The 70745-nt window shown below is 45.2% G+C and overlaps 4 protein-coding genes across 8 annotated transcripts; 3 read left to right on the top strand and 1 right to left on the bottom strand.

The window, feature by feature from the left end:
- Positions 1-6568: 6568 nt before the first annotated feature.
- Positions 6569-21412, bottom strand: LOC119525768 (collagen alpha-1(I) chain-like). The gene is made up of 4 exons (XM_037824560.1): positions 21128-21412; positions 20733-21045; positions 11386-11491; positions 6569-7346 (listed from the first exon to the last, which is right to left on the bottom strand). Exons 1-4 carry the CDS (start codon positions 21410-21412, stop codon positions 7232-7234), a joined length of 819 nt encoding a protein of 272 aa, XP_037680488.1. The 3' UTR covers positions 6569-7231.
- A 20746-nt stretch (positions 21413-42158) lies between these two features.
- On the top strand, positions 42159-48812 carry LOC119525783. Its single transcript, XM_037824564.1, has 2 exons — positions 42159-42200; positions 47467-48812. Exon 2 carries the CDS (start codon positions 47592-47594, stop codon positions 48762-48764), a length of 1173 nt encoding a protein of 390 aa, XP_037680492.1. The 5' UTR covers positions 42159-42200; positions 47467-47591; the 3' UTR covers positions 48765-48812.
- On the top strand, positions 43368-44685 carry LOC119525784. 5 transcript variants are annotated; one of them, XM_037824567.1, is made up of 2 exons: positions 43368-44278; positions 44419-44685. In XM_037824567.1, the coding sequence occupies exons 1-2, from the start codon at positions 43661-43663 to the stop codon at positions 44668-44670; spliced, it is 870 nt and encodes a 289-aa protein (XP_037680495.1). In that variant the 5' UTR covers positions 43368-43660; the 3' UTR covers positions 44671-44685. The 5 variants fall into 5 exon arrangements, with proteins under 5 accessions (XP_037680495.1, XP_037680494.1, XP_037680493.1 ...); XM_037824566.1 differs by having other exon boundaries at positions 44386-44685; XM_037824565.1 differs by having other exon boundaries at positions 44383-44685.
- A 289-nt stretch (positions 48813-49101) lies between the features above and the next one.
- On the top strand, positions 49102-64644 carry LOC119525767 (translation initiation factor IF-2-like). Its single transcript, XM_037824558.1, has 5 exons — positions 49102-49300; positions 49401-49781; positions 59019-59124; positions 61959-62137; positions 63867-64644. The coding sequence occupies exons 1-4, from the start codon at positions 49102-49104 to the stop codon at positions 62134-62136; spliced, it is 864 nt and encodes a 287-aa protein (XP_037680486.1). The 3' UTR covers position 62137; positions 63867-64644.
- The last annotated feature ends 6101 nt before the right edge of the window (positions 64645-70745 follow it).

The raw sequence follows: 70745 nt of genomic DNA, 5'->3' as shown, positions 1-70745 counted from the left end.
CTTCTTCTCTGGTAGCAAAACAGCTGTAGCAAACCACCAAAGATGTCCATGCCCTAATGCCTGTAACCTGTGAATATTTAGATTACATAATTAAAGGGAATTAAGGTTTCAGATGGAATTAAGGCTGATAACCAGTTGACTTTAAAATCAGCAGATTATCCAGGCAGGCCCAGGGTAATCACAATGATCCTTAAAGTGGAAGAGGGACACAGAAGAGGACAGTCAGAGGGAAATATTACTACGTAAGAAAGAAACAGAGAGATGCAGTATTGCTGTCATAGAAGGAGGAAGGGGAGCACAAAACAAGGAATGTGGACAGCTTGTGTAAGGTGAAAAGGCAAGGAAAAAGTATCTCCTCTAGAGCACCCAAAAAGGAATGCAGCCCTATGCACACCTTGATTGTAGCACAGTGAGAGGACCTGTGTCAGTCTTCTAACCTTAGAAATGGTATGATAATAACCTTATTTTGTTTTAAGTCACTAAATTTCTGATAATTTTTATATGCACAATAGAATACTAATACACCTTCACAAGCCCAAATAAAGATTATAGATTCCATGAATATAAGGACCCTATTATGAAGTTCTGTCAGTTCCATGAATGCTGGGACTATGATTTAGATATAGGAGGGATATAGTGATTGTTTCTTGGGTTGATGAATGGGTAGATATCTCCTTATGGGAAAGTGGCAATTTAATTGCTATACCAGGCTGCAGGACCATGAAGACTGGAATATATATAGAGGCTCTTCTATGCTCAGTAAGAAACATAACTAAATGTATTTGTAAGGAATGATACTGAGATATATCTGCAATCCAGCAAAGACAGATGAGATCAACTACAGTGATAAAAAAATCAAATATTAGACAAGAGCACCAAAATAGGATGTGTCAGGGCAGAGGAAGTACATGAGGAACAAAGAGCAGGGCACGGAGATGGAGTTTTTTCCCTGAGATTGATAGGTTCCTGGCTACAGGGATTTTTATAAAGAATAAACTTGCCTAAGTTGGGATAGAGGATGACTGATTTGCACCTGAGGAGTGATGCTGAATGATCTCCATTTGCTGTTATTACATTTTTACTGTTGTTTCAACTGGCAAAATTCTTAATGTGTCAGTGCATCAACTTTGGAATGCGGCATGCTGAATTTTATTTTTGAGTCTTCTATATGCTATTGGCACTCATTCTCTCATTAGTAAAATCAGAGTGATAATCATACCTGTCTCATAAATTGAGAATGGCATAACACATGTAATGTGTTTGACATCCAGTAAGTGTATCAATAAATGGAAGCTTTCATTATTATAATATTAATTATGTAATAGTTATATTTGGGGAAGAAAGAGTCTGATTTTGGGCACACTAATACCACCATTAATTGAAGCTAAAAGGCAATGTATTTTCTGAGAGGTCCTTAAATTGGCAAATATTGCATTCTACTCCAGGGCAGCCTTTTTGTTTTTTTTTTACTAGTTTTAAATGCAATTTTATTGAGGTCTATTCACAAACTATATAATCCATACAAAGGATACAATCACTGGCTCACAGTATCATCATACAGTTGTACATTCATCACCACAATTACAAAACACTATCATTACTCCAAAATAAGGAAAAAAGTAAAAAAGAATACCCCAAATATCCTGTACCTCTTATTGCCCCCTATTATTTATATATTTCTGTCTTTATTTTATAACTCATCTACCCATACACTGAATAAAGGGTGTGCCAATCATAAGGCTTTCACAATCACAGGGTCGCATGATAAAAGATATATAGTTATACAATAATCATCAAGACTCAGTCTACTGGATTACTGTTCATCAGATTCAGGTATTTCCTTCTAGCTATTCTAGTACACCAGAAACTAAAAAGGAACTTCTATTGAATGCACAAGAATAACCTCCAGAATGACCTCTCAACTCTATTTGAAACCTTTTAGCCACTGAAAGTTTATTTCATTTCATCTCTTTCACAGCTTTTCATCCAGGAGGCATTTTCAATCCCACAAAGCAAGGGTCAGGCTCATCCCTGGGAGTCATGACCAGTGAATAGGGAAGGATAGTGAGTTTATTTGCAGAGTCAGATGAGAGTGAGAGGCCACATCTGAGCAACAAAAGAGGTTCTCTGTGGGGGATGCTTAGGCATAAATATGAGTAGGCTTATCTTTTATTATATAGGAATAAATTTCATAAGGGCAATCCCCAAGATCAATGTCTTGACTTATTAAATTGAAAGAGCCTAATGTATGTGAAAATACCAGGAATTCCCCAAGTGGGGAAGTTTAATATTTCCACATTTTTCTCTGGTTTCTCAGGGGGGATTTTGCAAATAGATTTTTTTTTTCTTCCCCAAATACTCTGGGATATATCAGGGTATACATTAAGCTGTACAGAATAACATTCCATTCCCTATTCTAGGTTCCACATTATTATGTTGTTTAAATAAACTGACCATACAGGTTAAATTAGATAGTGTGCCACAAAGAGTATAATTTCTTTTACCAAATAAACATCTCTTAAGTAACAGTTAAAAGTTAAGAAATGATGTGAATGTGGTAGAAGTTTACAATCTAGGAATCTTTACAATAAGCCTTATTGAACATACTGTACTCCAGCATGTTGATTGTCCACTTTCTGCCCACATTCTATCCCCTGATAACCTATGCTCTTGAATACAATTATCAGCATTTGCTCATTATATCTCATTTATGTTAGTGAGGTCTTACAATATTCATCCTTTTATTTCCAGCTTATTCCACTCAGCATAATGTCCTCTAGTTTCATTAACCTAGTAGTGTGCTTCAAAACTTTATTTCTTCTTACAGTTGCTCAATATTCCATTGCATGTAGACATCACAGTTTGCCCTTCCATTGACCCACTGATGAACGCTTAGGTGACTTCCATCCATTGCAAATCAAGTCACACTTAAATGACTTCCACCACTGCCACAAACACCTGCCATAAAAATATGTGCAATGTGTATTCATGTCCCTGCTTTCAGCTCTTCCAAGTATATACCAAATATCAGGGTTGAAGGATCATATGACAACCCTATACATAGCTTCCTGTGGAACCACCACTCTACCCTCCTGAGGGTCCGCACCTCTCTACTTCCTTACCAATAGTGAATAGGTATATCTCTCTCTTCACATCCTCTCCAGGGGTTGTATCTTTCTGTTTATTTTTAAACAGTTTTATTCACACACCCTGCAATCCATCCTAAGTGAACAAATAGTTCCCAGTATAATCACATAGTTATGCTTTCACCGTCACAAACTATATGAGGACATTTCAATTTCTTCCACAAAGAAGAGAAAAAAAAAAGAATAAAGAAACCTAAAAGAATTTTTGAAAAGGAGAAACAACAACCACCATCCCCTACCCCTCCCTTATATCTGCCTCTATTGACCCTTAGGTTTGGTACATCACCTTTGTTATAAGTAATGGAAGAATGTCACAATATTGCTGTTAACTATAGACCTTAGTATGAATTGATCATATTTTTCCCATATGCCTTCCCATTTTCAACACCTTGCAATATTGACATTCATTTGTTCTCCATGACATAAAATTTTTCTTATATGTTTACATATAATTGCCATAATTCTCCACTCTATGTCTTACTAAGTTACACAGTTTCAGGTTTTATCCTGTATCAAATATGCCCCAACCTTCCCTTTTCAACCATACTCACTCAGCTTTGTTCATTATACTTACAATGTTTTGCTACCATCCTATAGTATGGTGCTATCCAATTCTGAATCTTTCCAGTCAATTCCATTGAACATTCTGTACTTCTTCAGCATTCAAAGGTCAATCTCTACCATCTCTCTACCTCCTGATAACCCATGCTCTTAACTTAAACTTTCAGGGTTTTCTCATTATACTTAGTTCTTATTAATGAGAACATACTGTATTTGTCCTTTTGTTTCTGGCTAATTTTGCTCAGCATAGTGTCCTCAAGGTTCATCCACTTCTTTGCATGTGTCATGACTTTATTCTCTTTTACAGCTGTAAGATATTCTATTGTATGTATATACCACAGTTTGTTTCTCCACTTGTCTGTTAATGGGTATTTAGGCTCTTTCCATCTCTTGACAATCATGAATAATGCCACTGTAAACATTAGTTTACAAATGTCCATGTCCTAGCTCTCATTTCCTCTGGCTGTAAAGCAAGTAATGGGATAGCTGGATCATATGGCAATGCTATACTTAGTTGCCTGAGAAACTGGCAAACTCACTTCCAGAGCAGTTGCACCATTCTACATTCCCTCAAATAGTGAATAAGTGTACCTCTTTCTCCACATCCACCTCAATTTCTGTGTTTCTGTGTTTTTTGTTTTTTTGTGTGGTTTTTTTTCTTTTTTTTTTTTTTGGTAAATCTGTCCTGTTTTCTTAAGATTTTATAAAGCCAAAAAAATATCATTCTTCTAAAAGTCCAATATGGTATGGATAAAATATCACCATTTTCTCTTAGTTAAGCATTTTCTTGCCAAACTGCAATTGCAGTTTATTCCTGTATGACCTTCATCATTTCTGCCATATTTGTATATCAACACCTTGTTAATTACTTAATATTCTTCCTTAAATCAAGTTGCTGTTCATTAAATAAATATATTTTTAGAAAGAAATTTATGTCAAGTGTAGTACTGGAAAGTGTTATGGTGCCCGCGAGTTAAGGTACAAGACAGCCAAACGGAATTTAAAAGAGCCTTTATTAGTCGGCTAGCTGGCGGCTGCTGCCTGTCACTCCGCGCAGGGAGTTCAGTGAGCAGCAGCCGCCTGGAGAGTGCTTGAGACTTATATAGGCAGAAATCACATCCTGAAAATGCAAGCAAGCTACTTTGACAAAAGCAGAGTCGACGGCTAATTAATGGGTGCTTAAGGTCTTTAGCAACCTTGAGAAATTTTCTCAAGGCTGGTGCAATGGTTAATTATTGGAATGGTTACGCTTGGCTAATGCATACATCCGCAAGTCTCACTCCCTAAAATGGCACAGTTTCACTCCCTTCCTCTCAGGGCTTTAATGTTTACTTTGCAGTCATTACCGGTTGAGGGGGAAGGGGACTCTCTTGCTACAGATTAAGGGGTGGGAGCCCACTTCATTCCCCACTGGTTTTTAGGGAGAATCAAATCATTGTTTCCCCCGAGGGTAAGAATTGATATTGGTATTGGGACTGCAAAACCATAAGCTTCACGCTTTGAATACGTCGTTGGACAAATTTAACTAAACTGTTTATGACACAGGGGCCTATGATTAAGGCTAACATGATAAGAGCCAGGGGTCTGGCAACTGCTGATATTAAGGTAGTTAACCATGGAGATTGAGAAAATATACTTTCAAACCAATTTGCCTCCTTTTTCCTTTGCTCTTCTCTATCCTGCATTCTCTTTTGGAGTTGGCTTAAACTTTCTTTAATTACACCTGAGTGGTTAGTATAAAAACAGCATGCTTCCCCCAAGGCTAAACAAAGCCCTCCCTGCTTTAAGAATACAAGGTCGAGTCCCCTCCGATTCTGAAGCACTACTTTTGCCAATGAGCTTAAGGACTCCTCAAATTTAGTAACGCTTTCTTCTAAGGTTTTTAGATCCTGGTCGATCTGAGTACTGAGGCTTTTAAAATTTTGGTCTCCTGTGACAAGTGCTGTGGTTCCTACTGCGGTTGCCCCCGCTACCCCAAGTCCCAGGAGCACTGGCACTAGTATTGGTCCCCCTCGCTTGACTCGTTTGAGGTTATTTAGCCCGAAGTGCTCCCTACCTCCCTCACCAGAGTAGTAATATACTTGGGGAGGGACATGGGTGAGAATGCATAGTCCTGGAGCCTTAGGTTGCATCAGGGCGGCGGGGGGTGGGGGTATAAACACGGCGTTAACCCCGTTGTACAGGCAAACCATGTTCCTTTGGGCGCTACTAAGTAGTATCCGGTATGACCTGCCGGGCTGTTGCTAAAAATGGTTACAGAGGTGCAAGAATTAACGTAAGGAGAAGTAGACAGAGGGAATTGAGGGGACTGGAAGCATGGTCCTTGTCCTTGAAAGTCACCTAAAGTAAGCTTAGGGGTAGTGCCCCAGGGACAATAGTGTGAATTTTGGTGAATATTTGATAGGGAGACATTTTGAATGTCATTGTTAGTTACTCCTATACTCCGGTTAGCTCCCTGGCCTGTATAATAGGGTGCTTTGGGGTTTAGACATAGCCAGCAATCTTCAGTTAAGTTGGGGGAAGTTTGGTTTAAGAATTTAAACATGAGTTTAAGTGTATTGAATAGAGACTCTTGTCGGGAGTTTGGAGGTGGAGGGAGGGGAGTTGCTTTTGGAGATAAGGGGTGGCTTTTTATGGTGGAGTAAGGACGGGTAAGTGGGAAAGGAGTAGTTGTTACAGGTATTTTGATGTCGATGGGGTCCAGGAGCCCTATTGGATTTAAGGGCTTAGGACTTTTCCTTTTTTGAATAGTGAATAACACTCCGGGGTCATATCCTGATACATATAGGCGCAATCCCCACGTTTTTCCCCCCAACCACTGGGAATCTTCCCAATGCTGCTGTGGTTCAACAGTAACAGGGTTACAGTTCCCAATTACACAATTTTTAATAGGAGCTTCTGGCCTTATCTCCCTGGTGACCTTTAATAAATGATCTACATTTTTCCATGGGGCTATGGTTTCACAGCCCCAACTATAACAGAAATAATCATCCTCTCCCCCACACTTTGAGGCACTTTTTGCAGACAGATATAATGTTGACTACGCCATAGCCCTCGTTCCAGTTCTAATTTACCACAACTGAAGCCCCAAAGCTCTACCCTTCCCCCTCTCAAATAGGTATTTACAGCTTCTGGTAGATTCCAGAGTCTCCCAAAGAGTTTACATAGGTCAAAAACAAATTTAGGGCTGCCAGGGGTGCTAATCTGGCTGACCACTGTTCCATCAATGGTGCAAGTTAACTGCCACGTATAATTAGTGGCTTGATGGGGGTTCTCGGCGGCTAGCATTGTTACTAGAGTCAGCATAATGGCGTACGTCGCTGCAGCCGAAGTTTTAGGGGATCTGATGTTTTTTTGTATGGACCATTCTGCGTTCTGGTCGGAGTCTGCCTTTTTAATTTGTGAGCGATGTATCCAAAATCTTTTACCTGCGACTTTCATGGCAGTCGGTGTACTTAGAATCACCTGTTAAGGCCCAGCCCAGCGTGCCTCAAGGGAGGAGGGATTCCTTTTTCTGATCCACACTAAATCACCAGGTTCAGCAGTAGGGGTTTCTTCTTCCGCGGTGTCAGGTTTCGCACGGTGGGCGCTGACGACGTGATGGATGTTTTTGGAGCTGTAGTGTAAAGCCTGTAAGGACTTGAGAAGTTCAGAGTTAGACAGGGAGGCAAGCTGCTCCTCCCCTAACTTGGGGAGGAGCGGGGGTGGCCTGCCGAACATGGCTTCGTATGGAGTAATACCTTTTACATAAGGAGTACACCTAGCTTTAAGTAAGGCAAACAGAAGAAGGCTCACCCAGTTTCCGCCAGTCTCTAATTTAAGTTTGGTGAGGGTTTCCTTAAGTGTCCGATTCATTCTTTCTACCTGTCCTGAGCTTTGCGGTCTGTAGATGCAGTGTAGCTTCCATTTGATTCCTAATGCTTTTACCAAGTTTTGGGTAACTTGGGCTATAAAAGCCGGACCATTCTCAGACCCCATTTCTACTGGTAGGCCAAACCAAGGGACAATTTCAGCCAATAATTTCTTAGCTACTACCTGAGCTGACTCTGACCTAGTTGGGTAGGTTTTAACTTATCCTGAGAAGGTGTCCACCAGCACAAGTAAGTACTTGTATTCCCCTGGTCTAGGAGGCAGTTTTGTGAAGTTTATTTTTTATTGCTTTTCTGGAAGTTGACCTCTTAGGCAGTGACTGGCGGCAGCAGGGGTACTTACATGGCTTGAGTTGACTTGAGCACAGACGTGACATTTTTTGCTTACTTCTTTTGCTAACTGAAAAAGCTTACGTATGTAAAAGTCAGTTTTAGCAGCTTAGCTAATTTTGTCCTTTTCAAGTGTGTACTTTGATGCGTTTGGAAAATTAAGTTTCTTCCCAGTGCTTCTGGTAGGAGGATTTTGGAGTAGCCGAATATTAGAGTTTGTATAAGTTGGGGTAGCTTTTAGTACCCGGGGCAGTAGGAGGGGCAAAGCTTGAAGAGGCCCCACTGGTTTTAGGGCTGCTTCTTTGGCCGTCTGGCTGGTGAAAGCATTTTTTTTTTTTGCCTCGGGCGTATTTTTTTCTGGAGGTTAGGAGACCACATTCCTGGTAGATGGTTTCATGCAAGTATGCGGTGGCAAATGCATACCGGCTGTCTGTGTAGACAGTTAGGCCAGCCTGCCGCAACCAGATTGAGGTGCTTTGAAACATAGGCTATGACGCGTTTCATGGCCCCAAGCACTGTGTTAACACTCCTTTTGCTGCCCTTTGTGCCTTGGCTACATGCAGCTGGAACGGCTTTTTGAGATTTGGGAGTGCTAAGGCTGGGGCTCGAGTGAGTGCCTGTTTTTAGAGTCTGAAAGGCTCCCTCCTCTTTACAGAATGCATATTGGTTTTGGCTTAGAGGGGGCCCTCTTTGTCCTTCTTTCTTACTGGACAGTCTATTACCTCCTCCCGACTTTTTTTCGAATTTTTGGTTCCTTTTTCGGTTTTTATTCCGCACCTGGTTTTCACTCATGGCAAGTAGGACCTTTGCCATTTTTTTTTTATTTAAATCTTCAGAACACTCTCTATTAGTGAAAACTTGTTGAGCAACCTTCACCAACTCGCTTAGTACCTTTCCCTCAAAGCCTTCTAACTTCTGTAATTTTTTCTTTATATTTGGGGCTGACTGGGCAACAAAAGCAATATTAATTGCTCGCCTGTTTTCTGGTGCCTCCAGATTTATAGGGGTGTATAATTGGTAAGCCTCCTGGAGGCACTCTAGAAAAGTGGCAGGGGACTTAGTGGCCCCCCTGAGTTACCTCAGTTACTTTGGACATATCTGTAGGCCTCCGCGCTGCTGCTCAGAGAGCCCCCATTAGAGTCTGGCGGTACCGTTCGAGAGTCTTCTTACCTTAATTCATGTTAGGGTCCCACCAGGGTCGGGTGAAAAGAAAAACGGTTTCGAGGTTGTCTGCTTCCGTGGTAGGTAGATCGTCTGGCCCCACGACTAGTTTCCATCCCTGGGCACGGATTCTCTTTCTCTTCTGACGTGAAAAGGGTTTGCAGAAGTTGATAGTTGTCCTATGTGGGCTGATGGGTAAAGAAAATGGACTCTAACAAAGAGATTATTTGTTGGGGGTTTTGACCCTCTTGTATTCCTAGCAACTAAAACAGTAGGTGCTTAATAAATATAAACTGAAGCAATCAATATAAAGTATGGTGTCTGGGCTTTTGCCCAGAATAAATACTAAAAGTTTCAGCTGGAGCAGGGTTGGATGGAGAGACCAGAAACTAAATTCTGGGTCCCTCCTTGAGGAGGGAGTTAGCAGCAGGGACCCCTGCGCAGCTCGGTGAGGTAGAGCAGCTGGGCCTCAGCATTAGGGGCCCGAACGAATAAAGGACTGAGTCTTTCCCCAAGGGGCATGGCGCCTCAGGCCTGGCTTCAGGTGGGCTGCGGCGCCGGGAGTTTGGAGGGGGGGCACATGTAAAATACAGTAAGAACACTGGGTCAGAGTCTCATTTAATGAACCTCTGTGATAATTTTTCACTGGAAGGAGAGAACTTTTTTTTTACACAAGGTCAAGGGATGAGGATTTTCTCCAAATATAATTTTGTTGGATTACTCATTTCAACATATTTGAATTTGAATGCAGCTTGCTAGGTTCACTATTAGCAACATTGTACAATTACTTTATGTTATTTAAGAACCATAGAAAGGAATGTTCTAGAAATCTCTTAACTTAAATTTTTAAACAAAACTGAATATTTGCTAAGGGCATGATCTTATTATTAATTTACAATTCAGCCATCAGCAAAAATTTAGTAAGTGGAGCAATTTCATGGATTTCTAAACATGACATAAAAACATGACTGCATACTTACTATCTATTGCACATTTCACTTTATTGATAGAGTTAAAAAATTTCAAGTTGGTGGATTTCATAAAGTAGATGGCAACTTAACATTTTACTGTACTCTACATTCACTTTGCTAAACAAAAGCCTTTAAACAGGCCACAAAACACTGCAATAACACATTTATTTCCTAATAAAATAAACCTTTTTAATAACATTGAAGTAAAATGGTTTTATCTTTGCATTAAATGACATACCATGAACTTCTGCAATATAAAACTACTTTAAAAATGAGTATTAAAAGCTATTTACAAACTCCGGAGTGGGAACAAGGGGTCCTCCTGAACTTAGGGTAGGGGGGAACTTGAACTATTCCCGGAAAGGGCCCCGCGCTAGGGGCAGAGGGTCCTATGGAATAAGGTGAGGGCCATGATAAGGGGGGACTATTTTGTGGGGGGTTGAGGACTGGTGGCCTTTTGGGTGGCCCTTTAGAATGAGTACATCTTGCTTTTTGGAGGTTTAGGTGTTGAACAATTTTAGTCCCAGGGAGCCGAGTGGCAGCCCGTGCCTCCCTGCCCTCAGGTGGCCTGCCTCGCCCCCTGCCCAGGGAAGTGGCCTCTGGCCCCTAGCAGGGTTCCCGTGAGGACATGCAGCACTCGTACCACCATGGTGCCTCAGACATAGACAGGTGGGCTCCAGCGGGACAGCTGTCACTTGGCAGGTCAGCTCCAGCACAGCTCAGTCACAGGGATGAGCGTGAGGCTTACCGTGCCCCATGGGGAGCCTCTGCCCCCACCCCCACCTCCTGGCTGAACGCAGAGAAGCCACTTGTCTTCACTAATCTCCCCCTGCCCCCTGACCTTGGCCTTTCCATGTGGCTGTTTTTGATGCCCAAATACGCTGTTCAGTGGGGCTTTGGCCCACACTCCCAAACAGGGGCAAATTTAGAGTCCCCTGGGAGGGGGGCAATTAGAATTTGGAAAGGTTGGCCATTTGAATTTGCAAAGGGCCCGGAGAGCTCCTGGGTTGACCGTAGCCCCCAACCCTGCAGCTCGGCGGCGGAAGTCCTGAACATTTTTCAAAAAACATTGCAACGGAGAGCAAGCGGAAGCAGATGGAGACTGACCCTATGGGACTGACAGTTGGCAAAACAGAAACAGAACGGAACAAAGACACCAACAACAAAACACAAAACAGAGACTAAGTCTGCGCTAAGAGACCAATTCCAAACCTGTACCAGAACCTAAAACCTGAGGCCACCAGCCACCGTCGTGGTCCGAGGCCGGGTCTCGGAGTTACGGCTGCGTCCAGCCCTCCCAAAGACCCTAAAGGGGTTCCCCACCAGACCAGATTAGAGATCTCTTACCGTTGTGGGCCCATGTCCAGATGGCTCCAGAGGCAGATTTTCGAATCTCGAGGCCCGACCACTCGGTTCTCCACCGGGGCTGAGGAACGTCTCTCAGCGCGCCCCCCTGGGGGAAGACCGGTAGTCAGACCTCGTCTCGACCGATAAGCCTCGGAGTACGCCGAGGAGAAAATTCTCGCTGGGGCCTCCAAATGTTATGGTGCCCGCGAGTTAAGGTACAAGACAGCCAAACGGAATTTAAAAGAGCCTTTATTAGTCGGCTAGCTGGCGGCTGCTGCCTGTCACTCCGCGCAGGGAGTTCAGTGAGCAGCAGCCGCCTGGAGAGTGCTTGAGACTTATATAGGCAGAAATCACATCCTGAAAATGCAAGCAAGCTACTTTGACAAAAGCAGAGTCGACGGCTAATTAATGGGTGCTTAAGGTCTTTAGCAACCTTGAGAAATTTTCTCAAGGCTGGTGCAATGGTTAATTATTGGAATGGTTACGCTTGGCTAATGCATACATCCGCAAGTCTCACTCCCTAAAATGGCACAGTTTCACTCCCTTCCTCTCAGGGCTTTAATGTTTACTTTGCAGTCATTACTGGTTGAGGGGGAAGGGGACTCTCTTGTTACAGATTAAGGGGAGGGAGCCCACTTCAGAAAGCCACTATTGTTTGCTCTAAATAGAAATATTTTTGTGTAAGTGTAATAAAGCCAAATTATTATTATTCAATTCTAGGTATAAATTTGGCTGTTTGGCAAAGATTCTGAGCTAGAATCCCTGACTCTCTTAGATAGTGAGATATGTAAAAGGAGGAAAGGCAGAGAATCAGAGCACAGAAGTTACAAGGTTCTGATTTCCAGATGCTGCAAGCTGTGTTGGCTTCAAAACCTTCATTCTGCTTTCTGACACAGTTAATTTACACATGCATAATTTTTATAGGATTATTATATCTCACTATTATTTTAATGCTCTATAGCACTTTAATCTAATTAAAACTGGCCCATTCATTTATTCATTGACTCATTACAAAATATTTATTTTCTATCATGTGCCAAATGCTTTTTTAATTATCAAAGCTTAGGTAGTGAAAAAGGAGACAAAAGAAATCCTTTCCTTCATGAAGATGTACATTAACAAATAAATATGAGCTATAAATAGGTAGGTAGCTAGGTATGATGATCAGAATTATACAGGAAAATAATGTAGGTAAAGTGGGGGATAGGGAATATTCAAAAAGATAATCAAAGGCCTGAGTGAGATGAGGGACATAGTTATGAAACTATCTTTGAGAAGACTGTCCCAGAGAAAAGAGCTAACACAAAAAGCATTAGGTATATTCAAGACACAACAAGTTTGTTGGCATTGCTAGAATAGAGTGAGTTAGGAGAAAAGGGAAGGAGATAAGGTCAAAGAAGTACCAAGGGACCAGATCACATATGATCTTGTAAGTCACTGGAAGGTTTTTGGCTTTGACTGTAAGTGAATTATGCACTCCATCCCTTGTGTGAGGGTTAAGAATGACATGTTTTGAGATACAACTTTAAATATTTTCAGTCTGCTGAATAAACAATGGACTACTTTATTTTAAGAAACTATAAGGTATCTGAAAATGAGAAAAGTCAGGTAGCCATTACAATTAATTAGGCAAGAGATAATATTGACTTGGACCAGGATGTTAGAAGAGGAGGTGGGGTTTCTAAATATATTTAGAAGGTAGAACCAATGGGATTTAGTGGTTGAAACTCAGGAAGGAATCCAAAGGGTTTGGCTTAGCAACTGGAAAGACAGCATTCCCATGAACTGAGATAGATATCATTGTGGGAAGATGAAACTTTGGTTAAGTTTGGGATGAAGAATTCCTTTTGGAATATGATTTTGAGATATATTTTAGACATTTAAGTTGAGATGCCAAGTAGGCAGTTGAACATATGAGAGTGAAGCATGGGAAGAGTTTGGACTGGGAAAAATTATTTGAGAGGCATTACCATGTAGATAACATTTGAAATCATGAGATTGTTTGAAATCACCAAAATAATATTTATAGGCATGGTATAAAAGAAATTTGAGAACTGATCCTTGTTTAGGAGTTGGTAATATAAGGTAAGATGAGCAAAGAACATAGAGGAGAAGCAAATAAGGTGGAAAAAAAACTAGGAGTATGTCATGTCCTGAAAACAAATTGAAAAAGTGATTTAATGAGGTTGGATGAAATGTGAAAGGTGAAGATAAAGAATGATGAGGTCTGAGACTTTAAATATTCTATTTGAAAATATGAAGGTCATAGGCCATTTTGACAATGGTACTTGTGTTGAAGAGGGTATCCATAGAGAACAGATAATAAAAATTATAGAATATTTGAAGAGAAAGTAGAGAAAAGAAGTAGATAAAACTCTCAGGAATTTTGATGTGAATGAAACTGAAATACTAGTGTCACTTAGGGACCAAATGAGAGGAAAGTGAGATCAAGAGAGAGTTTGTTTTATGTAATTAGAAATTATAATACATGTTTAAGCTTATGAAAACATCTAGAACAGAAGATAAAATCATGTGTCACTAAAATGCCTTTTAATAGGCAAGAGGATATGGGATCAAATGCAATAATAGAAGGGTTGGCTTTGTATAACATATGCAGCTCATCTGTAGTAGCTGGAGGAAAGATAGGGTACATGGACCCTAGTAGTCTGTTTCATAATTGTAAATCCTTCTATTTTGCATTTGTATAACTTTCCATGGCCACTATGTGCTCTCCACATCCTAGAGTCCCTTCACAGTCACAGTCCAAATTCTTTCTTCTCTAAGATATTTTATTTGATAACAATTCACACCTTTGCCTGTCTTGCCTGAACTGTGATGACACTAATTAATAAGGTACATTTCAGTGTTCAACATATTATGTCTTGTTTGGTCCTCAGTACCATGTGTACAAGATTTGACTCTCCAAAACAGGTTAAAACTCTAGATATCTCTACTGTATTCACCCATACAACTGGTGAACTTATGCATTTTTAAAGACCACCACATAATTTGCTCTTTTCCTGAGGAACGTTTTGTGACCCTCTCCCCAGAGTTAAATCCTTCTTTCCTTCTGCCTCTAGCATTTTCTGTCCCAAGCTCAAATCTCTTTAAAAACAACTCTCAAACATGATTGGAAATATATCTCTTAAATTCCCCTATTGATTATTTAGAATAGTAATTGAATGTTACTTTATTTGCATTGTGAGCTATAAGACATTATCTTGCACATAACAGGTGCTAAACTTATAGATGAAAAAAGTAAAAATATTTAGCATTATGTTAAGTATATAGCAGTAGGTGCTGACCGAAGGACATTTAGTAGTTGAAATCATTGGGTACTAGGAGCAGTGATTCAATTTCTTATGGTTATTAGTAAATAGATTTTAGTCACAGAATAAAGGACTATTTATCTCTGGCAAGAGGTAGGGGAGGTGGATCATTGTTGATTGTGGTAAACACAAGTTTTATTGATGGTTTTCTCAGTGTAAAACCTTTCATCCTTGGAGATTTGCAAAGAGTGTTTCATTTTATTTGAAGGTCATGTTTTATTCTTCTCTGTAATGTCCTTTCTTTATGTAGCTCTTCAGTTTCCCTCATTTTAAAAATCAGTCATCTCTCTCAATTGCATTTGCTCATTTCACTGAATCATGCATTTGCATGATGTTTATTAATACTGTCTGCATTATAGTGGTGCAATTTTATTACTTCTGGGATGTAATTTTTGCCTAATCTAGGCATATCACAGTTTTACAAAAGAAAAGGAAAATAGATTCCATATTGTATACTGGTGCCACTTGACTTAGTGAACGTTGATAGAGAAGAGTGTCAGCTCAGTGGGAGAGGTTAGTGACATGAGCTATAACTGTCATACAATCCAGCTCAATTAACTTCTTTCAATTATCTATTGAATAACTCTTCCCAGGAAACTTGATCTATTCTTTTCCCCACTGTCAGGTACACTCTAACACCAACTTTTTGTTTTACTGGCAAATTCTCCATTTTCTTTTTTTGGTTTAGTTGCCATCCCCTCAAATATAAATTTTACCTCTCTCCCCCCACCACATTGCCTCCACCATTATTCTTTCTCAATACTATGTTCTTTCAAAACTCCTAAAACAATGATTGCAATTTATTTTTGTGTTTAAGTAAGTTATATCTAGCACAGTACTTGGCAGACAGTTTGTACTCCACATATTTTTAATTAATTAATAAGTATTGAATGGATGGATGGAATGACATATAAATGGATGGATGGATGGGTGGGTGGATGGAGGAATGAATTTTGAACTTGTGGGGTGCTTAGGCCTTTTTTCATTCATAGTACACTTAGAATATATAAGATTATCCAGGGATTTATGTTTTATCAGTAAAATAAGACATAAGATATTTCCTAGCTTTCATTAAAAGGAATTTTAATTATTACATAATATATCTTTGAGTAGATGAACCAAAGATTGTCTACTATAAGCCAGATATGATAAAAGAGCTTTATCCAACTATTGATCTGTTCCTCACAGTGATGCTGCAATGTAAACTGCATTATTTTTATTTTGCATTTGGGAAAGCTGAGGCACAATAAATTCAATCAAATTTCTCAAAGTCTTATAGCTAATATGTGGCAGAACTGGGTATTAAACCCAAAATTGTCTGACTCAAAAACTGTTGCTCTTTCTAATAAACCAAGCCAACTCTATATATAATCTTAACAAATCTATCAAAAACATGTGATGCATTAATTGTTATAAGAATATGTATTGACTAAATTAAATCACTTAAATTTTAATACATACTGATAATATTAATATGTGCAATGATAACGATAAGTTAGAGGTTGCAAACTGGTAATCTCTGAGCCAGATTGGGGAAAAGTGGTGCAACAAAGAGATTGAGTAAAATGTTAAAAAATTTTGAACAATTATTTTGTTTGTTGGAAGAATTCACACCTATACATGCAGGCACACACAATTCAGATACCTGTCCTCTCCTGAGAAATCTTGAGTTATTTCAATATAGGATTCCTGTTTTGCTGGCAGAAGTGTGTTAGAGCCTGGAGGTGCTGCCTCTTTTAGATGAAGTAACAGCCTCCAATTCACCCGTCACAGCAGGCCTGTTTATCTCTCTGGTAACTAGACACTTTCATTTGAGGTCAATCATATAATAGATCTAAGAACTCTCATTTAGAATCTGAAGAAAATTAAATTCTTCTTATTTCCCATTTCTCTTCTCTTCCTCTACTGGCACTGCAACAAGTCTCATTACCATAGTTTGAAACACTCCTTACTGCAAAAATTACAGTTAATATGAAAATGAAATTACAAAATTATTTTAATTATTGAAGACAAATTTGTATAGAGTTCCTTGATACTGATAAGTGTCTGATAAAACTATAATAATATACAATTGAGAGGAGGAAAAATATATAAAATTAACCACCATTCAAACACCACATTGAATTTCAGCTTATACTAATTTTCATTTTCAGGAAGACATTAATAGATTCTATTTAATTTTAACTGAGCTAAAAGAAACATAATCAACAAAACAAAGAAACTCCAGCTAATTAATTCCCAAGCAACTATGCTTCTTAAAATATGATTGTGTTTGAGTCACATGAGGTTGTTTTGGTGACAGAGGTGGGAGATTTTATAATTTTAAAGTTATATATGTTGCCTTGCCCATGATCATAGGTGGCTCATGTATTGAGACAGGAAAAATAAACAAACAAATAATGATTTTGTTGAACTCTTTTAACAACACAAGGAGAAAAAATAATCTCTGTATTTCTTCCCTCCATTATAAAAAGCCAAAGAATAGTATTTTGCCAGTGGGCCTACTTCTATCCTTTGGAGAGCTGACAGACTTAAATAACAAAATAAAATCAAACACCCTATAAATGTTAGATCCAGAGGCTAATTATATCTCTAATCCTCCATGTGGCTTTTGAGGTGAATACATCAATATTGACTGAGTTCTCCTGATTACAAGCAGACACACCTGTTAGCCAATACATTACCAGCATTACACTGTGAGCCAATGAATCCACAGATACACAGTCCTTGACACAAAAATACATACGTGATACCTAGATGTCCATGTAATCAATACATATGAAGCAGAAACACTTCACAGAAACATTTTTAGGATTTAAGTCACAGCTTAGAATGCCTTGAATGCAATATTTTCACAAGCTATGACCTTATGAATTAAATTGATCTTTTCTACCCTATGGCAATTTAGGAAACCATTTCACCAATAATGTTGAGCACTCTGGTTATAGATGCAAACCTATGAAACACGGGTCAAAGTAAAAGAAAAAGTTAGATCTATTTGAATATATCCAACTATACTGCACTCAAGGGCAGTAAGAGTCACCAAGTAGAATTAATATTCTTTTACTGTCTTTTTCATATAATTTTATTGTTTCCAAAAAGCATCTGCAAAAACTCAAGGAATAAAGAATATTTTCCACTATTCATGGAGACTGAAGAGAGATGAGAAATAAATAATTCCCATATTCAATGATGAAAACTGTGTTTCATACTAGAGCAGTGGTTATAAATATATTGATATATTCACATCCTTAACTATATATTTATCAATATCAAATAGCTAACATGTATTGAATACTTTGTGTTAGGATTTACACTGCTTTGTATGAAGTATCCACATATAACTCAAGTTGGTATGTAATATTAGATGAGGCATGTTCCAGCTTGCTAAAGCTGCTATTATGCAAATGGATAGGCTCTTATAAAGGATATATATTAGGTTACAAATTTACAGGTTTAAGGCCATAAAAGCGTCCAAACTAAGGCATCAACAAAAGGATACCTTCAATGAAAAAAGGATGATGTCATCTGGAATACCTCTGTCAGCTGGGAAGTCACAAAGCTGGCATCTACTGGTCTTTTACTCCTGGATTCTTGTTCCAAAATGGCTTTCTCCAAAATGTCTCTGGGTTTCTGTCTCTTTTAACTGCCCTCTCAGATCCTGTGCATGCTCCCTCTAAGAATCTGTGGGTCCTCTGTTAGCTTATCCAGGGCAAACTCTGGGCTTAATCTCTTAACATCTCCAAATGTCCTTCTATCTGCATCTCCAGGTATCTGGGTCTGTGTCAGCCCCTGAGCTCTCTTAAGGACTCCAATAAACTAAACAAGACCCATCTTGAATGGGATGGGGTCACACCTCTATGGAAATAATTTAATCAAAATGTCTCAACTGCAGTTGGATGCATCACATCTCCATGGAAACAACATAGTCAAAATATACCACCAATAGTAAGTCTGCACACACAATATTTCATTAAACGACATAGTCTTCCCTGGGGTATGTAGCAGTTTCAAACAGGCACACAGTGCCTGAAAATAAATTAGTTTAGAAACTTAAGCATGTTTGACAGGCAAGAGATCCAGGATTTTATTTTAGCTCAATCTGAATCCAAAGCCTATATTGTCCTTATTTGGGAGAATGTAAGTTTAAACAGATGCGCGCGTGCGCGCGCGCGCACACACACACACACGCACACACACACACACACACACACACGAATTTTTGTAGACACATAAGTATTGTCTTCTGTTGACAGGAATGTGATAAACAAAATTCCACAAACTTAAATAACAGAAATTTATTGTTTTACACCTTGGAGGCTGCAAGTCCAAAATCAAGCTCTCAGCAGGGAATGCCTCCTCCAATGTCTATAGCATGCTGGTGGTAGCTTGCTGGCAATCGTTCTCTGCATCCTCACATACTGATCTGTCTCTTCCTGTCCCCTCCTGTTTCTTGTACTTTCTTGTCCAAATTTTGTTTGCTCATAAAGACTCCATTCATACCAGATTAAGGCCCATCCTGATTCAATTTGTCCTCATCTTAAAAGGATCTCCAAAGATCCTATTAATAAATGAGTTCACACTCACAGTACCAGGGGTTAGGACTTGAACATGTCTTTGTGGGAGACATTATCCAGTCTACCACACACATATTCACACACACATAAGAATACATCTGAACACAAACCAACAGGAAAAATATAATTAAGAGGAATTATTTTTCACAAATTGATATATACAATGAGCATTATATACTTGTGTATATGTTTTGGGTAATTTCCCAAATTTTCATAATCAAGCAGAGTTCTGGAACCAAACTCCTCATCTTACCTTGAACTTTTAGTGACTTCTCCTGAAAACTCCATATATATTACTGTCATCATTTCACCTGTTACCCAATTGGACATTCATTATCTTTGTTAATTCTTCTATCTTTCTTAATTTCCATATCCAGTCACTCATCCTTTACATTACTGCCTTTGCGGAGGCCTAAACCTCCTTTTGGCTTTGTGGGAAGCTGAGTTTTGTTGCTTATCTTATGATATTTGCACAAAATGCTTTACTCTTAGAGAATCCTTGCTAATACATTAGCTATTTAGCTTAAGTAATTGCTTCTCTTAGAGAAATCTGCATGTTGACCACGGACTGTCCATGATTAAAACAATTTCAAAAACTAAAGTATAGTTTTTCGCCATGAAAATGACTTCATCAGAAGTTTTATTGAGTCTTGAACATTTCAATTGTCTGTTCCACAGTTGTCCATCAAGAAGATATATTTCATCTCTGTATTTAATATTGGTTCCATCCTTCTGTTACAAGGAAGGCTCTTTCTGGAAGACAATTTTTAAATGTCTTTTTAAAATGCTTGTGTGTGTGTTTGTGTGTGTGTGTGTGTGTTTGTACATTTGTATATGGTTGCTGGTCCATTCTGCCACAATGGATATTTGAGGATTGATTCAACCTGTCAAGCCCTATTCCAGTTTTATATAATTCTCTCATCAATGACACACAAAGCTTCCTTGATATAAAATGACACCAAATGGTGGCATTAAGTATGTTATGTAAAATGCCTAAAATTAAATGAATACATTTTTGAGTATACTTAATATATTAAGGAACAGATCTTAAATTTGGACAAGTAATTATGAAGGTTTGTAATCTTTGCTAAACCAGAAATGATTCTTCTTACCTACTATGCAGCTCCTCCTGAAGGCAGCTGATTATATTTAAAAAGAGCAACGGAAACAAAGAGAGGTATAAGTGGCCCTAAATTACCTGGAAGGTAACTTTGGAAATCAAAACTCTGTGTTTATTTGATATGTCTGTAATTCCCATTTGTAAGAACTACATAAATGGAGCTTTTGTGTATTTCAATGTTGTCCAATTTTAATAAAAGTATCTTTATTATAATTTACTTTTCAGAATATTGACCCCCGCCCCCCTCGCGCGGCCCCCGGGTAATCTGGGGTGGGCGGGGCCTGCCGGGAGCCCCCCCCGGCCCCCCTGGGACCCCCTCACCTGGCCCGGGGGGCTGGGGAGGCTCGGTGAGCTCCATGCCGGGCACGCGGCTTGCCTTGCCCGGCCGCCGCGCCGCCCCGCCCCGCCCGCTCTCCTCGCCGCTTGTGGGGCGCCGAGACCCCCGAAGCTCCCGGAGGGCGGGAACCTGTCCTGCCTGACTCCCCGGGACCCGGTGACCTCCTCCGGCCCGGCGGAGCCCGGAGGCGGGGCTCCGGGGGCGCGCCAGCCCCCTCCCAAAATGGCAAACTGAAAGTGTCCCGCCCCGGCCCGGGCGGGAGTCGCCGGGCGGGGGTCTGTGGGGGGCCTTGAAGGCCTGGGGGAGGGAACCAGGCTGGCCCTGATCCCGGGCCGCCCCGCCCCCTCGGGTCCCCGGCAGAGGCCCTCAAATGTCTTACATTCAGAGGCCTCTGGCTCCTCCCCCTTGGGTGGCGGGGCCGGGGTCTGTGGGGGGCCTGGAAGGCCCCGGGGGAGGGGACCCGGCTGGCCTTGGTCCCGGGCCGCCCCTCCCCCTCTGGGCCCCGGTAGACGCGCTCAAAGCTTCCCCCCGCCTGTGGGACCCCGAGTTCCCCGAGGGTCCGGGGGAGCGGGGACCCGGCCTGCCCGAGTCCCCGGGGCCTGGAGGCCTCCCCGGGCCCGGCGGAGCTATGGGAGAAAGTGTGTTCATACTGTGTCTTCCTCATATTCCTGCGTGGCTCGGCGGTGGTATGATCCGGGTTTTGTTCCTGTGTATTCCTATCGGGGTCTTAGATGGTTTCCACGCCAGGGATCTCATAAGGGTTCTCAGAGTATTGCAGCATACGAACGTTGATATTGTTTTGCTGGAGCCCAAGGAGGAAGATACCCATGAATCAGAGAGCTAGCATCATGTAGCAACAGAGCAAACACTAGAGACGGAATAAAAACTGAACTAAGTTTATTTGTTATGTTTTTCATAATCAACATCCATGGGCGGGAGGGGGGTGGGTTGGGAATGGGATGTTCGTGGTGGAGGGGAGGGGATGGGGGAAGCTGCTGCGATTCAGTGGTCCATGGGTTCATCCCTGGTGTTCAGTTCTCGGAGGTTAATGTGCATTGGGTAAAATATCATCCCTCCTTCTCCCGTCTCAATGATGGCTGTTTCCCACACCAGTTTCATCAGGTCTAGGTCACAGGACACGAGCCCGTGGGTTGGAGTCTGCTCACTTGGAGTGTCTCTGTCAGTATAATATAGGGGGACTGCGGCGGCTACCGGGGTATCTTTCCTGAGGATGAGTAATTTGGGGCTGTTGTTGGTAACGGTGACATGGAGTCTTATGTTGGGTAGCCAAACGGTGGGCTGCACGATCGTTGTCTGGTTTTGTTCCATGCCCGCTATGAAGAGAGCAGGGGTTTTCCCAGATTTTCTTTGTCCCAAGTGGAAACAGGCTGTAACTCTGAGGGTGGTCGATTCTCCCGGCTTCACGACCTTTTTCTTCTCCAGAAAAAGGGGAATAAAATGCCCTCCCTGGGATGATGAGGATTGGGGTATGCTGGCTTTATGGAGTATAATCTCTGAGGGGTTTCCGCTGGTGCAGATGTGCAGCTGGACCCACAGGCTGTCTTGCAGCAGCACATTCCCCATGATCTTGATGGTTGCTCGAAACATGTTTGCATCGGGTAGATAGTGTAGGGAGACGCTCTTAGGGGCGATGGTGTTTTTGTTACCTAGGTTAGTAACTCTGGCATCTAAGAGTTGGAAGAAGCGACTGATTCTTGTACTGCGAAAGTGGAGGAAGTAGGTCTGGGGAGCGACTTGGGTGGCCTCGCCACTGAGGACGAGGCTGTTGTTATCCTGGCCCTCTTGTAAGAGGGCGAACTTTGTGTCTGGGACGACGAGGTCCTCATACTTGCGGGCATCTGGGTCCTCCTGTCCCTGGGAGACGTAAGTGCATAGGCTGTTTTGGGGTACTGGGCTGACCCACAGGATGGCCATTTCTATGGTCCGTGGGGGGATCTCTGAGGATGACTCACAGCCCCACACCGAGAAGGTGATGTGTTTGTGGTAGTCAAAGAGGTAACAGGGCACTACTTTCACGGCGAGGGTGTTGCTGGGACAGCCGCCCCTATGAGTTGTTTTCCGCGCGACCGGGAGGAGCACGGCAACGCCGCGGGTGAACGGCTCCAGCTCGAGCAAGGAGGAGAGAAGTCCTAAGGAGGCGTAGTCTCGCACCATTTGCTGGACGGAGAAGGGAAGTGTCACAATCTGGAACGGCAGTGATGTGCTGCCACTCTGCTGCCTGACTGCGGCGTAGTTGGTTAAGTGAAAGATGCCCCCGCATGCAGTGATCTCCCAAGGGCCTACGGGAAAGGTAGCAGAGATGTTCATGGCAGCGGGCAGGTGTGAGGCGAGTGCCAGCTCCTAACTAACGATACCCGATGGGTATCTCGCGCGGGGGAACTAGGCTGGCTGTAAACCCGGGCCTGGAACTAGGCTGGCTGTAAAATCCCCTTTCCGTGTGGGGCGCCGCTTGGTTAGGGGTCCATGGTAAGGCACGGCAAGGTTATCTGCTCCTCGGCCCCACAGGGCCCTGGAACTAGGCCGGGTGTAAAATTCCTATTCCCTACCGGGCATTGCCCGGCTAGGGGGTCAGGGCAAGGTGCAGTAGTTATCCGCTTCCCGGCCCCACGGGGCCCTGGAACTACATCCACTCGTGTAAAAAAACCGTGCAGTAGGTATGTGTAGTAAACTCCAAAAGCAGCCGAAGAGGTAAACCTGGCAGGCAAGAAGGTCTGCGACTGGCCGAACCAGCAACCCGCCTTATATGCTTCCCAAACACTCAAATTCCCCTGACAAACCAAAATGTCAAGAAAATCCAGTGCCTAACATGTCCATAAAAACGCCGAAGCTTCCCAGGGGTGAGGAGGAGTTTCCCCCAACTCAGTCTGAGAGGCCGGCCCGGGAAGCCACCCTGCAACTGTTACAGGGCTCCTGAGACCCCCGGGAGGGTGGGGATCCGGGGACCCGGGACCCGGGGAGACGGGGTCAGCTCCACCCCAGCTGTCATCTCCGGGAAGCGAGGCGCGCGGAGAGACCCCCACCCCCAAATTAGACCCTAGCCCCCCCTCGCGCAGCCCCCTGGGTAATCTGGAGTGAGCGGAGCCTGCCGGGAGCTCCCCCGGCCCCCCTGGGACCCCCTCATCTGGCCCGGGGGGCTGGGGCGGCCCGCTGAGCTCCATGCCGGGCGCGCTGCTCGCCATGCCGGGCCGCCCGCTCTCCCCGCCGCTTGTGGGGCGCCGAGACCCCCGAGGGTCACGGAGGGCGGGAACCTGTCCTGCCTGACTCCCCGGGACCCGGTGACCTCCCCCGGCCCGGCGGAGCCGGGAGGCGGGGCTCGGGGGCCGCGCCAGCCCCCTCCCCAAATGGCAAACTGAAAGTGTCCCGCCCCGGCCCGGGCGGGAGTCGCGGGGCGGCGGTCTGTGGGGGGCCTTGAAGGCCTGGGGGAGGGGACTAGGCTCGCCCTGATCCCGGGCCGCCCCGCCCCTCGGGGGTCCCGGTAGAGACCCTCAAAGTTTTAACATTCAGAGGCTGCTGGCCCCTCCCCCTTGGGTGGCGGGGCCGGGGTCTGTGGGGGGCCTGGAAGGCCCCGGGGGAGGGGACCCGGCTGGCCTTGGTCCCGGGCCGCCCCGCCACCTCTCGGCCCCGGTAGACGCGCTCAAAGCTTCCCCCTGCTTGTGGGACCCCGAACCCCCCGAGGGTCCGGGGGAGCGGGGACCCGGCCTGCCCGAGTCCCCGGGGCCTGGAGGCCTCCCCGGGCCTGGCGGAGCCCGAGCCGGAGCCCGGGGCTCGGAGGCTCCGGGAGTTGGTGGTTTGACAAGTTGAGGCTGGCAGGGCTAAAGAGGAAGGGCCCGGGGCGGTGACTCACCGCCCACCCGAGAGGCAAAGTCCCGGGCCCGACAGTACTATTTCGGGGTGGTATTAACGCATATTAGAACACTGCACTCTCTAACTCGTTTGGCTACGCGCCATGGCTGGCAACAGACCCCCACACTTAGCCCAGCTATGGGCCCTGGTTTTCCCACTTTACAGACGTAGCCATGCAGAGGCGGGTTTTCCCCAAAGGGCTGCGCGGGATTGACAACTTCCAAAACTCAACGTCCCTTAAGCTCATGCAAACGGTGACCTCCGCCCTGGCTGCCGCCACCGATGACTGGTTCTCTGACGAGAGACACCTCTCTGACACTAACGCCGCCTTGTGTCTCTTGAATGGCTACTATGCCAGCCGAACGGGCACAGAACTACCCGTCACGCACAAGGAGTTGCTGGCTAACCTGGAGGGAAAACTCGAGCTCCTGGTGACCGAGCTCAAACAAAGCGATCACGTGAACCTGGGATTTGACTTCACATACCCCACAAACAGCCAAAGGGCCTCCATGGCGCCCCTGGAGAGGGGGGACACGTACGCGACAGGGTTCTTTGACAAACATAGAATCTATACCACTCTCAAAAAGTATAACATGTTTCCCTCCACAAAATCTACCCCGTTCCCCGGCCAGACTCAGCCCCCCCCCCCCGATGTTGTGTACACAATCACTAACAGTATTTTTGGGCCAGACATTCCCCCGTTCGCGGCCTTTCAGTGGAACCTCAGGGTGGGACTGAAGGCCCTGGAATGCTTAGTGGTGGTTTACCTGCTTCTGGAAACGGCCCAGCTCACTGCTACCTCCTCTAGGCGCCTCAACATGCCATCCCTTCTGGGGAGCCGCTTTCAAAACCCCCAGGGGACCACAGTCCCATCACAGTCCGCTGGCCGTGTTGTCTTTAAAGGGGGGCAACTGACATCATTCCTGTTTAGCAACTATCTCGCCCCCTCCCTCGCCCACAATCCACAGGCCCCCATATCAGCCCTTTTTTCCTGGAGTTACCCTCCTGGCCCTGGAGAGCAGGATGGATCTGGAAAGGAGTCCTTCTGCGCCCCAGGTCATTAAACTCAGTGGTGCCAAGTTCAATGAACTCATCGAGATCATTAATCAGACACTCTCATTCAGGGACCCGGCTGCCCTCCTCCAGGCCAGGACGGCGCTGAGGATGTCCATAGAGGCGGGTCTCGCCAACCTCCTAGCCAATCCCTCCCCCACCGCGGCGGCCCAAGCAATCATCAGAGCACAGTTCGCGGGGCATGATGACTATGACAGACTTTATTTTGTTGTTTTGGGCTTTTTGCCAACAACCATGGCTGTGGTTTAGAACAAGTGGCTGTTACTGAAAATAAACAGATAGTGAAGTGTATCCGATTGCGCCTTCTTTTGTTCCTCCGCGCCGCCGCCTTCTTGTGCCGGGATTCCCCGCATGCATCTCCGATCCCCACAGACAACATCCACCGGCCCCAGATACCCAGCGCTCGTCGCCTCTGAGAGAAAAGTTTTATGGAGCCTGAGGTACCCTGCTAACATCAGATAGAGGATGAAAACCTTCCCCGAGAAAACCCTGACCCAGGGTTCTTCCCCGTCCCTCCCCCCCCCCCCGTGTAACAGGCAGTATCCAATCACCATGAGCAACCTTCCGGGAAGGACACCCCCCAGGGTGTAGAGGTAGTTTCCATCTTTGAGGTTTCTAGGGGCCACCGTCACCGGTACCCTCACCCCGAGCCTGTGCAGGATGTAGCTGGTGAGTCCAGCCAGCAGCTCGGGTTTGGAATTAAGACGGAGCCACAGGGCGGCACTGCTAGCCTGCTCTACCAGCATCTCGTGCGTAATACCCGTTTTTTTGCACACACCCATCATAGATAAAATTTCCAGACCCTCGCGGGGCACCTTCCTGCCTAAGACCACGTCGTCCTGGTTGCCCGCGTTGGCGACGGCTTCCCGAAGTAAGTATACGTTGAGGACACAGCCCGTACATCTTCCACAGCACCCAGGTGCAGGTATCTGAGCTCCTGACTGGTGAGCGTATTTAATCGCTGCCCGTACACAGCCTTCCACATCAGGCTCTCCACCCCCGCGCTCATACGCCTGTCCCGCCATACGTGCGCCCCAAAGACATCCATGCTGGTGGTATACGTGGCTGGCTTTGTAGATGCGGCCTCTTTCCCCAAAGTAGATAGAGTGTTGGTCCTCGACAAGGAACTGCTTTCTAAATACCTCTCCCTACCGCCGCCCATCCCCCTGAACATAGAACACCTCCCTGAGGCGGAGGTGGGCGTCTCCCTGGGCTTGGTCTGGGTGAACCATGGGCTTTTTTTCGTGGGGGTTATCACCTCAGAGGACTTCCTGGATTGGGTCACGCGCATATTCCCCAACTCCAGTGTGGCACAGACCCCAAGCGCGCAGTTACCCACCGACCCCATCGTGGAGACGCTCCACGCCTGGCTTCCGGAGCTTTCCCTCTCGTCCGTTCACCCAGACGGCCTAGCAGATGCGATGCAGTCGCCCAAGCCCAAACCCAAGTCCATCAGCAAAATGAGGAGGCGGGGGCCCCCTCCCCCCCCCCCGGCCCTCCTTCATCGTGTAACCATCTGCGCGCTGGGCAGGCGCCGCGGGGCGGTGGCAGTCTATGGCCGGAACCTCAACTGGGTACTCTCCAAGTTTGAGTCCCTCAATTCCAGTGAGATTAAAAAGGTCACTGAGGCCTGCGAGGCGGTGGACCTCGCCTCAGTGCCCGCGCCGGTCTTCACTGCCTGTCCTGAGGCACTCATGGCCAAAGCTGTAGACGCCGGGGTTCATCAGGAACCGACTGGAGCTTCCTACAGGGCAGACAAAGACGTGGCCGCAATCAAAAAAAAGCTAACATATTTAAAGGCCAGCGAGGAGGGGAAGTCTCTCACGGATCCAACATCTCCCCGTCCCCCAACTCCTGATCTTCATCACTCCCGGAGCGACTACCGCTACTGCCATGAGAGCGGGGGTGGTAGTGGCAACGCGGGCACCGGGGGCGAGGAGACCATCAGTGTTCCCCGCGCCACCTTCGTGACCATGCTCCAGACCAACCTGGAAAGTCTCCGACAGGGAGGATCTGCCGCGGCGCCTCCTCCCGGCAACAGAGTGCAGTACAGCGGCGGCGACCCCTATGGTCCCTACAGGTTACCCGTACCGCCCGGCCCCTTTCTTCCCTTTCCAGCCTCCGCCCCCACCAGCAACACTCTGTACACTGCTTCCAGCCGCAACCCCACCTCCCTTACGGTTACTTTCCCCTGTCGCAATCAGACGGAGGACCGCCCCTTCTCGTCTCCACCCCGGCTGGCGCCAGAACCGCATAATTTCTTCGGGGCCCGTCCCCCTTTGTTCTGGCGCACAGCAACCCGGTCCACCCGAACAACTTCCATCCGTGCGGCAACATCTACCCATGCGGCGGCGGGGGCGGGGGCTATAGCGGGTACGGGGGCTACTCTACCCGGCATGGGTCCAATAAGAGGAAAAGAGATGCTGACGGCCCAGATGAGGGAGGAGAAGGTGAAGTAGACGGGGCCATGTTTCCCGGGGAGCAGTCCATTCTGTACAAGAACCTGAGCTCGCTCACCAAAAACATTTCAAATCTCCAAGCGGAGGTCCAATCCCTGAAGCACCAAGCCGCGGTCGTCGCCCCCCCAAACCTCTCCTCATCCCTACCCGTCCTCACCCTCTTCCCCCAAATCCATACTGTCGGAAATAAAGCGGTACCTGTAAGGGAATAAAAGCTCCCTCGGTTTTGGAGGAGAAAAGAATTTATTTGCAATCTTGCAAGATAGGGCGTCCAGCCAAACGTGGCAGGCTGGCGCGCCAGAGGAAGAGAATGGCCGTGTTTAAATCTCCTACTCCTAATTCGCAAGTCCCTCCCCTGTTTCCCCATTGACTGGGTACTACAGAGGTTACAGCCTATCCGAGAACACTAACTAATTCATCTTTTGAGATTTTAATTTGTACAGCCTATCCAAGAGAGCCAACTAGCTCATTATTGAGATTTTGAACTGATCAGCCTATCCCAGAGAGTTCATTTAGTTAAAAAACATTTTTTTTTTTTTTTTTTTTTTTTTTGCTGTGAGTTCTTGCCTCTGATATTACCTCATATCTCTTTACATTTCAGTAACCATGGTTACTTTTCCATATAAGGAGCAGGCAGATTCTCTCTTTCTTCTCTTTATCTGGGGCTTGTTTAAACTGGTTTTGCCTCCATTTCCCTTATTCCATGCTGTCTCTATGTGAAAGCTAAAGTTATTCCTTTGTTACAGATTCCGATTTGAAGATCGCCATTCTCTTCCTCTGGTGTGCCAGCCAACCACGTGTTTGGCTGGACGCCCTATCTTGCAAGATCGTAAATAAATTATTTTCTCCTCCAGAACCCAGTGAGCGTTTATTCCCTTACAGGTACCGTTTTATTTCCGACACCTAGAAAAACCTCAACCTTTTCGTACCCCTCTATTTCTCTCTTCATTTAGCTTCTCCTAGAAATTTATACCATCCACTAAACTTTTTATCATCTCCTCAGTCAGCCACCTCGTGTAGATCAGCCAGCCCTCTTACGTAGGTTTTAGTTAACCCCTCTAATGGCTTTGCTGCTACACAAGCAATCCATAATTCTATATTCTATATGTTTTCCATGTTGCACAAGCATAACATAATTCAACATCTTATGTTACACAAGCACTACATCCCTGCCTCCCATTTTAAGAGTCCCCTATTTTACACCTTAAATTGGTTTCAGGTAAATGTATGTATCTCTTCCAGTTGTAATCGGCATTTGATAATAGCACTGGAAACTTGACTAACTTTATCTTTTGTTTTTTTTTTTTACAGATTTTTCACTTGGGCTGTGAAGGATCTCAGAGCGGCTTTATTTTAACAGTTTTTATGTGACGTGAATTTTTAAGGCGGTCGTGTGTTTTTAATTGGCTCATAGATGTTTTTATTTTTGAATTGGCTGGTTTATGTTTATATGATGAATTTGTAGATTTTTTACTGGAACTCCGAGGAACCTCTGAGTGGCTTATGTTTGTTTGATTTTGTAACATTTAACGCTGGGAAAGTGTTACTCGGACCTCAGAATGGTTTTATTTGAACAATTTTATGTAAAGTGAATTTTTAAGTTGTTTACATGTTTTAATTGGATCGTAGATGGCTTTATTTTTGGATTGGCTTATGTTTATATGGTGTATTTGTGACATTTGACACTGGGAAAAAAGTTGCTCTGAAATAAAAGGTTAAACTTGTTATCTTTTCTGTGATATTTACCGGGAAAAAGGGGGAATTGGAGGGTGCGGGGGGAACTGGGGGCATTGGGGGAACCTGGGGAATTGGAGGATACGGGGGAATTGGGGGAACTGGAGGGTGCAGGGCAGGAAGAAAATAACATACCACTATGCCATGGCATAACATGGGATATTTGCGAAAACCCTGGGACTTTCGAGATCACTACTTGGTACATAATGAGTGCGGAGTGGGACATGTCCACCACACGCAGTGAGCAACTGTAGCCTGACGGGCTCTAAGCTACCTTCAGCCCCTGGGTGGCTTTTAAACCACTACTTACAGCCATCAAACAAATATGGCGCCCAATTTTATTAAACTTACTAGGCCTGAGGTTAACTTTTGTGTGGAGAAAATACTGGGGGGATGTTTGGAACAGAGGGAGGTGAACGGCAGGGCCCTAGAGACCACCTGTGCCGCGCTGCGCGAGATCATCGCGGAGTAGGATCTCACGTTCGCAGACCTGAAGCGAGCGCTGAGAAAAGGCGCGCACCCCCTGGCGGTACTCACACAATCCCTGGTGACACTGAGTAGGGATGTGGAGTCAGCAAACCGGGGGCGGGTCTTTGTGGTCGTGGCCTTTGCTGTGTACTTCCACGAGAGCCTGGACACCTGTCCGGGCATAGATGAGGAGGGCCGCTTTAGGATCGTAGACGGTTTCATTTTTGGATTGGCTTATGTTTATATGGTGTATTTGTGACATTTGACACACCACCCGCAGCGGTCGCCCAGCAGGTGATCTCGCCGGAACCGCCATTGTCTCACAGACCGTCTTTTACCTATATGTTGCGAAACCGGCCCGCTGCCGGCAGTTCGAAGAGGACTGCGTGCTGATCTTACGGGGAGAAGGTTACAGTAGTCGCGACCCCAAGGCTCCCGAAAGAAATACTACTACTCCCACCCCAACCCCCACCAAAGCGAAGAAGCTGGGTCGCCTGGTTGTGGCCGCCGGAGTAGCTGCAATGGCTGGATATCTCCTCTTTAAAAAACTGGTTTAGCGCTGCAGACAGAGAACCACCGTCTCCCTCCCTTCCACCCCCCTCTCTGTTCATCCAAATAAAAAAAAAAAGAGACAAGTTTTTAGTTGGAAATTCGTGCTTTGAACGGTTTTATTTTTTTCTTACACGGTTTTTAAATGTGGGCAGATGATGGAAGAGGTTGTTGGGGTGATATGTTAATTGTTTATCTGTTTAAAAGTTGTTCGCAGAAGAGCTTCTGGAGTTTGTTGTGGCCAATGTCTGGTTTGAAGCTGGCCTCCACGTTGGTGAGTCCCGGCGCCTTTTTCCTCTGGGGCTCCGCGGGAGCGGTTTCCTTGGCGCCCTTGGGCGGCGGGGGCGGTTGCTGTTGTTGGCCATCATTGACAGCGGGCGGTTCCGGCGAGATCACCTGCTGGGCGACCGCTGCGGGTGGTGGCATTTGATGCGGGTGTTGGCTCTGTTGGGGGGGCAGCTGGGATGAGGACTGGGGGTGAGGCGCGGCGGGTGCGATCCCTGGCGCCGGAGCGGGTGCGGGCGGCGGCGCCGGCTGGTGCGGTGATTGTTGCTGATGCTCTTGGACTACTGGCAGGGACGGGTGGCCTCCCGGCGGGCCCTCCCTCCAGATAAACGGGGTAGGGTAAGGACCCTGGTGGAGGTGGTACTATTGGGGGTATGTGTAAGAAAGGGATAAGTTTAGTTTTTGTCCCGGCCCGCGGGACGATCAACCGAGGCTCCAACTCCTGCGAGGGAAGAATGGTATGGGACAAGAGACACGAAGAACGACAGCAAGACAGGTTTCTGATCAAGCTGCAAAACTTTATTGAAGAGGCAGGGTATATATACTCTAAGGTAGAGGGAGTGGCTAGTACGAACGGGTGGCGGCCTAGGATTGGTGGCTGCAAAGGCGGGTGGCGGTCTAGGATTGGCTGCTGATGTTGCTAGGGCGGATGGCAGATGTAAGGCTAGCACAGGATTGGTGGCTACTGTTGCTGGGGTAGAAGGCAGGTAGTAAAGCTAGCACTCTAGGCGCGAATCTTAGGCGCGAACGGCTATCACTTCCATAGAAGGCTGAGGGCAACTTAAGCCGCTATTGCATCAGCCCTAGCAGTCATATTGCATATCTCCGGCATCGCTGAGGGTGGATTTTATACATGCTACCTTAATCGTCCCCAACATCTCCTCCCTTTGTTTTTCAAAAGGATGGAGGAAGAATGCTGATCGAGCACTCTTTTGGCATTAACCTGCTGGGGGAAATAGAGGCCTCATTCCCCAAGTTGTTTGTGGCTCTGTTTTTCTGGGGAGGGGAGTTTTTGCAGAGCGAACCCCTATGCAAATGAGGCATATTTCTCAAGGAGCTCAAAAATGGCCTTTAGTTGCTTTGGCCCTCCTTTGCAGTGCTTTGCCTCGCACCCAGCGGTACCAATCATAGCATACGCTAGAAGCATACTTTGGAGTTATATGCTGCTCCCGTAGGAGGGGGTTTCTTACCCGTAAGGATGGGTAGCAGTCAGATGATCTGTGATAATGCACTTGAATAGGCTTGCTTAGGGCAGAATCAATTTGGTCCTTAACTAGCTGTACTATTCTTTTTATGGCCCAAGGTGCAAAGGATATTATAAGGAGTGTGGTTACTAAGGGGCCTAGTATAGGGAGGAGGTGGGGGAGGATTCCATTAAGCCCCCAGGAGATACCCCCTTGGGTTTCTCGCTCGCGTTTGCGATTTTCAATTCCTTCCCTAAGTTTGGTCATGGAATCCTTAACTATGCCAGAATGGTCAGCGTAAAAGCAACATTCCTCACCTAGCGCAGCACAAAGCCCTCCTTGCTTAAGGAAAAGCAGATCTAAGCCTCTCCTGTTTTGGAGAACAACCTCCGATAGGGATGTAAGGGATTTTTCAAGATGGGTAATGGAGGTTTCAATGCGGGCTAAATCTTCGTCTATAGCAGCTCTTAGGTGGGAGAAGCCTTGGTTTTGGAGAACGATAGAGGCGATTCCGGTGCCTAGGCCAGTAATACCTAAAAGAGAAGCAATAGTAACAACCGTAACGAGTTCTCTTTTCTTTCTCAGCGTGGCTGGAGATTGCGCGACCAAGTGGTGATAAAGGTCTTCCTCTGTATGGAAGAGGACATGGGGTAACACAGCCACTAAGAGGCACATTTCCCCTGTTTCAGTTAGGGCTTTTGCTGATAAGCAAGGAGTAAGCCCCGTAGAAGAGCACAACCATTTTGCCCCTGTTGGGGGGATATAGAATTTACCAGGCGATGGAGAGGACGACTGTGCACGGACTGTTTTTAAGGAGGCGGAAATGTTACCAATACAATGCCCAGAGTGAAGAACGGATTGCATAGTGAGACCGATTTTTCTTGCATTCCAAGGGCATTGGGAAGGATTGTCTTCATTAGAAGTATTAAATGTAACATTAAAAGCTATAGCATCATAATAAGGAGGCTTGGCAGAGAAACACAGCCAACAACTACGAGTAAAATTAGGCTGGGAGGAGTTTAGAGAGAGAAAGGTGGCTTGGAGTAGTGGCCAAAGCGGGCTATCAAATGATATGAACGGGCTTGAGGACGACAATATTGGAATGTTAGTGAAAGGGGGGGTAGTGGGGTGAATTTTGGAAAGATTTGTACTGGGCGTGCTCGGGACAGGAGGGGTAGCTGGAGGCGCGAGCACTATATTTGGTCCAATGGCAGAAGGCTTTTGCTGTACTGCTTCCTTTTTTATTACAATAAGAGTTCCTGGGTCGGTTGATGAAAATAAGTAGATTCTAAAGCCCCATGTCCGACCGTTTAACCAAGAGTTATCAGTGGGGAGTTGTACGGTGAGATTTAGTTTTTCACAGTTTGACTCACCAAATGTAGATAAGGTGGTGTGTTTACCGAGTGTGCAGCCAAGGGGGGACCATTTTAAAGTTAGGTAGTGATCAGGGGCGGAAGGTTTCCAATTGGTAGCTAATGTTTCACACCCCCAGTATGTACAATAGTACTGGTTGGGAGTATTGCAATATTGTTTTCTGGGGTTGGAGGCCGGGCACATGTAATATTGGGCTTTGTTAAGGCATGGTGCGCCGTCTGAACATTTAATTAGATCACTGGCATAAACAAGGAAGGAGGGGCGTCCTGCTGTAATTTGGGTTTGCACAACCGTGGAATCTTCCCATCGTGCCAAGGTCCATTTCCAAGGCTGATGGGGGTTGGAATTGCCGAAGGTGGCACGCACACTTTGCAGGAAAAAATATAAGGTGGCAACTTTAAATGGCAGTAGGCGTAACAACGCCATACTAATAGAGGCTATTGGTCCTTTCTGTTAAGGGAGACAAGCTAGCAAAGTAATACACCCTACGACACACAAATATGCTATAGCAAGCAGGAATCTTTCTAACAGATTCCAATCTTTTGGGGCAACGGTTGCTAATCCGGCTGCAAACAGCAAGGCCAAAAGACCAATGAGTAAAAGCCAATAGTAATTCAAGTGGTAATTCATGTGATTAGTGATGGAATAAACCTGTAAGCAGGACTTCTTTCCACTTCCGGTTGTGTGCGGGCTGGTTGTCTCCGGATGGGTTATAGCAGGAGTTATTGATGCGCTGGAAGAGAAAAGAAAGATATTTTTCTCAGGGAGAGGCTTCTACCCTGGAAAGGTTATCATTAAGAGGAGGGGAGGGAAGTGTCTCAGGGGTTTGTTTCGGCAATGAGGAATTAATATGTTTTATCAGCCGTTCTGGAAGCCAACGAGGACCTTCTCTTTTTTGATCATATATGCAAGCAGAGCCTCGTCCCCAAATAATCACGGGGTCAGGCCCATTCCATTCTGACGTTAAGGGGTCACGCCACATAACAGTGGCTTGTTGCGTTTGTGTTTTGGGATGCCAATATCTGTCAGCTGCAGATTGTCCTTCATCATCCAGAGTTAGGAAGTTAAGAACAATAAGAGCATGATGTAAAAGGTCTTGAGGTCGTTGTTTTGTGAGATTGAGAGTGCGTTTGGCTAGGCGGCACAGGGCATTTTTTAAGGTGCGATGTGCTCGTTCTACTATTCCTTGCCCCTGGGGGTTATATGGTATTCCCATAGTATGCTTAATTTGTAATTGTTGACAGAAGGTTTGAAAATTTTTTCCAGTATATCCAGGCCCATTGTCTGTTTTAATGATTTTAGGTTGGCCTAAAGTAGCGAATCAGTGTAGTAAATGAGAAATAACATGCTTCGAAGCTTCTCCTGTTTGCAAGCTAGCTTGAATAAATCCACTATATGTGTCAACACAAACATGGATATATTTAAGTTGCCCAAAACCGGCAAAGTGGGTGACATCCATTTCCCAGATTTCATTTGGGATGAGTCCTTTTGGATTGACTCCTAAATGAGGGACTGGTAGTTGGGTCACACAGTTTTTGCAGGCTTTAACAACTTCCCTTGCTTGTTCCCTTGTAATATTGAATTTTTAGCGAAGGGTATTTGCATTTAGGTGGTGTTGAGCATGGGCTTGAGAAGCTAAGGTTAGAGAGTTAGAAAAATTAGGACATATTAATTGGGTGGCAGCATCTGCCATTGCATTGCCTTCCGGTAGAGGGCCTGGCAAGTGCTGGTGGGCACGGAGGTGTCCTATAAAAAAGGGACGCTGTCGTTTAAGAATTAGTTTTTGTAACTTTGAGAATAAGGGAACTGCATTGGTGGATGGTTTGATAAATGGAGTTGTTTCTAATAGCGGTACAGACTGAGCTATATACGCGCTGTCAGTATACAAATTAAGAGGTCGGTCTTGGAGATGGGAAAAGACCTGCAGGACTGCATAGAGCTCAACGAGTTGAGCGGAGGTATAGGGAGAGTGCAGGGAAAATGCCTGGCCTTGGATGATATATGCTGCGGTCCCATTTGCTGAACCGTCAGTAAAGACCAAAACAGCAGGGTTTATTGGCTTTGTTTTGGTGACCTTTGGGAAGGTGAACTGATGGATTTTAGTGAATTGGATTAACGGATCGCTGGGGTAATGGTTATTAATATCACCCAGAAACGAAGAGCATGCGATAGCCCATTCGTCGTCGGTTTGGAAAAGCCAATGGATTTGATCTTGGGTGTACGGGACGATAAGGGAATCAGGGTCTTTTCCAAACAACTGGTGACTAGTTTGTCGGCCTTTAGTTATGAGGGCAGCTATAAGAGAAATATACGGTGAGAGCACCTTTGTTGGAGTAGCAGGGAGGTGAACCCAAAGCAATGGGTGACCTCGCCCGTTTGGTGATTTTAAATTGGATACACCTGTAGGTGTGTGGGTTGTGGCAAGAACTATAAAGACTAAAGGCTGGTGGTAGCTTATTTGATAGCAAATTTTTTTTTTTTTTTGGCTTAAACAATGGGAATTTATTAGCTTACAGTTTTGAGGTTGAAAAAATGTCCAAATCAAAGCAATACTTTCTTCCCGAAGACCAGCTGCTGTCGATCCTTGGCTCCTCTGCCACATGGCAAGGAACATGGTGGTGTTTACTGGTCTCTTCCTTCTCTTCTGGGTTTCATTGCTGTCAGCTTCTTACTTCCATGGCTTTGTCTCTCTGAATTTCATTGTCTTATAAAGGACTTCAGTAAAAAGATTAAGATGTATCCTGGTTGAGCTGGGGCACACCCTGACTGAAGTAACCTCATCAAAAGGTCCTACTTAAAATGGGTTCACACCTACAGGAATGGCTTAGATTTAAGAACATGTTTTTCTGGGGTACGTATGGCTTCTAAACACCAGGTGGAGTTTATATCAAATGTCAACAAGACTCAGGTTTCCCCTTTCCTTTTTCCCTTTTCCCTTACCCACAATTTAGCCATTAGGTGGGGCAGAACAAATGAGGTATAACATGGGATGAATGCCCTGGTGTGTGTGAGACCTGGAAGTGTGGCCTGCTGCAGACTCAGCTCCCACGTGGGATGAGGAGGGCATCCATACAAGGTAGGGGCAGCAGTGGCAACTGCAGATTAGTTAGAATCGGCGCCTTCAAATAAGTAAAAATATTAAGGATAATGGAAGCCAAGTTTCTCATTTTTGGAGAGGGTGTTACAAATTGTAAGGGGAAAAAACTAGAATGAACTCGGTGTTGGGTTTGAATTGAAGGTATTGGTATGAACTTGTGGATTTCAATATAGCTAAGCATGGAAAGGTAGACGTGAATATTTGTATATATGTATATGCTTGCATGCATGTGTGTGTATAAACATTTCCTTGATCTGCCTCCTGAGGGAGTCTTGGTGTAGTGGTCCCCGCCTTCCCCATTGCAGTGTGCACTTAGCATCCACATCTAGGCACTGCACTGAAAGGTTTGATAGCAAATTTGATTTTGGATAGCCTGATTGATGATGGTGAGCGCCTGCCTTGCTTCTGGAGTTAGGTTTCTGGGAGAGGAGGGGTTTGCATCTCCCTTTAAGATATTATTGAGCGGCAGGAGAGTTTCAGTGGGCAGTTTTAGGTAGGGGTGAAGCCATTGAATGTCCCCTAAAAGTTTTTGGAAGTCATTTAGCGTTAAGAGATGGGAGGTTCGCAATTGAATGCGAGGTGTTAAAACTTGCTGGTGCCAAAGTTCGAATCCTAGATAGGAAAAGGGATCTGAAATTTGTATCTTATTAGGGGCTATTTGAAGACCTTTTGCTGTTAGATGTTTAAGAAGATTCTGAAAGCAAGAATGCAGTTTAGATATGTCCTGGCCTGCTAATAGAATATCATCCATATAATGGAGAATGTAAATTTGTGGCCATAGTTGTCAGACAGGGTTGACGGCATCAGCAACAAATTTTTGGCATAAAGTTGGACTATTAGCCATGCCTTGCGGTAAAACCTTCCATTGAAATCGAGGCATAGGGCCTTGAAAATTAATTTGAGGGACACTAAAGGCAAAATATTGTCTATCTTCCGGGTGAAGGGGTATGGAGAAAAAACAATCTTTTAAATCTATAACTATTTTGTAAAAATTAATAGGGATAGCAACTGGCGAAGGGAGGCCAGGTTGCAGTGCTCCCATAGGTACCATAGCTTTGTTTACGGCTCGCAAATCTTGCAGCAATCTCCAATTACCTGATTTCTTTTTTATGACAAAAATAGGAGTGTTCCAAGGGGACTGAGTAGGTTCAATATGTCCGGCATTAAGTTGTTCCTGTACTAACTTTATAGCCACTAGGGTCTTTTCCTGAGTTAGAGGCCATTGATCAACCCACACTGGTTCCGTAAATTTCCAGGAAATTTTTTCAGCATGGGGTACAGGGATGTCAATGGCCATTAGGATAAATTTTGGGAGAACCCAAGTCCTGTTCTAGCTATATTAGGTGTTACAGAGATGGGCAGTTTCAACCCTTGATTAGTTTTGCCCAGGCCTTTGCCAGGGAGAAAGTTCATTTTAAGCATTTGAGCAGTGACTGTATCATTAGGGCTGCACATAAAAACCTTCATTTGATTTAATATATCTCTGCCCCATAGATTGACGGGGAGATGGGGGATAACATATGGTATAACTGTACCAGTATTTCCTTCCTCATCCTCCCATTTTAAGGTTTGTGAACTCTGTAAAGGATTTGTGGTTTCGCCTATTCCTTGTAAGTGGGTGGCAGCGGCCGTGAGAGGCCAGGATTTAGGCCAGTGATTTGAAGATATAATTGTGGCGTCAGCCCCTGTGTCTAAGATACCTTCAAAAGATTTACCATTTAATTTCAATCGTAAGATGGGCCAATTATGGGATATTGGCTGTGCCCAAAAAATATCGGAGGATCCAGGGGCCTCTGTAGGGCGCTGGAGTTTTTTGAAGTTTGAGTTGACATGCTGAACGGGGAGTATTATAAGTTGCGCTATTCGAGTGCCAGAAGGAATAGAGATAATATTGTTTGAGGTGGCTGCGATTATTTGTATTTCACCTCTAAAATCATTATTTAGCACACCTGGGATGATTTGTACTCCGCGCAGGGTGACACTAGCTCTTCCCAGAATAAGACCAAAGGTATTCGGGGGTAAAGGTCCATAGACTCCTGTTGGTATGAGGAGAGGACTGTTTTCTGGGGTTAATATTGATTCGGAGGCGGTACAGAGGTCCATTTCTGCGCTCCCTGCTGTTGCTCTCCATAAGTCTGAGATATAGCAGCGTGGTTTATGATTGGGAGCGCGGGTACTGCGACTGGGGATGGCTGAACAAACCATACTGCCCCTGGGTTCGTTCTGGTTGGGGCCTGGGGCCGGCCCCATTGGAAGTTTCCCTGAGGCTTAGGCTTAAGGGGTTGGCCGTTTATGTCTGTCTGAGAATGGCATTCAGACGCCCAGTGAAACCCTCTTTTACAGCGGGGACAAATAGAGGGCGGCAATAGGGGTTTGTTGATAGTGGGTAAGGGGGAATTAATCCGTGGCACAGGGCAATTTTTTGAGAAATGGCCAGGTTGCTTACAGTTATAGCATGTTGGAGGCCTTGCTTGTCCCACAAAATTTTTGTGCTGCGCTGCAAAATTTTGAAGAGCGGCACCAATAGCTATTCCAAGGGTTTGAGTGGGCCCGATGCCAGAACAGAGCTTTATGTAATTATTAAGATTGGTATTACGAAAGGGGCGGATTGCTGCTTGGCAGGCAGCGTTAGCATTTTCGTAGGCCAGGTGTTTAACAAAATCATTTTCGTTTTCGCTAGCCCCAAATAAACGCTCAGCCATGTTTTGCAGGCGGCTAAGGAAATCAGTATATGGTTCATCAGGTCCCTGTCTTAATTTGCGAGAGAGGCAGTGGTGGCGCCCTTTTGCGGAAGTTTTTTCCATGCTCTAAGTGCAGCTGTTTGTATTTGCGCTAAGAGACCTGGGGGGAATTGAGCCTGCTTATCATTTTGATGGTAGGGACTGTGACCTAAAAATTTATTTAAGGTCCAAGTTTTAGAAGTGGTCTTACGGGCATTACGGGCGGCATATTTTTTACAATGCTCCTCATAATCAGATTTCCATAACAGGAAATCACCGCCAGACAAGGCAGCTCTGGCTAGCTGGAAGCAATCGTTAGGAATAAGTTCCTTTTCACTAAGGCTTTCCAGCAGGGCGAGCGTGAAGGAGGTGGTAGCGCCATAATCACTCACTGCCTTTTTTAATTTCTCTAGATATTTTAGACTAAGTTTTTTATATTTAGCTGTTGAGGTGGAACTAGCTTCCTCCCGCTCTCCTTCGCTAGAGTCGGGGGAATCTGATTTATTACTCTCCTCGCTATCGCTACTAGAATCGCCATTTTTGGAGCCAGCGACACCATTTTGGGAGCCGGCGGCGCCATTTTGGGAGCCGGTGACGCCATTTTGAGAATCTTGAGTCTGACTACGCGTAACCGGAAAAGCATAGGCGCGGCGAGTACAATGGAGGCGCGATGAGCGGGCATTTTCTGGAAGCGAAAGGGCTGCAGTGTTTTGAGTTGCCGACCGGAGGTCGGCGAGCAAATTGGCGGCATGCTGCCACTCCTGTTTAAAAGTTTCTCTAAAATTATCGGCGTGTAGCCGGAGATTTTCTGTGCCTTCTTCTAAAGCGCGAAACTGAGATAAGGGCGTGACTGGATAAGAATGAGAATATGGTTTGAGAAAATTGGGTGCGTAAGGGGGTGGCCGAAACGGAGGAAGGGAGTTATTTTCTAAAGAGGGAGAAATTTTAACCTCCGGTTCCTCCAAAGAGGGAGAAATGTCAGAGTTTGGGTCGATTTCTTGCTGATCGGGCGACAAACTGACTTGACTGGTTGGGGTATTTGGCCTATCCCTGTTAGGATTTTCGTTTAAGGGATATTCAGGCATGTTAATAATTACTGAGCCGCACGCTGAAGCAGGGCGAGAGTGCTCTTTCAAAGCTTCCTCTCCTAATTTACAGAGGTTTTGAACGTCTGAAGCTGAAGACTGGACTTTTAGAATTTCATTAATTAGGTTCCAATAAGAAAAGGCAGTAACCGGGACCTTTTCAGGACCAAAGGTTCGAAAATAATCTTTTAAACAATCTCCAACTCTTAGCCAGCACTGGTGGTCTATAGTACCTTCTCGAGGGAACCAAGGGCAGGTTTTTAACAGAAAGTTTAAAAAGCGCGTGAGATCTTTTTTCTTTACTCATGTTCCTCATGCCTTGAGTGATTGCTTAACTTGACTAACATATAATTCGTGTTGGGAAATTCCTTGTCCCATGATGAGGGTGGGGGCTTAACTTTTGTTGCTTTCTTTTCTTCTTCTTCTTTCCTTTCGCCGGCACTGATCGACTGGTGAACGGATCTGTCTCGTGAGCGCGCTTCCCCGCGGCGATCCCGGGTGCGGTGAGTGTGAGAGCTCTCTCCTTGAGTGCGGCGTTCTGTCCCTCACAAAGCTCGAGCCCCACGTTGGGCGCCAGTTGTCCCGGCCCGCGGGACGATCAACCGAGGCTCCAACTCCTGCGAGGGAAGAATGGTATGGGACAAGAGACATGAAGAACGACAGCAAGACAGGTTTCTGATCAAGCTGCAAAACTTTATTGAAGAGGCAGGGTATATATACTCTAAGTTAGAGGGAGTGGCTAGTACGAACTGGTGGCGGCCTAGGATTGGTGGCTGCAAAGGCGGGTGGCGGTCTAGGATTGGCTGCTGATGTTGCTAGGGCAGATGGCAGATGTAAGGCTAGCACAGGATTGGTGGCTACTGTTGCTGGGGTAGAAGGCAGGTAGTAAAGCTAGCACTCTAGGCGCGAATCTTAGGCGCGAACGGCTATCACTTCCGTAGAAGGCTGAGGGCAACTTAAGCCGCTATTGCATCAGCCCTAGCAGTCATATTGCATATCTCCGGCATCGCTGAGGGTGGATTTTATACATGCTACCTTAATCGTCCCCAACAAGTTTTCACATAGAGACAGCATGGAATAAGGGAAATGGAGGCAAAACCAGTTTAAACAAGCCCCATGATAAAGAGAAGAATCTGCCAGCCCCTTATATGGAAAAGTAACCATGGTTACTGGAATGTAAAGAAATGTGAGGTAAAATCAGAGGCGGGAACTCACAGCAAAAAAGAAAAACTTTTTTTAAACTAAATGAACTCTCTGGGATAGGCTGATCAGTTCCAAATCTCAATAATGAGCTAGTTGGCTCTCTTGGATAGGCTGTACAAATTAAAATCTCAAAAGATGAATTAGTTAGTGTTCTCGGATAGGCTGTAACCTCTGTAGTACCCAGTCAATGGGGAAACAGGGGAGGGACTTGCGAATTAGGAGTAGGAGATTTAAACATGGCCATTCTCTTCCTCTGGCGCGCCAGCCTGCCACGTTTGGCTGGACGCCCTATCTTGCAAGATTGCAAATAAATTCTTTTCTCCTCCAAAACCGAGGGAGCTTTTATTCCCTTACAGGTACCGCTTTATTTCCGACAGTATGGATTTGGGGGAAGAGGGTGAGGACGGGAGGGATGAGGAGAGGTTTGGGGGGCGACGACCGCGGCTTGGTGCTTCAGGGATTGGACCTCCGCTTGGAGATTTGAAATGCTTTTGGTGAGCGAGCTCAGGTTCTTGTACAGAATGGACTGCTCCCCGGGAAACATGGCCCCGTCTACTTCACCTTCTCCTCCCTCATCTGGGCCGTCAGCATCTCTTTTCCTCTTATTGGACCCATGCCGGGTAGAGTAGCCCCCGTACCCGCTATAGCCCCCGCCCCCGCCGCCGCATGGGTAGATGTTGCCGCACGGATGGAAGTTGTTCGGGTGGACCGGGTTGCTGTGCGCCAGAACAAAGGGGGACGCCCCGAAGAAATTATGCGGTTCTGGCGCCAGCCGGGGTGGAGACGAGAAGGGCGGTCCTCCGTCTGATTGCGACAGGGGAAAGTAACCGTAAGGGAGGTGGGGTTGCGGCTGGAAGCAGTGTACAGAGTGTTGCTGGTGGGGCGGAGGCTGGAAAGGGAAGAAAGGGGCCGGGCGTACGGGTAACCTGTAGGGACCATAGGGGTCGCCGCCGCTGTACTGCACTCTGTTGCCGGGAGGAGGCGCCGCGGCAGATCCTCCCTGTCGGAGACTTTCCAGGTTGGTCTGGAGCATGGTCACGAAGGTGGCGCGGGGAACACTGATGGTCTCCTCGCCCCCGGTGCCCGCGTTGCCACTACCCCCCGCTCTCATGGCAGTAGCGGTAGTCGCTCCGGGAGGATGAAGATCAGGAGTTGGGGGACGGGGAGATGTTGGATCCGTGAGAGACTTCCCCTCCTCGCTGGCCTTTAAATATGTTAGCTTTTTTTTGATTGCGGCCACGTCTTTGTCTGCCTGTAGGAGCTCCAGTCGGTTCCTGATGAACCCCGCGTCTACAGCTTTGGCCATGAGTGCCTCAGGACAGGCAGTGAAGACCGGCGCGGGCACTGAGGCGAGGTCCACCGCCTCGCAGGCCTCAGTGACCTTTTTAATCTCACTGGAATTGAGGGACTCAAACTTGGAGAGTACCCAGTTGAGGTTCCGGCCATAGACTGCCACCGCCCCGCGGCGCCTGCCCAGCGCGCAGATGGTTACACGATGAAGGAGGGCGGGGGGGGGGCCCGCCTCGTCATTTTGCTGATGGACTTGGGTTTGGGCTTGGGCGACTGCATCGCATCTGCTAGGCCGTCTGGGTGAACGGACGAGAGGGAAAGCTCCGGAAGCCAGGCGTGGAGCGTCTCCACGATGGGGTCGGTGGGTAACTGCGCGCTTGGGGTCTGTGCCACACTGGAGTTGGGGAATATGCGCGTGACCCAATCCAGGAAGTCCTCTGAGGTGATGACCCCCACGAAATAAAGCCCATGGTTCACCCAGACCAAGCCCAGGGAGACGCCCACCTCCGCCTCAGGGAGGTGTTCTATGTTCAGGGGGATGGGCGGCGGTAGGGAGAGGTATTTAGAAAGCAGTTCCTTGTCGAGGACCAACACTCTATCTACTTTGGGGAAAGAGGCCGCATCTACAAAGCCAGCCACGTATACCACCAGCATGGATGTCTTTGGGGCGCACGTATGGCGGGACAGGCGTATGAGCGCGGGGGTGGAGAGCCTGATGTGGAAGGCTGTGTACGGGCAGCGATTAAATACGCTCACCAGTCAGGAGCTCAGATACCTGCACCTGGTGCTGTGTAAGATGTACGGGCTGTGTCTCAACGTATACTTACTTCGGGAAGCCGTCGCCAACGCGGGCAACCAGGACGACGTGGTCTTAGGCAGGAAGGTGCCCCGCGAGGTCTGGAAATTTATCTATGATGGGTGTGTGCAAAAAACGGGTATTACGCACGAGATGCTGGTAGAGCAGGCTAGCAGTGCCGCCCTGTGGCTCCGTCTTAATTCCAAACCCGAGCTGCTGGCTGGACTCACCAGCTACATCCTGCACAGGCTCGGGGTGAGGGTACCGGTGACGGTGGCCCCTAGAAACCTCAAAGATGGAAACTACCTCTACACCCTGGGGGGTGTCCTTCCCGGAAGGTTGCTCATGGTGATTGGATACTGCCTGTTACACGGGGGGGGGGGGGGGGGACGGGGAAGAACCCTGGGTCAGGGTTTTCTCGGGGAAGGTTTTCATCCTCTATCTGATGTTAGCAGGGTACCTCAGGCTCCATAAAACTTTTCTCTCAGAGGCGACGAGCGCTGGGTATCTGGGGCCGGTGGATGTTGTCTGTGGGGATCGGAGATGCATGCGGGGAATCCCGGCACAAGAAGGCGGCGGCGCGGAGGAACAAAAGAAGGCGCAATCGGATACACTTCACTATCTGTTTATTTTCAGTAACAGCCACTTGTTCTAAACCACAGCCATGGTTGTTGGCAAAAAGCCCAAAACAACAAAATAAAGTCTGTCATAGTCATCATGCCCCGCGAACTGTGCTCTGATGATTGCTTGGGCCGCCGCGGTGGGGGAGGGATTGGCTAGGAGGTTGGCGAGACCCGCCTCTATGGACATCCTCAGCGCCGTCCTGGCCTGGAGGAGGGCAGCCGGGTCCCTGAATGAGAGTGTCTGATTAATGATCTCGATGAGTTCATTGAACTTGGCACCACTGAGTTTAATGACCTGGGGCGCAGAAGGACTCCTTTCCAGATCCATCCTGCTCTCCAGGGCCAGGAGGGTAACTCCAGGAAAAAGGGCTGATATGGGGGCCTGTGGATTGTGGGCGAGGGAGGGGGCGAGATAGTTGCTAAACAGGAATGATGTCAGTTGCCCCCCTTTAAAGACAACACGGCCAGCGGACTGTGATGGGACTGTGGTCCCCTGGGGGTTTTGAAAGCGGCTCCCCAGAAGGGATGGCATGTTGAGGCGCCTAGAGGAGGTAGCAGTGAGCTGGGCCGTTTCCAGAAGCAGGTAAACCACCACTGAGCATTCCAGGGCCTTCAGTCCCACCCTGAGGTTCCACTGAAAGGCCGCGAACGGGGGAATGTCTGGCCCAAAAATACTGTTAGTGATTGTGTACACAACATCGGGGGGGGGGGGGCTGAGTCTGGCCGGGGAACGGGGTAGATTTTGTGGAGGGAAACATGTTATATTTTTTGAGAGTGGTATAGATTCTATGTTTGTCAAAGAACCCTGTCGCGTACGTGTCCCCCCTCTCCAGGGGCGCCATGGAGGCCCTTTGGCTGTTTGTGGGGTATGTGAAGTCAAATCCCAGGTTCACGTGATCGCTTTGTTTGAGCTCGGTCACCAGGAGCTCGAGTTTTCCCTCCAGGTTAGCCAGCAACTCCTTGTGCGTGACGGGTAGTTCTGTGCCCGTTCGGCTGGCATAGTAGCCATTCAAGAGACACAAGGCGGCGTTAGTGTCAGAGAGGTGTCTCTCGTCAGAGAACCAGTCATCGGTGGCGGCAGCCAGGGCGGAGGTCACCGTTTGCATGAGCTTAAGGGACGTTGAGTTTTGGAAGTTGTCAATCCCGCGCAGCCCTTTGGGGAAAACCCGCCTCTGCATGGCTACGTCTGTAAAGTGGGAAAACCAGGGCCCATAGCTGGGCTAAGTGTGGGGGTCTGTTGCCAGCCATGGCGCGTAGCCAAACGAGTTAGAGAGTGCAGTGTTCTAATATGCGTTAATACCACCCCGAAATAGTACTGTCGGGCCCGGGACTTTGCCTCTCGGGTGGGCGGTGAGTCACCGCCCCGGGCCCTTCCTCTTTAGCCCTGCCAGCCTCAACTTGTCAAACCACCAACTCCCGGAGCCTCCGAGCCCCGGGCTCCGGCTCGGGCTCCGCCAGGCCCGGGGAGGCCTCCAGGCCCCGGGGACTCGGGCAGGCCGGGTCCCCGCTCCCCCGGACCCTCGGCGGGTTCGGGGTCCCACAAGCAGGGGGAAGCTTTGAGCGCGTCTACCGGGGCCGAGAGGTGGCGGGGCGGCCCGGGACCAAGGCCAGCCGGGTCCCCTCCCCCGGGGCCTTCCAGGCCCCCCACAGACCCCGGCCCCGCCACCCAAGGGGGAGGGGCCAGCAGCCTCTGAATGTTAAAATTTGAGGGTCTCTACCGGGACCCCCGAGGGGCGGGGCGGCCCGGGATCAGGGCGAGCCTAGTCCCCTCCCCCAGGCCTTCAAGGCCCCCCACAGACCGCCGCCCCGCGACTCCCGCCCGGGCCGGGGCGGGACACTTTCAGTTTGCCATTTGGGGAGGGGGCTGGCGCGGCCCCCGAGCCCCGCCTCCCGGCTCCGCCGGGCCGGGGGAGGTCACCGGGTCCCGGGGAGTCAGGCAGGACAGGTTCCCGCCCTCCGTGACCCTCGGGGGTCTCGGCGCCCCACAAGCGGCGGGGAGAGCGGGCGGCCCGGCATGGCGAGCAGCGCGCCCGGCATGGAGCTCAGCGGGCCGCCCCAGCCCCCCGGGCCAGATGAGGGGGTCCCAGGGGGGCCGGGGGAGCTCCCGGCAGGCTCCGCTCACTCCAGATTACCCAGGGGGCTGCGCGAGGGGGGCTAGGGTCTAATTTGGGGGTGGGGGTCTCTCCGCGCGCCTCGCTTCCCGGAGATGACAGCTGGGGTGGAGCTGACCCCGTCTCCCCGGGTCCCGGGTCCCCGGGTCCCCACCCTCCCGGGGGTCTCAGGAGCCCTGTAACAGTTGCAGGGTGGCTTCCCGGGCCGGCCTCTCAGACTGAGTTGGGGGAAACTCCTCCTCACCCCTGGGAAGCTTCGGCGTTTTTACGGACATGTTAGGCACTGGATTTTCTTGACATTTTGGTTTGTCAGGGGAATTTGAGTGTTTGGGAAGCATATAAGGCGGGTTGCTGGTTCGGCCAGTCGCAGACCTTCTTGCCTGCCAGGTTTACCTCTTCGGCTGCTTTTGGAGTTTACTACACATACCTACTGCACGGTTTTTTTTACACCAGTGGATGTAGTTCCAGGGCCCCGTGGGGCCGGGAAGCGGATAACTACTGCACCTTGCCCTGACCCCCTAGCCGGGCAATGCCCGGTAGGGAATAGGAATTTTACACCCGGCCTAGTTCCAGGGCCCTGTGGGGCCGAGGAGCAGATAACCTTGCCGTGCCTTACCATGGACCCCTAACCAAGCGGCGCCCCACACGGAAAGGGGATTTTACAGCCAGCCTAGTTCCAGGCCCGGGTTTACAGCCAGCCTAGTTCCCCGCGCGAGATACCCATCGGGTATCGTTAGTTAGGAGCTGGCACTCGCCTCACACCTGCCCGCTGCCATGAACATCTCTGCTACCTTTCCCGTAGGCCCTTGGGAGATCACTGCATGCGGGGGCATCTTTCACTTAACCAACTACGCCGCAGTCAGGCAGCAGAGTGGCAGCACATCACTGCCGTTCCAGATTGTGACACTTCCCTTCTCCGTCCAGCAGATGGTGCGAGACTACGCCTCCTTCGGACTTCTCTCCTCCTTGCTCGAGCTGGAGCCGTTCACCCGCGGCGTTGCCGTGCTCCTCCCGGTCGCGCGGAAAACAACTCATAGGGGCGGCTGTCCCAGCAACACCCTCGCAGTGAAAGTAGTGCCCTGTTACCTCTTTGACTACCACAAACACATCACCTTCTCGGTGTGGGGCTGTGAGTCATCCTCAGAGATCCCCCCACGGACCATAGAAATGGCCATCCTGTGGGTCAGCCCAGTACCCCAAAACAGCCTATGCACTTACGTCTCCCAGGGACAGGAGGACCCAGATGCCCGCAAGTATGAGGACCTCGTCGTCCCAGACACAAAGTTCGCCCTCTTACAAGAGGGCCAGGATAACAACAGCCTCGTCCTCAGTGGCGAGGCCACCCAAGTCGCTCCCCAGACCTACTTCCTCCACTTTCGCAGTACAAGAATCAGTCGCTTCTTCCAACTCTTAGATGCCAGAGTTACTAACCTAGGTAACAAAAACACCATCGCCCCTAAGAGCGTCTCCCTACACTATCTACCCGATGCAAACATGTTTCGAGCAACCATCAAGATCATGGGGAATGTGCTGCTGCAAGACAGCCTGTGGGTCCAGCTGCACATCTGCACCAGCGGAAACCCCTCAGAGATTATACTCCATAAAGCCAGCATACCCCAATCCTCATCATCCCAGGGAGGGCATTTTATTCCCCTTTTTCTGGAGAAGAAAAAGGTCGTGAAGCCGGGAGAATCGACCACCCTCAGAGTTACAGCCTGTTTCCACTTGGGACAAAGAAAATCTGGGAAAACCCCTGCTCTCTTCATAGCGGGCTTGGAACAAAACCAGACAACGATCGTGCAGCCCACCGTTTGGCTACCCAACATAAGACTCCATGTCACCGTTACCAACAACAGCCCCAAATTACTCATCCTCAGGAAAGATACCCCGGTAGCCGCCGCAGTCCCCCTATATTATACTGACAGAGACACTCCAAGTGAGCAGACTCCAACCCACGGGCTCGTGTCCTGTGACCTAGACCTGATGAAACTGGTGTGGGAAACAGCCATCATTGAGACGGGAGAAGGAGGGATGATATTTTACCCAATGCACATTAACCTCCGAGAACTGAACACCAGGGATGAACCCATGGACCACTGAATCTCAGCAGCTTCCCCCATCCCCTCCCCTCCACCACGAACATCCCATTCCCAACCCACCCCCTCCCGCCCATGGATGTTGATTATGAAAAACATAACAAATAAACTTAGTTCAGTTTTTATTCCGTCTCTAGTGTTTGCTCTGTTGCTACATGATGCTAGCTCTCTGATTCATGGGTATCTTCCTCCTTGGGCTCCAGCAAAACAATATCAACGTTCGTATGCTGCAATACTCTGAGAACCCTTATGAGATCCCTGGCGTGGAAACCATCTAAGACCCCGATAGGAATACACAGGAACAAAACCCCGATCATACCACCCCCGAGCCACGCAGGAATATGAGGAAGACACAGTATGAACACACTTTCTCCCATAGCTCCGCCGGGCCCGGGGAGGCCTCCAGGCCCCGGGGACTCGGGCAGGCCGGGTCCCCGCTCCCCAGGACCCTCGGGGAACTCGGGGTCCCACAGGCGGGGGGAAGCTTTGAGCGCGTCTACCGGGGCCCAGAGGGGGAGGGGCGGCCCGGGACCAAGGCCAGCCGGGTCCCCTCCCCCGGGGCCTTCCAGGCCCCCCACAGACCCCGGCCCCGCCACCCAAGGGGGAGGAGCCAGAGGCCTCTGAATGTAAGACATTTGAGGGCCTCTGCCGGGGTCCCGAGGGGGCGGGGCGGCCCGGGATCAGGGCCAGCCTGGTTCCCTCCCCCAGGCCTTCAAGGCCCCCCACAGACCCCCGCCCGGCGACTCCCGCCCGGGCCGGGGCGGGACACTTTCAGTTTGCCATTTTGGGAGGGGGCTGGCGCGCCCCCGGAGCCCCGCCTCCGGGCTCCGCCGGGCCGGAGGAGGTCACCGGGTCCCGGGGAGTCAGGCAGGACAGGTTCCCGCCCTCCGGGAGCTTCGGGGGTCTCGGCGCCCCACAAGCGGCGAGGAGAGCGGGCGGGGCGGGGCGGCGCGGCGGCCGGGCAAGGCAAGCCGCGCGCCCGGCATGGAGCTCACCGAGCCTCCCCAGCCCCCCGGGCCAGGTGAGGGGGTCCCAGGGGGGCCGGGGGGGCTCCCGGCAGGCCCCGCCCACCCCAGATTACCCGGGGGCCGCGCGAGGGGGGCGGGGGTCAATATTCTGAAAAGTAAATTATAATAAAGATACTTTTGTTAAAATTGGACAACATTGAAATACACAAAAGCTCCATTTATGTAGTTCTTACAAATGGGAATTACAGACATATCAAATAAATACAGAGTTTTGATTTCCAAAGTTACCTTCCAGGTAATTTAGGGCCACTTATACCTCTCTTTGTTTCTGTTGCTCTTTTTAAATATAATCAGCTGCCTTCAGGAGGAGCTGCATAGTAGGTAAGAAGAATCATTTCTGGTTTACCAAAGATTACAAACCTTCATAATTACTTGTCCAAATTTAAGATCTGTTCCTTAATATATTAAGTATACTCAAAAATGTATTCATTTAATTTTAGGCATTTTACATAACATACTTAATGCCACCATTTGGTGTCATTTTGTATCAAGGAAGCTTTGTGTGTCATTGATGAGAGAATTATATAAAACTGGAATAGGGCTTGACAGGTTGAATCAATCCTCAAATATCCATTGTGGCAGAATGGACCAGCAACCATATACAAATGTACAAACACACACACACACACACAAACACACACACAAGCATTTTAAAAAGACATTTAAAAATTGTCTTCCAGAAAGAGCCTTCCTTGTAACAGAAGGATGGAACCAATATTAAATACAGAGATGAAATGTATCTTCTTGATGGACAACTGTGGAACAGACAATTGAAATGTTCAAGACTCAATAAAACTTCTGATGAAGTCATTTTCATGGCGAAAAACTATACTTTAGTTTTTGAAATTGTTTTAATCATGGACAGTCCGTGGTCAACATGCAGATTTCTCTAAGAGAAGCAATTACTTAAGCTAAATAGCTAATGTATTAGCAAGGATTCTCTAAGAGTAAAGCATTTTGTGCAAATATCATAAGATAAGCAACAAAACTCAGCTTCCCACAAAGCCAAAAGGAGGTTTAGGCCTCCGCAAAGGCGTAATGTAAAGGATGAGTGACTGGATATGGAAATTAAGAAAGATAGAAGAATTAACAAAGATAATGAATGTCCAATTGGGTAACAGGTGAAATGATGACAGTAATATATATGGAGTTTTCAGGAGAAGTCACTAAAAGTTCAAGGTAAGATGAGGAGTTTGGTTCCAGAACTCTGCTTGATTATGAAAATTTGGGAAATTACCCAAAACATATACACAAGTATATAATGCTCATTGTATATATCAATTTGTGAAAAATAATTCCTCTTAATTATATTTTTCCTGTTGGTTTGTGTTCAGATGTATTCTTATGTGTGTGTGAATATGTGTGTGGTAGACTGGATAATGTCTCCCACAAAGACATGTTCAAGTCCTAACCCCTGGTACTGTGAGTGTGAACTCATTTATTAATAGGATCTTTGGAGATCCTTTTAAGATGAGGACAAATTGAATCAGGATGGGCCTTAATCTGGTATGAATGGAGTCTTTATGAGCAAACAAAATTTGGACAAGAAAGTACAAGAAACAGGAGGGGACAGGAAGAGACAGATCAGTATGTGAGGATGCAGAGAACGATTGCCAGCAAGCTACCACCAGCATGCTATAGACATTGGAGGAGGCATTCCCTGCTGAGAGCTTGATTTTGGACTTGCAGCCTCCAAGGTGTAAAACAATAAATTTCTGTTATTTAAGTTTGTGGAATTTTGTTTATCACATTCCTGTCAACAGAAGACAATACTTATGTGTCTACAAAAATTCGTGTGTGTGTGTGTGTGTGTGTGTGTGTGTGTGTGCGCGCGCGCGCGCGCACGCGCGCATCTGTTTAAACTTACATTCTCCCAAATAAGGACAATATAGGCTTTGGATTCAGATTGAGCTAAAATAAAATCCTGGATCTCTTGCCTGTCAAACATGCTTAAGTTTCTAAACTAATTTATTTTCAGGCACTGTGTGCCTGTTTGAAACTGCTACATACCCCAGGGAAGACTATGTCGTTTAATGAAATATTGTGTGTGCAGACTTACTATTGGTGGTATATTTTGATTATGTTGTTTCCATGGAGATGTGATGCATCCAACTGCAGTTGAGACATTTTGATTAAATTATTTCCATAGAGGTGTGACCCCATCCCATTCAAGATGGGTCTTGTTTAGTTTATTGGAGTCCTTAAGAGAGCTCAGGGGCTGACACAGACCCAGATACCTGGAGATGCAGATAGAAGGACATTTGGAGATGTTAAGAGATTAAGCCCAGAGTTTGCCCTGGATAAGCTAACAGAGGACCCACAGATTCTTAGAGGGAGCATGCACAGGATCTGAGAGGGCAGTTAAAAGAGACAGAAACCCAGAGACATTTTGGAGAAAGCCATTTTGGAACAAGAATCCAGGAGTAAAAGACCAGTAGATGCCAGCTTTGTGACTTCCCAGCTGACAGAGGTATTCCAGATGACATCATCCTTTTTTCATTGAAGGTATCCTTTTGTTGATGCCTTAGTTTGGACGCTTTTATGGCCTTAAACCTGTAAATTTGTAACCTAATATATATCCTTTATAAGAGCCTATCCATTTGCATAATAGCAGCTTTAGCAAGCTGGAACATGCCTCATCTAATATTTCATACCAACTTGAGTTATATGTGGATACTTCATACAAAGCAGTGTAAATCCTAACACAAAGTATTCAATACATGTTAGCTATTTGATATTGATAAATATATAGTTAAGGATGTGAATATATCAATATATTTATAACCACTGCTCTAGTATGAAACACAGTTTTCATCATTGAATATGGGAATTATTTATTTCTCATCTCTCTTCAATCTCCATGAATAGTGGAAAATATTCTTTATTCCTTGAGTTTTTGCAGACGCATTTTGGAAACAATAAAATTATATGAAAAAGACAGTAAAAGAATATTAATTCTACTTGGTGATTCTTACTGCCCTTGAGTGCAGTATAGTTGGATATATTCAAATAGATCTAACTTTTTCTTTTACTTTGACCCGTGTTTCATAGGTTTGCATCTATAACCAGAGTGCTCAACATTATTGGTGAAATGGTTTCCTAAATTGCCATAGGGTAGAAAAGATCAATTTAATTCATAAGGTCATAGCTTGTGAAAATATTGCATTCAAGGCATTCTAAGCTGTGACTTAAATCCTAAAAATGTTTCTGTGAAGTGTTTCTGCTTCATATGTATTGATTACATGGACATCTAGGTATCACGTATGTATTTTTGTGTCAAGGACTGTGTATCTGTGGATTCATTGGCTCACAGTGTAATGCTGGTAATGTACTGGCTAACAGGTGTGTCTGCTTGTAATCAGGAGAACTCAGTCAATATTGATGTATTCACCTCAAAAGCCACATGGAGGGTTAGAGATATAATTAGCCTCTGGATCTAACATTTATAGGGTGTTTGATTTTATTTTGTTATTTAAGTCTGTCAGCTCTCCAAAGGATAGAAGTAGGCCCACTGGCAAAATACTATTCTTTGGCTTTTTATAATGGAGGGAAGAAATACAGAGATTATTTTTTCTCCTTGTGTTGTTAAAAGAGTTCAACAAAATCATTATTTGTTTGTTTATTTTTCCTGTCTCAATACATGAGCCACCTATGATCATGGGCAAGGCAACATATATAACTTTAAAATTATAAAATCTCCCACCTCTGTCACCAAAACAACCTCATGTGACTCAAACACAATCATATTTTAAGAAGCATAGTTGCTTGGGAATTAATTAGCTGGAGTTTCTTTGTTTTGTTGATTATGTTTCTTTTAGCTCAGTTAAAATTAAATAGAATCTATTAATGTCTTCCTGAAAATGAAAATTAGTATAAGCTGAAATTCAATGTGGTGTTTGAATGGTGGTTAATTTTATATATTTTTCCTCCTCTCAATTGTATATTATTATAGTTTTATCAGACACTTATCAGTATCAAGGAACTCTATACAAATTTGTCTTCAATAATTAAAATAATTTTGTAATTTCATTTTCATATTAACTGTAATTTTTGCAGTAAGGAGTGTTTCAAACTATGGTAATGAGACTTGTTGCAGTGCCAGTAGAGGAAGAGAAGAGAAATGGGAAATAAGAAGAATTTAATTTTCTTCAGATTCTAAATGAGAGTTCTTAGATCTATTATATGATTGACCTCAAATGAAAGTGTCTAGTTACCAGAGAGATAAACTGGCCTGCTGTGACGGGTGAATTGGAGGCTGTTACTTCATCTAAAAGAGGCAGCACCTCCAGGCTCTAACACACTTCTGCCAGCAAAACAGGAATCCTATACTGAAATAACTCAAGATTTCTCAGGAGAGGACAGGTATCTGAATTGTGTGTGCCTGCATGTATAGGTGTGAATTCTTCCAACAAACAAAATAATTGTTCAAAATTTTTTAACATTTTACTCAATCTCTTTGTTGCACCACTTTTCCCCAATCTGGCTCAGAGATTACCAGTTTGCAGCCTCTAACTTATCATTATCATTGCACATATTAATATTATCAGTATGTATTAAAATTTAAGTGATTTAATTTAGTCAATACATATTCTTATAACAATTAATGCATCACATGTTTTTGATAGATTTGTTAAGATTATATATAGAGTTGGCTTGGTTTATTAGAAAGAGCAACAGTTTTTGAGTCAGACAATTTTGGGTTTAATACCCAGTTCTGCCACATATTAGCTATAAGACTTTGAGAAATTTGATTGAATTTATTGTGCCTCAGCTTTCCCAAATGCAAAATAAAAATAATGCAGTTTACATTGCAGCATCACTGTGAGGAACAGATCAATAGTTGGATAAAGCTCTTTTATCATATCTGGCTTATAGTAGACAATCTTTGGTTCATCTACTCAAAGATATATTATGTAATAATTAAAATTCCTTTTAATGAAAGCTAGGAAATATCTTATGTCTTATTTTACTGATAAAACATAAATCCCTGGATAATCTTATATGTTCTAAGTGTGCTATGAATGAAAAAAGGCCTAAGCACCCCACAAGTTCAAAATTCATTCCTCCATCCACCCACCCATCCATCCATCCATTTATCTGTCATTCCATCCATCCATTCAATACTTATTAATTAATTAAAAATATGTGGAGTACAAACTGTCTGCCAAGTACTGTGCTAGATATAACTTACTTAAACACAAAAATAAATTGCAATCATTGTTTTAGGAGTTTTGAAAGAACATAGTATTGAGAAAGAATAATGGTGGAGGCAATGTGGTGGGGGGAGAGAGGTAAAATTTATATTTGAGGGGATGGCATCTAAACCAAAAAAAGAAAATGGAGAATTTGCCAGTAAAACAAAAAGTTGGTGTTAGAGTGTACCTGACAGTGGGGAAAAGAATAGATCAAGTTTCCTGGGAAGAGTTATTCAATAGATAATTGAAAGAAGTTAATTGAGCTGGATTGTATGACAGTTATAGCTCATGTCACTAACCTCTCCCACTGAGCTGACACTCTTCTCTATCAACGTTCACTAAGTCAAGTGGCACCAGTATACAATATGGAATCTATTTTCCTTTTCTTTTGTAAAACTGTGATATGCCTAGATTAGGCAAAAATTACATCCCAGAAGTAATAAAATTGCACCACTATAATGCAGACAGTATTAATAAACATCATGCAAATGCATGATTCAGTGAAATGAGCAAATGCAATTGAGAGAGATGACTGATTTTTAAAATGAGGGAAACTGAAGAGCTACATAAAGAAAGGACATTACAGAGAAGAATAAAACATGACCTTCAAATCAAATGAAACACTCTTTGCAAATCTCCAAGGATGAAAGGTTTTACACTGAGAAAACCATCGATAAAACTTGTGTTTACCACAATCAACAATGATCCACCTCCCCTACCTCTTGCCAGAGATAAATAGTCCTTTATTCTGTGACTAAAATCTATTTACTAATAACCATAAGAAATTGAATCACTGCTCCTAGTACCCAATGATTTCAACTACTAAATGTCCTTCGGTCAGCACCTACTGCTATATACTTAACATAATGCTAAATATTTTTACTTTTTTCATCTATAAGTTTAGCACCTGTTATGTGCAAGATAGTGTCTTATAGCTCACAATGCAAATAAAGTAACATTCAATTACTATTCTAAATAATCAATAGGGGAATTTAAGAGATATATTTCCAATCATGTTTGAGAGTTGTTTTTAAAGAGATTTGAGCTTGGGACAGAAAATGCTAGAGACAGAAGGAAAGAAGGATTTAACTCTGGGGAGAGGGTCACAAAACGTTCCTCAGGAAAAGAGCAAATTATGTGGTGGTCTTTAAAAATGCATAAGTTCACCAGTTGTATGGGTGAATACAGTAGAGATATCTAGAGTTTTAACCTGTTTTGGAGAGTCAAATCTTGTACACATGGTACTGAGGACCAAACAAGACATAATATGTTGAACACTGAAATGTACCTTATTAGTTAGTGTCATCACAGTTCAGGCAAGACAGGCAAAGGTGTGAATTGTTATCAAATAAAATATCTTAGAGAAGAAAGAATTTGGACTGTGACTGTGAAGGGACTCTAGGATGTGGAGAGCACATAGTGGCCATGGAAAGTTATACAAATGCAAAATAGAAGGATTTACAATTATGAAACAGACTACTAGGGTCCATGTACCCTATCTTTCCTCCAGCTACTACAGATGAGCTGCATATGTTGTACAAAGCCAACCCTTCTATTATTGCATTTGATCCCATATCCTCTTGCCTATTAAAAGGCATTTTAGTGACACATGATTTTATCTTCTGTTCTAGATGTTTTCATAAGCTTAAAAATGTATTATAATTTCTAATTACATAAAACAAACTCTCTCTTGATCTCACTTTCCTCTCATTTGGTCCCTAAGTGACACTAGTATTTCAGTTTCATTTACATCAAAATTCCTGAGAGTTTTATCTACTTCTTTTCTCTACTTTCTCTTCAAATATTCTATAATTTTTATTATCTGTTCTCTATGGATACCCTCTTCAACACAAGTACCATTGTCAAAATGGCCTATCACCTTCATATTTTCAAATAGAATATTTAAAGTCTCAGACCTCATTATTCTTTATCTTCACCTTTCACATTTCATCCAACCTCATTAAATCACTTTTTCAATTTGTTTTCAGGACATGACATACTCCTAGTTTTTTTTCCACCTTATTTGCTTCTCCTCTATGTTCTTTGCTCATCTTACCTTATATTACCAACTCCTAAAGAAGGATCAGTTCTCAAATTTCTTTTATACCATGTCTATAAATATTATTTTGGTGATTTCAAACAATCTCATGATTTCAAATGTTATCTACATGGTAATGCCTCTCAAATAATTTTTCCCAGTCCAAACTCTTCCCATGCTTCACTCTCATATGTTCAACTGCCTACTTGGCATCTCAACTTAAATGTCTAAAATATATCTCAAAATCATATTCCAAAAGGAATTCTTCATCCCAAACTTAACCAAAGTTTCATCTTCCTACAATGATATCTATCTCAGTTCATGGGAATGCTGTCTTTCCAGTTGCTAAGCCAAACCCTTTGGATTCCTTCCTGAGTTTCAACCACTAAATCCCATTGGTTCTACCTTCTAAATATATTTAGAAACCCCACCTCCTCTTCTAACATCCTGGTCCAAGTCAATATTATCTCTTGCCTAATTAATTGTAATGGCTACCTGACTTTTCTCATTTTCAGATACCTTATAGTTTCTTAAAATAAAGTAGTCCATTGTTTATTCAGCAGACTGAAAATATTTAAAGTTGTATCTCAAAACATGTCATTCTTAACCCTCACACAAGGGATGGAGTGCATAATTCACTTACAGTCAAAGCCAAAAACCTTCCAGTGACTTACAAGATCATATGTGATCTGGTCCCTTGGTACTTCTTTGACCTTATCTCCTTCCCTTTTCTCCTAACTCACTCTATTCTAGCAATGCCAACAAACTTGTTGTGTCTTGAATATGCCTAATGCTTTTTGTGTTAGCTCTTTTCTCTGGGACAGTCTTCTCAAAGATAGTTTCATAACTATGTCCCTCATCTCACTCAGGCCTTTGATTATCTTTTTGAATATTCCCTATCCCCCACTTTACCTACATTATTTTCCTGTATAATTCTGATCATCATACCTAGCTACCTACCTATTTATAGCTCATATTTATTTGTTAATGTACATCTTCATGAAGGAAAGGATTTCTTTTGTCTCCTTTTTCACTACCTAAGCTTTGATAATTAAAAAAGCATTTGGCACATGGTAGAAAATAAATATTTTTTAATGAGTCAATGAATAAATGAATGGGCCAGTTTTAATTAGATTAAAGTGCTATAGAGCATTAAAATAATAGTGAGATATAATAATCTTATAAAAATTATGCATGTGTAAATTAACTGTGTCAGAAAGCAGAATGAAGGTTTTGAAGCCAACACAGCTTGCAGCATCTGGAAATCAGAACCTTGTAACTTCTGTGCTCTGATTCTCTGCCTTTCCTCCTTTTACATATCTCACTATCTAAGAGAGTCAGGGATTCTAGCTCAGAATCTTTGCCAAACAGCCAAATTTATACCTAGAATTGAATAATAATAATTTGGCTTTATTACACTTACACAAAAATATTTCTATTTAGAGCAAACAATAGTGGCTTTCTGAAGTGGGCTCCCTCCCCTTAATCTGTAACAAGAGAGTCCCCTTCCCCCTCAACCAGTAATGACTGCAAAGTAAACATTAAAGCCCTGAGAGGAAGGGAGTGAAACTGTGCCATTTTAGGGAGTGAGACTTGCGGATGTATGCATTAGCCAAGCGTAACCATTCCAATAATTAACCATTGCACCAGCCTTGAGAAAATTTCTCAAGGTTGCTAAAGACCTTAAGCACCCATTAATTAGCCGTCGACTCTGCTTTTGTCAAAGTAGCTTGCTTGCATTTTCAGGATGTGATTTCTGCCTATATAAGTCTCAAGCACTCTCCAGGCGGCTGCTGCTCACTGAACTCCCTGCGCGGAGTGACAGGCAGCAGCCGCCAGCTAGCCGACTAATAAAGGCTCTTTTAAATTCCGTTTGGCTGTCTTGTACCTTAACTCGCGGGCACCATAACATTTGGAGGCCCCAGCGAGAATTTTCTCCTCGGCGTACTCCGAGGCTTATCGGTCGAGACGAGGTCTGACTACCGGTCTTCCCCCAGGGGGGCGCGCTGAGAGACGTTCCTCAGCCCCGGTGGAGAACCGAGTGGTCGGGCCTCGAGATTCGAAAATCTGCCTCTGGAGCCATCTGGACATGGGCCCACAACGGTAAGAGATCTCTAATCTGGTCTGGTGGGGAACCCCTTTAGGGTCTTTGGGAGGGCTGGACGCAGCCGTAACTCCGAGACCCGGCCTCGGACCACGACGGTGGCTGGTGGCCTCAGGTTTTAGGTTCTGGTACAGGTTTGGAATTGGTCTCTTAGCGCAGACTTAGTCTCTGTTTTGTGTTTTGTTGTTGGTGTCTTTGTTCCGTTCTGTTTCTGTTTTGCCAACTGTCAGTCCCATAGGGTCAGTCTCCATCTGCTTCCGCTTGCTCTCCGTTGCAATGTTTTTTGAAAAATGTTCAGGACTTCCGCCGACGAGCTGCAGGGTTGGGGGCTACGGTCAACCCAGGAGCTCTCCGGGCCCTTTGCAAATTCAAATGGCCAACCTTACCAAATTCTAATTGCCCCCCTCCCAGGGGACTCTAAATTTGCTAATTACCTTTCAGGTTCAAAGAGTCATTTATGGGAGTGCAGGACACCCGAATCAAATTCCCTATATTGAAACCTGGATCGGCATCCTCACTGACCGCCCCAAATGGCTTAATCATTTTTCTGCATGTTGTGCTGTCCACAGGCTCCAGGAGGGCTGGGGTGGGCGTGAACAGGCCCTTTGTCTGCAGGCAGCGGCGCGTGGCTACAGACTCGGGTGTTGCCTTCCTGCTGCCGGGCCAGGTGGGCAAGCCTATCCCCAAGGTTTGAGCGCTGGTAAACAAGCGCTGAAGTGGTGAGCAGGTGCCAGGACCTGCCTCTGGCCAGGGCACAAGCTTTCCCCTGTAAAACAGGCCACCAGTAAATTATTTGTCTATGATCAGCAGTCACCAGCTGGACACTGACTGGAGAAAGAGCAGAGGCGGATCCCCAAGTATGTGAGCCAGGGAATGGTCCCCAGCATCCTTTGTTTTTGGTATTTCTGTTCCGTGATAAGTCACAGGACATCTGTCTGCTTGTACATCCAGGGGTGTCCTGGAGCCAGTGTGTTCCCAGATCCTGAAGACATGCCAGCCCCCTGGGAGGTGGTGTTAACTGCTGGCCTGGTGCTTAAAAGTGGCTCATCTTTTCTTAGTGACACCACTTGCTTTTTGTCTTACAGCCTCTGACCTCAGAGGATCCTTTTGTACTTTCTAGAAATGGCAAGCCCCTGTTTGGGAGTGTGGGCCAAAGCCCCACTGAACAGCGTATTTGGGCATCAAAAACAGCCACATGGAAAGGCCAAGGTCGGGGGGCAGGGGGAGATTAGTGAAGACAAGTGGCTTCTCTGCGTTCAGCCAGGAGGTGGGGGTGGGGGCAGAGGCTCCCCATGGGGCACGGTAAGCCTCACGCTCATCCCTGTGACTGAGCTGTGCTGGAGCTGACCTGCCAAGTGACAGCTGTCCCGCTGGAGCCCACCTGTCTATGTCTGAGGCACCATGGTGGTACGAGTGCTGCATGTCCTCACGGGAACCCTGCTAGGGGCCAGAGGCCACTTCCCTGGGCAGGGGGCGAGGCAGGCCACCTGAGGGCAGGGAGGCGCGGGCTGCCACTCGGCTCCCTGGGACTAAAATTGTTCAACACCTAAACCTCCAAAAAGCAAGATGTACTCATTCTAAAGGGCCACCCAAAAGGCCACCAGTCCTCAACCCCCCACAAAATACTCCCCCCTTATCATGGCCCTCACCTTATTCCATAGGACCCTCTGCCCCTAGCGCGGGGCCCTTTCCGGGAATAGTTCAGGTTCCCCCCTACCCTAAGTTCAGGAGGACCCCTTGTTCCCACTCCGGAGTTTGTAAATAGCTTTTAATACTCATTTTTAAAGTAGTTTTATATTGCAGAAGTTCATGGTATGTCATTTAATGCAAAGATAAAACCATTTTACTTCAATGTTATTAAAAAGGTTTATTTTATTAGGAAATAAATGTGTTATTGCAGTGTTTTGTGGCCTGTTTAAAGGCTTTTGTTTAGTAAAGTGAATGTAGAGTACAGTAAAATGTTAAGTTGCCATCTACTTTATGAAATCCACCAACTTGAAATTTTTTAACTCTATCAATAAAGTGAAATGTTCAATAGATAGTAAGTATGCAGTCATGTTTTCATGTCATGTTTAGAAATCCATGAAATTGCTCCACTTACTAAATTTTTGCTGATGGCTGAATTGTAAATTAATAATAAGATCGTGCCCTTAGCAAATATTTAGTTTTGTTTTAAAATTTAAGTTAAGAGATTTCTAGAACATTCCTTTCTATGGTTCTTAAATAACATAAAGTAATTGTGCAATGTTGCTAATAGTGAACCTAGCAAGCTGCATTCAAATTCAAATATGTTGAAATGAGTAATCCAACAAAATTCTATTTGGAGCAAATCCTCATCCCTTGACCTTGTGTAAAAAAAAAGTTCTCTCCTTTCAGTGAAAAATTATCACAGAGGTTCATTGAATGAGACTCTGACCCAGTGTTCTTACTGTATTTTACATGTGCCCCCCCTCCAAACTCCCAGCGCCGCAGCCCACCTGAAGCCAGGCCTGAGGCGCCATGCCCCTTGGGGAAAGACTCAGTCCTTTATCCGTTCGGGCCCCTAATGCTGAGGCCCGGCTGCTCTACCTCACCGGGCTGCGCAGGGGTCCCTGCTGCTAACTCCCTCCTCAAGGAGGGACCCAGAATTTAGTTTCTGGTCTCTCCATCCAACCCTGCTCCAGCTGAAACTTTTAGTATTTATTCTGGGCAAAAGCCCAGATACCATACTTTATATTGATTGCTTCAGTTTATATTTATTAAGCACCTACTGTTTTAGTTGCTAGGAATACAAGAGGGTCAAAACCCCCAACAACTAATCTCTTTGTTAGAGTCCATTTTCTTTACCCATCAGCCCACATAGGACAACTATCAACTTCTGCAAACCCTTTTCACGTCAGAAGAGGAAGAGAATCCGTGCCCAGGGATGGAAACTAGTCGTGGGGCCAGACGATCTACCTACCACGGAAGCAGACCGCCTCGAAACCGTTTTTCTTTTCACCCGACCCTGGTGGGACCCTAACATGAATTAAGGTAAGAAGACTCTCGAACGGTACCGCCAGACTCTAATGGGGGCTCTCTGAGCAGCAGCGCGGAGGCCTACAGATATGTCCAAAGTAACTGAGGTAACTCAGGGGGGCCACTAAGTCCCCTGCCACTTTTCTAGAGTGCCTCCAGGAGGCTTACCAATTATACACCCCTATAAATCTGGAGGCACCAGAAAACAGGCGAGCAATTAATATTGCTTTTGTTGCCCAGTCAGCCCCAAATATAAAGAAAAAATTACAGAAGTTAGAAGGCTTTGAGGGAAAGGTACTAAGCGAGTTGGTGAAGGTTGCTCAACAAGTTTTCACTAATAGAGAGTGTTCTGAAGATTTAAATAAAAAAAAATGGCAAAGGTCCTACTTGCCATGAGTGAAAACCAGGTGCGGAATAAAAACCGAAAAAGGAACCAAAAATTCGAAAAAAAGTCGGGAGGAGGTAATAGACTGTCCAGTAAGAAAGAAGGACAAAGAGGGCCCCCTCTAAGCCAAAACCAATATGCATTCTGTAAAGAGGAGGGAGCCTTTCAGACTCTAAAAACAGGCACTCACTCGAGCCCCAGCCTTAGCACTCCCAAATCTCAAAAAGCCGTTCCAGCTGCATGTAGCCAAGGCACAAAGGGCAGCAAAAGGAGTGTTAACACAGTGCTTGGGGCCATGAAACGCGTCATAGCCTATGTTTCAAAGCACCTCAATCTGGTTGCGGCAGGCTGGCCTAACTGTCTACACAGACAGCCGGTATGCATTTGCCACCGCATACTTGCATGAAACCATCTACCAGGAATGTGGTCTCCTAACCTCCAGAAAAAAATACGCCCGAGGCAAAAAAAAAAATGCTTTCACCAGCCAGACGGCCAAAGAAGCAGCCCTAAAACCAGTGGGGCCTCTTCAAGCTTTGCCCCTCCTACTGCCCCGGGTACTAAAAGCTACCCCAACTTATACAAACTCTAATATTCGGCTACTCCAAAATCCTCCTACCAGAAGCACTGGGAAGAAACTTAATTTTCCAAACGCATCAAAGTACACACTTGAAAAGGACAAAATTAGCTAAACTGCTAAAAACTGACTTTTACATACGTAAGCTTTTTCAGTTAGCAAAAGAAGTAAGCAAAAAATGTCACGTCTGTGCTCAAGTCAACTCAAGCCATGTAAGTACCCCTGCTGCCGCCAGTCACTGCCTAAGAGGTCAACTTCCAGAAAAGCAATAAAAAATAAACTTCACAAAACTGCCTCCTAGACCAGGGGAATACAAGTACTTACTTGTGCTGGTGGACACCTTCTCAGGATAAGTTAAAACCTACCCAACTCGGTCAGAGTCAGCTCAGGTAGTAGCTAAGAAATTATTGGCTGAAATTGTCCCTTGGTTTGGCCTACCAGTAGAAATGGGGTCTGAGAATGGTCCGGCTTTTATAGCCCAAGTTACCCAAAACTTGGTAAAAGCATTAGGAATCAAATGGAAGCTACACTGCATCTACAGACCGCAAAGCTCAGGACAGGTAGAAAGAATGAATCGGACACTTAAGGAAACCCTCACCAAACTTAAATTAGAGACTGGTGGAAACTGGGTGAGCCTTCTTCTGTTTGCCTTACTTAAAGCTAGGTGTACTCCTTATGTAAAAGGTATTACTCCATACGAAGCCATGTTCGGCAGGCCACCCCCGCTCCTCCCCAAGTTAGGGGAGGAGCAGCTTGCCTCCCTGTCTAACTCTGAACTTCTCAAGTCCTTACAGGCTTTACACTACAGCTCCAAAAACATCCATCACGTCGTCAGCGCCCACCGTCCGAAACCTGACACCGCGGAAGAAGAAACCCCTACTGCTGAACCTGGTGATTTAGTGTGGATCAGAAAAAGGAATCCCTCCTCCCTTGAGGCACGCTGGGCTGGGCCTTAACAGGTGATTCTAAGTACACCGACTGCCATGAAAGTCGCAGGTAAAAGATTTTGGATACATCGCTCACAAATTAAAAAGGCAGACTCCGACCAGAACGCAGAATGGTCCATACAAAAAAACATCAGATCCCCTAAAACTTCGGCTGCAGCGACGTACGCCATTATGCTGACTCTAGTAACAATGCTAGCCGCCGAGAACCCCCATCAAGCCACTAATTATACGTGGCAGTTAACTTGCACCATTGATGGAACAGTGGTCAGCCAGATTAGCACCCCTGGCAGCCCTAAATTTGTTTTTGACCTATGTAAACTCTTTGGGAGACTCTGGAATCTACCAGAAGCTGTAAATACCTATTTGAGAGGGGGAAGGGTAGAGCTTTGGGGCTTCAGTTGTGGTAAATTAGAACTGGAACGAGGGCTATGGCGTAGTCAACATTATATCTGTCTGCAAAAAGTGCCTCAAAGTGTGGGGGAGAGGATGATTATTTCTGTTATAGTTGGGGCTGTGAAACCATAGCCCCATGGAAAAATGTAGATCATTTATTAAAGGTCACCAGGGAGATAAGGCCAGAAGCTCCTATTAAAAATTGTGTAATTGGGAACTGTAACCCTGTTACTGTTGAACCACAGCAGCATTGGGAAGATTCCCAGTGGTTGGGGGGAAAAACGTGGGGATTGCGCCTATATGTATCAGGATATGACCCCGGAGTGTTATTCACTATTCAAAAAAGGAAAAGTCCTAAGCCCTTAAATCCAATAGGGCTCCTGGACCCCATCGACATCAAAATACCTGTAACAACTACTCCTTTCCCACTTACCCGTCCTTACTCCACCATAAAAAGCCACCCCTTATCTCCAAAAGCAACTCCCCTCCCTCCACCTCCAAACTCCCGACAAGAGTCTCTATTCAATACACTTAAACTCATGTTTAAATTCTTAAACCAAACTTCCCCCAACTTAACTGAAGATTGCTGGCTATGTCTAAACCCCAAAGCACCCTATTATACAGGCCAGGGAGCTAACCGGAGTATAGGAGTAACTAACAATGACATTCAAAATGTCTCCCTATCAAATATTCACCAAAATTCACACTATTGTCCCTGGGGCACTACCCCTAAGCTTACTTTAGGTGACTTTCAAGGACAAGGACCATGCTTCCAGTCCCCTCAATTCCCTCTGTCTACTTCTCCTTACGTTAATTCTTGCACCTCTGTAACCATTTTTAGCAACAGCCCGGCAGGTCATACCGGATACTACTTAGTAGCGCCCAAAGGAACATGGTTTGCCTGTACAACGGGGTTAACGCCGTGTTTATACCCCCACCCCCGCCGCCCTGATGCAACCTAAGGCTCCAGGACTATGCATTCTCACCCATGTCCCTCCCCAAGTATATTACTACTCTGGTGAGGGAGGTAGGGAGCACTTCGGGCTAAATAACCTCAAACGAGTCAAGCGAGGGGGACCAATGCTAGTGCCAGTGCTCCTGGGACTTGGGGTAGCGGGGGCAACCGCAGTAGGAACCACAGCACTTGTCACAGGAGACCAAAATTTTAAAAGCCTCAGTACTCAGATCGACCAGGATCTAAAAACCTTAGAAGAAAGCGTTACTAAATTTGAGGAGTCCTTAAGCTCATTGGCAAAAGTAGTGCTTCAGAATCGGAGGGGACTCGACCTTGTATTCTTAAAGCAGGGAGGGCTTTGTTTAGCCTTGGGGGAAGCATGCTGTTTTTATACTAACCACTCAGGTGTAATTAAAGAAAGTTTAAGCCAACTCCAAAAGAGAATGCAGGATAGAGAAGAGCAAAGGAAAAAGGAGGCAAATTGGTTTGAAAGTATATTTTCTCAATCTCCATGGTTAACTACCTTAATATCAGCAGTTGCCAGACCCCTGGCTCTTATCATGTTAGCCTTAATCATAGGCCCCTGTGTCATAAACAGTTTAGTTAAATTTGTCCAACGACGTATTCAAAGCGTGAAGCTTATGGTTTTGCAGTCCCAATACCAATATCAATTCTTACCCTCGGGGGAAACAATGATTTGATTCTCCCTAAAAACCAGTGGGGAATGAAGTGGGCTCCCACCCCTTAATCTGTAGCAAGAGAGTCCCCTTCCCCCTCAACCGGTAATGACTGCAAAGTAAACATTAAAGCCCTGAGAGGAAGGGAGTGAAACTGTGCCATTTTAGGGAGTGAGACTTGCGGATGTATGCATTAGCCAAGCGTAACCATTCCAATAATTAACCATTGCACCAGCCTTGAGAAAATTTCTCAAGGTTGCTAAAGACCTTAAGCACCCATTAATTAGCCGTCGACTCTGCTTTTGTCAAAGTAGCTTGCTTGCATTTTCAGGATGTGATTTCTGCCTATATAAGTCTCAAGCACTCTCCAGGCGGCTGCTGCTCACTGAACTCCCTGCGCGGAGTGACAGGCAGCAGCCGCCAGCTAGCCGACTAATAAAGGCTCTTTTAAATTCCGTTTGGCTGTCTTGTACCTTAACTCGCGGGCACCATAACACTTTCCAGTACTACACTTGACATAAATTTCTTTCTAAAAATATATTTATTTAATGAACAGCAACTTGATTTAAGGAAGAATATTAAGTAATTAACAAGGTGTTGATATACAAATATGGCAGAAATGATGAAGGTCATACAGGAATAAACTGCAATTGCAGTTTGGCAAGAAAATGCTTAACTAAGAGAAAATGGTGATATTTTATCCATACCATATTGGACTTTTAGAAGAATGATATTTTTTTGGCTTTATAAAATCTTAAGAAAACAGGACAGATTTACCAAAAAAAAAAAAAAAAAGAAAAAAAACCACACAAAAAAACAAAAAACACAGAAACACAGAAATTGAGGTGGATGTGGAGAAAGAGGTACACTTATTCACTATTTGAGGGAATGTAGAATGGTGCAACTGCTCTGGAAGTGAGTTTGCCAGTTTCTCAGGCAACTAAGTATAGCATTGCCATATGATCCAGCTATCCCATTACTTGCTTTACAGCCAGAGGAAATGAGAGCTAGGACATGGACATTTGTAAACTAATGTTTACAGTGGCATTATTCATGATTGTCAAGAGATGGAAAGAGCCTAAATACCCATTAACAGACAAGTGGAGAAACAAACTGTGGTATATACATACAATAGAATATCTTACAGCTGTAAAAGAGAATAAAGTCATGACACATGCAAAGAAGTGGATGAACCTTGAGGACACTATGCTGAGCAAAATTAGCCAGAAACAAAAGGACAAATACAGTATGTTCTCATTAATAAGAACTAAGTATAATGAGAAAACCCTGAAAGTTTAAGTTAAGAGCATGGGTTATCAGGAGGTAGAGAGATGGTAGAGATTGACCTTTGAATGCTGAAGAAGTACAGAATGTTCAATGGAATTGACTGGAAAGATTCAGAATTGGATAGCACCATACTATAGGATGGTAGCAAAACATTGTAAGTATAATGAACAAAGCTGAGTGAGTATGGTTGAAAAGGGAAGGTTGGGGCATATTTGATACAGGATAAAACCTGAAACTGTGTAACTTAGTAAGACATAGAGTGGAGAATTATGGCAATTATATGTAAACATATAAGAAAAATTTTATGTCATGGAGAACAAATGAATGTCAATATTGCAAGGTGTTGAAAATGGGAAGGCATATGGGAAAAATATGATCAATTCATACTAAGGTCTATAGTTAACAGCAATATTGTGACATTCTTCCATTACTTATAACAAAGGTGATGTACCAAACCTAAGGGTCAATAGAGGCAGATATAAGGGAGGGGTAGGGGATGGTGGTTGTTGTTTCTCCTTTTCAAAAATTCTTTTAGGTTTCTTTATTCTTTTTTTTTTCTCTTCTTTGTGGAAGAAATTGAAATGTCCTCATATAGCTTGTGACGGTGAAAGCATAACTATGTGATTATACTGGGAACTATTTGTTCACTTAGGATGGATTGCAGGGTGTGTGAATAAAACTGTTTAAAAATAAACAGAAAGATACAACCCCTGGAGAGGATGTGAAGAGAGAGATATACCTATTCACTATTGGTAAGGAAGTAGAGAGGTGCGGACCCTCAGGAGGGTAGAGTGGTGGTTCCACAGGAAGCTATGTATAGGGTTGTCATATGATCCTTCAACCCTGATATTTGGTATATACTTGGAAGAGCTGAAAGCAGGGACATGAATACACATTGCACATATTTTTATGGCAGGTGTTTGTGGCAGTGGTGGAAGTCATTTAAGTGTGACTTGATTTGCAATGGATGGAAGTCACCTAAGCGTTCATCAGTGGGTCAATGGAAGGGCAAACTGTGATGTCTACATGCAATGGAATATTGAGCAACTGTAAGAAGAAATAAAGTTTTGAAGCACACTATTAGGTTAATGAAACTAGAGGACATTATGCTGAGTGGAATAAGCTGGAAATAAAAGGATGAATATTATAAGACCTCACTAACATAAATGAGATATAATGAGCAAATGCTGATAATTGTATTCAAGAGCATAGGTTATCAGGGGATAGAATGTGGGCAGAAAGTGGACAATCAACATGCTGGAGTACAGTATGTTCAATAAGGCTTATTGTAAAGATTCCTAGATTGTAAACTTCTACCACATTCACATCATTTCTTAACTTTTAACTGTTACTTAAGAGATGTTTATTTGGTAAAAGAAATTATACTCTTTGTGGCACACTATCTAATTTAACCTGTATGGTCAGTTTATTTAAACAACATAATAATGTGGAACCTAGAATAGGGAATGGAATGTTATTCTGTACAGCTTAATGTATACCCTGATATATCCCAGAGTATTTGGGGAAGAAAAAAAAAATCTATTTGCAAAATCCCCCTGAGAAACCAGAGAAAAATGTGGAAATATTAAACTTCCCCACTTGGGGAATTCCTGGTATTTTCACATACATTAGGCTCTTTCAATTTAATAAGTCAAGACATTGATCTTGGGGATTGCCCTTATGAAATTTATTCCTATATAATAAAAGATAAGCCTACTTATATTTATGCCTAAGCATCCCCCACAGAGAACCTCTTTTGTTGCTCAGATGTGGCCTCTCACTCTCATCTGACTCTGCAAATAAACTCACTATCCTTCCCTATTCACTGGTCATGACTCCCAGGGATGAGCCTGACCCTTGCTTTGTGGGATTGAAAATGCCTCCTGGATGAAAAGCTGTGAAAGAGATGAAATGAAATAAACTTTCAGTGGCTAAAAGGTTTCAAATAGAGTTGAGAGGTCATTCTGGAGGTTATTCTTGTGCATTCAATAGAAGTTCCTTTTTAGTTTCTGGTGTACTAGAATAGCTAGAAGGAAATACCTGAATCTGATGAACAGTAATCCAGTAGACTGAGTCTTGATGATTATTGTATAACTATATATCTTTTATCATGCGACCCTGTGATTGTGAAAGCCTTATGATTGGCACACCCTTTATTCAGTGTATGGGTAGATGAGTTATAAAATAAAGACAGAAATATATAAATAATAGGGGGCAATAAGAGGTACAGGATATTTGGGGTATTCTTTTTTACTTTTTTCCTTATTTTGGAGTAATGATAGTGTTTTGTAATTGTGGTGATGAATGTACAACTGTATGATGATACTGTGAGCCAGTGATTGTATCCTTTGTATGGATTATATAGTTTGTGAATAGACCTCAATAAAATTGCATTTAAAACTAGTAAAAAAAAAAAACAAAAAGGCTGCCCTGGAGTAGAATGCAATATTTGCCAATTTAAGGACCTCTCAGAAAATACATTGCCTTTTAGCTTCAATTAATGGTGGTATTAGTGTGCCCAAAATCAGACTCTTTCTTCCCCAAATATAACTATTACATAATTAATATTATAATAATGAAAGCTTCCATTTATTGATACACTTACTGGATGTCAAACACATTACATGTGTTATGCCATTCTCAATTTATGAGACAGGTATGATTATCACTCTGATTTTACTAATGAGAGAATGAGTGCCAATAGCATATAGAAGACTCAAAAATAAAATTCAGCATGCCGCATTCCAAAGTTGATGCACTGACACATTAAGAATTTTGCCAGTTGAAACAACAGTAAAAATGTAATAACAGCAAATGGAGATCATTCAGCATCACTCCTCAGGTGCAAATCAGTCATCCTCTATCCCAACTTAGGCAAGTTTATTCTTTATAAAAATCCCTGTAGCCAGGAACCTATCAATCTCAGGGAAAAACTCCATCTCCGTGCCCTGCTCTTTGTTCCTCATGTACTTCCTCTGCCCTGACACATCCTATTTTGGTGCTCTTGTCTAATATTTGATTTTTTTATCACTGTAGTTGATCTCATCTGTCTTTGCTGGATTGCAGATATATCTCAGTATCATTCCTTACAAATACATTTAGTTATGTTTCTTACTGAGCATAGAAGAGCCTCTATATATGTGCCGGTTTGAGTGTATTGTGTCCCCCAAATGCCATTATCTTTGTGGTTTTGTGTGGGGCAGGCATTTTGGTGCTGGTTGGATTTGCTTGGAGTGTGCCCCACCCAGCTGTCGGTGATAATTTTGATGAGATGTTCCCATGGAGGCGTGGCCCCACCCATTCGGGGTGGGCCTTGATCGGTGGAGCTATATAAATGAGCTGACTCAAAGAGGAAAGAGAGTGCAGCTGGGAGTGATGTTTTGAAGAGGAGCAAGCTTGCTAGAG

Source organism: Choloepus didactylus (assembly GCF_015220235.1).
Source record: "Choloepus didactylus isolate mChoDid1 chromosome 26 unlocalized genomic scaffold, mChoDid1.pri SUPER_26_unloc2, whole genome shotgun sequence".
Lineage (NCBI taxonomy): Eukaryota > Metazoa > Chordata > Mammalia > Pilosa > Megalonychidae > Choloepus > Choloepus didactylus.
This window is presented reverse-complemented; position numbering and strand designations above follow the sequence as displayed.

What these genes read in the sequence shown, in the direction of transcription:
- LOC119525767 (XM_037824558.1), top strand. Translation starts at nt 49,102, where the DNA reads ATGAGGAAGACACAGTATGAACACACTTTCTCCCATAGCTCCGCCGGG. An exon ending in TCCCCAGCCCCCCGGGCCAG is followed by an intron (nt 49,782 to 59,018) that starts GTGAGGGGGTCC and finishes GTCTTCCCCCAG; the next exon opens with GGGGGCGCGCTGAGAGACGT. An exon ending in CTGGACATGGGCCCACAACG is followed by an intron (nt 59,125 to 61,958) that starts GTAAGAGATCTC and finishes TTTACCCATCAG; the next exon opens with CCCACATAGGACAACTATCA.
- LOC119525768 (XM_037824560.1), bottom strand. Translation starts at nt 21,412, where the DNA reads ATGAGGAAGACACAGTATGAACACACTTTCTCCCATAGCTCCGCCGGG. An exon ending in GGAGCCAGAGGCCTCTGAAT is followed by an intron (nt 21,046 to 21,127) that starts GTAAGACATTTG and finishes TCCCTCCCCCAG; the next exon opens with GCCTTCAAGGCCCCCCACAG. An exon ending in CTGGACATGGGCCCACAACG is followed by an intron (nt 7,347 to 11,385) that starts GTAAGAGATCTC and finishes GAACTTCTCAAG; the next exon opens with TCCTTACAGGCTTTACACTA.
- LOC119525783 (XM_037824564.1), top strand. Translation starts at nt 47,592, where the DNA reads ATGGTGCGAGACTACGCCTCCTTCGGACTTCTCTCCTCCTTGCTCGAG.
- LOC119525784 (XM_037824565.1), top strand. Translation starts at nt 43,661, where the DNA reads ATGTTCAGGGGGATGGGCGGCGGTAGGGAGAGGTATTTAGAAAGCAGT. An exon ending in TTCCCGGAAGGTTGCTCATG is followed by an intron (nt 44,279 to 44,382) that starts GTGATTGGATAC and finishes ATCTGATGTTAG; the next exon opens with CAGGGTACCTCAGGCTCCAT.